This window comes from Coregonus clupeaformis, chromosome 8 (assembly GCF_020615455.1).
Source record: "Coregonus clupeaformis isolate EN_2021a chromosome 8, ASM2061545v1, whole genome shotgun sequence".
NCBI lineage: Eukaryota > Metazoa > Chordata > Actinopteri > Salmoniformes > Salmonidae > Coregonus > Coregonus clupeaformis.
In genome coordinates, this window is record NC_059199.1 from 52,868,902 (window position 1) to 52,931,022 (window position 62,121).

General features: G+C 42.9%; 2 protein-coding genes across 4 annotated transcripts in view; both read right to left on the reverse strand.

Moving 5' to 3' along the window:
* The window catches only part of LOC121572459 (phosphofurin acidic cluster sorting protein 1-like), a 70,730-nt gene extending 45,244 nt beyond the window's left edge, over positions 1 to 25,486 (reverse strand). Inside the window, exon 1 of the mRNA XM_045222069.1 lies at positions 25,033 to 25,486. Coding sequence (XP_045078004.1) covers positions 25,033 to 25,187 — 155 coding nt within the window. The 5' untranslated portion in view covers positions 25,188 to 25,486. The remainder of the gene's footprint in view (positions 1 to 25,032) is intronic.
* A 5,414-nt stretch (positions 25,487 to 30,900) lies between these two features.
* On the reverse strand, positions 30,901 to 60,229 carry LOC121571355 (splicing factor 3B subunit 2). 3 transcript variants are annotated; one of them, XM_045222072.1, is made up of 22 exons: positions 60,034 to 60,229; positions 58,342 to 58,388; positions 58,187 to 58,246; positions 57,678 to 57,905; positions 57,418 to 57,480; positions 57,002 to 57,125; positions 49,040 to 49,176; positions 48,641 to 48,749; positions 48,230 to 48,327; positions 47,516 to 47,716; positions 47,148 to 47,267; positions 46,766 to 46,846; positions 38,152 to 38,379; positions 36,779 to 36,928; positions 35,426 to 35,515; positions 35,094 to 35,201; positions 34,795 to 34,902; positions 34,462 to 34,604; positions 34,164 to 34,265; positions 33,929 to 34,028; positions 33,438 to 33,629; positions 30,901 to 31,408 (listed from the first exon to the last, which is right to left on the reverse strand). In XM_045222072.1, the coding sequence occupies exons 1-22, from the start codon at positions 60,161 to 60,163 to the stop codon at positions 31,337 to 31,339; spliced, it is 2,691 nt and encodes an 896-aa protein (XP_045078007.1). In that variant the 5' UTR covers positions 60,164 to 60,229; the 3' UTR covers positions 30,901 to 31,336. The 3 variants fall into 3 exon arrangements, with proteins under 3 accessions (XP_045078007.1, XP_045078006.1, XP_045078005.1); XM_045222071.1 differs by having other exon boundaries at positions 48,230 to 48,324; positions 58,163 to 58,246; XM_045222070.1 differs by having other exon boundaries at positions 58,163 to 58,246.
* Positions 60,230 to 62,121: the final 1,892 nt, after the last annotated feature.

The following is a 62,121-nucleotide window of genomic DNA, read 5'->3' on the forward strand; positions in this document are numbered from 1 at the left end:
CCTTGCTATTGAGAAAGGCCACCGTAGGCAGACCTGGCTCTCAAGAGAAGACAGGCTATGTGCACACTGCCCACAAAATGAGGTGGAAACTGAGCTGCACTTCCTAACCTCCTGCCAAATGTATGACCATATTAGAGACACATATTTCCCTCAGATTACAGAGATCCAAAAAGAATTAGAAAACAAACCCAATTTTGATAAACTCCATTATCTACTGGTTGAAATACCAGTGTGCCATCACAGCAGCAAGATTTGTGACCTAGTGCTAACTGTGCCACTAGATCCTGGTTCGTATCCAGGCTCTGTCGCAGCCGGCCGCGACCGGGAGACTCATGGGCGGCGCACAATTGGCCCAGTGTCGTCCAGTGTAGGGGAGGGAATGGCCGGCAGGGATGTAGCTCAGTTGATAGAGCATGGCGTTTGCAATGCCAGGGTTGTGGGTTCGATTCCCACGGGGGGGCCAGTATAAAAAAATAAAAAAATTAAAAAATGTATTCACTAACTGTAAGTCGCTCTGGATAAGAGCGTCTGCTAAATGACTTAAATGTAAATGTAAATGTAAGAAAAGGGCAACCAGTGAAGAACAAACACCATTGTAAATACAACCCATATTTATGTTTATTTATTTTCCCATTTGTACTTTAACTATTTGCACATTGTTACAACACTGTATATAGACATAATATGACATTTGAAATGTCTTTATTCTTTTGGAACATCTGAGTGTAATGTTTACTGTTAATATTGATTGTTTATTTCACTTTTGTTTACTATCTACTTCACTTGCTTTGGCAATGTTAACATACGTTTCCCATGCCAATAAAGCCCTTAAATTGAATTGAATAGAGCGGAATAAGAGAGAGCAGTAGAGAGAGAGAGAGAGAGAGAGAGAGAGAGCAGGGGAGAGGTAGAGAGCAGGGGAGAGGTAAGGATAAGGGAAGAGAGAGAGCGAGCAGGGGAGAGAGATGAGAGAGACGGAGGTAGAGGGGGGGGGGGAATTGGATGGAAGCAGAGGCTGATGAGAGATTGAATGGGAGAGAATTAAGGAATGCGAGTGTGGAATGAAAAAGCCTTGAGATGAAAAGAGAGAGGGAGGGAGATAGAGAAATGAGGCTGAGAGAGGGAAAAGGAAGAGAGGGAAGGCGAGAGAGATTGTCCTTTTCATTGGCAGGCAGTGGTCCCCGGCTCATGTTGCCGTGGGCGATAAGAATTGGGGAAATGGAGAAACATGAGCAGCCAATGACACCCCTGACGAGACAATAGGACGAGACATGAAGCTAGCCACAAACACACACAGTACGTACACACACATCCACCCGACTCCTTTTAGCATCTGAACGCTTTGCAGGTGACAGACTGACGGATCTCCCTGCTGCGCCTCTAGCACTGGGCCTCTAGTGGGGCTGTCACACACACACAAAATGGAGAAGCGAAATGCCATGGAGGAAGAGAGACTGGCAGATCGGATACCGGCTTCATTTGGCGCCTAATCTCCCTTGGCGGAGCGTACTATAATATCTCTTTGTCATAGAATATAATATACACGGCTAGATACCCAAGCCCATACACCAGCTGATTTAATGGGACTAATAACCCATGAAGCATTTGTCATGCGTAGCGCTCCAAGCACACTGTAAAAATCATAATAATGGTTCTAACATTAGACAAGACGATTACGATGACACAGAGGAAGATCCTTTCTCAGAATGACATTGGAGACTTTCCATCATATTATGATACAATATCATTATGGTTTATTGAAGTGAGTCATTCTGCATTTGGGGATTACTTGACGTTTATTAGGGCTGTGGGTTAACCTTGTCAGGGTTTGTGAACATCAGTACGCTAGTACAGACAGAGGGGCAGACAGAAAGCCAGACAGGCAGACCGAACAAGAACATGCACTCACTCAGCATTACGTTTTCAGAAGCTCTGGGATCATTTTAGGGGAACTGTGGTGGCGTTAGAGCAGATTTAAAAGGACCTCACAATCAGTCACTGCCAGGGAGGGAGGGAGGCAGACAGAGACAGTAGAGGCAGACAGGTGGACAGACAGACAGTAGAGAGACAGACAGACGGAAACAATAGACCGGCAGACGGAACATCAGACAAGCAGTGTGTCAGTGTCTCCGTTATAAGTAATGAGAATCAGCTCTGATCAGATCTGTGTTAAAAGCTGCTGGATTCATTCATTCCCTGTTGTTCTCTCTCTTCATCTCTCACTCTTTGTTTCCTTCTCTCTGTTGTTCCCCTCTTTATGTCTGCCTCTTTCTCCAATTAAATTTCAATTTCAAATTAAGGGCTTTATTGGTATGGGAAACGTATGTTAACATTGCCAAAGCAAGTGAAGTAGATAGTAAACAACAAACAATAAATATTACAGTGGGGAAAAAAAGTATTTAGTCAGCCACCAATTGTGCAAGTTCTCCCACTTAATAAGATGAGAGAGGCCTGTCATTTTCATCATAGGTACACGTCAAATATGACAGACAAAATGAGGAAAAAAATCCAGAAAATCACATTGTAGGATTTTTTATGAATTCTTTGCAAATTATGGTGGAAAATAAGTATTTGGTCAATAACAAAAGTTTCTCAATACTTTGTTATATACCCTTTGTTGGCAATGACACAGGTCAAACGTTTTCTGTAAGTCTTCACAAGGTTTTCACACACTGTTGCTGGTATTTTGGCCCATTCCTCCATGCAGATCTCCTCTAGAGCAGTGATGTTTTGGGGCTGTCGCTGGGCAACACGGACTTTCAACTCCCTCCAAAGATTTTCTATGGGGTTGAAATCTGGAGACTGGCTAGGCCACTCCAGGACCTTGAAATGCTTCTTACGAAGCCACTCCTTCGTTGCCTGGGCGGTGTGTTTGGGATCATTGTCATGCTGAAAGACCCAGCCACGTTTCATCTTCAATGCCCTTGCTGATGGAAGGAGGTTTTCACTCAAAATCTCACGATACATGGCCCCATTCATTCTTTCCTTTACACGGATCAGTCGTCCTGGTCCCTTTGCAGAAAAACAGCCCCAAAGCATGATGTTTCCACCCCCATGCTTCACAGTAGGTATGGTGTTCTTTGGATGCAACTCAGCATTCTTTGTCCTCCAAACACGACGAGTTGAGTTTTTACCAAAAAGTTATATTTTGGTTTCATCTGACCATATGACATTCTCCCAATCCTCTTCTGGATCATCCAAATGCACTCTAGCAAACTTCAGACGGGCCTGGACATGTACTGGCTTAAGCAGGGGGGACACGTCTGGCACTGCAGGATTTGAGTCCCTGGCGGCGTAGTGTGTTACTGATGGTAGGCTTTGTTACTTTGGTCCCAGCTCTCTGCAGGTCATTCACTAGGTCCCCCGTGTGGTTCTGGGATTTTTGCTCACCGTTCTTGTGATCATTTTGACCCTACGGGGTGAGATCTTGCGTGGAGCCCCAGATCGAGGGAGATTATCAGTGGTCTTGTATGTCTTCCATTTCCTAATAATTGCTCCCACAGTTGATTTCTTCAAACCAAGCTGCTTACCTATTGCAGATTCAGTCTTCCCAGCCTGGTACAGGTCTACAATTTTGTTTCTGGTGTCCTTTGACAGCTCTTTGGTCTTGGCCATAGTGGAGTTTGGAGTGTGACTGTTTGAGGTTGTGGACAGGTGTCTTTTATACTGATAACAAGTTCAAACAGGTGCCATTAATACTGTAACGAGTGGAGGACAGAGGAGCCTCTTAAAGAAGAAGTTACAGGTCTGTGAGAGCCAGAAATCTTGCTTGTTTGTAGGTGACCAAATACTTATTTTCCACCATAATTTGCAAATAAATTCATTAAAAATCCTACAATGTGATTTTCTGGATTTTTTTTCTCAATTTGTCTGTCATAGTTGACGTGTACCTATGATGAAAATTACAGGCCTCTCTCATCTTTTTAAGTGGGAGAACTTGCACAATTGGTGGCTGACTAAATACTTTTTTCCCCACTGTACAGTGTTGTAACAATGTGCAAATAGTTTAAGTACAAATGGGAAAATAAATAAACATAAATATGGGTTGTATTTACAATGGTGTTTGTTCTTCACTGTTTGCCCTTTTCGTGTGGCAACAGGTCACAAATCTTGCAGCTGTGATGGCACACTGTAGTTTTCAACCAGTAGATAAGGGAGTTTATCAAAATTGGGTTTGTTTTCTAATTCTTTGTGGATCTCTGTAATCTGAGGGAAATATGTGTCTCTAATATGGTCATACATTTGGCAGGAGGTTAGGAAGTGCAGCTCAGTTTCCACCTAATTTTGTGGGCAGTGTGCACATAGCCTGTCTTCTCTTGAGAGCCAGGGCTGCCTACGGCGGCCTTTCTCAATAGCAAGGCTATGCTCACTGAGTCTGTACATAGTCAAAGCTTTCCTTAAGTTTGGGTCAGTCACAGTGGTCAGGTATTCTGCCACTGTGTACTCTCTGTTTAGAGCCAAATAGCATTCTAGTTTGCTCTGTTTTTTTGTTAATTCTTTCCAATGTGTCAAGTAATTCTCTTTTTGTTTTCTCATGATTTGGTTGGGTCTAATTGTGTTGTTGTTGTTGTTGTTGTTGTCCTGGGGCTCTGTGGGATCTGTTTGTGTTTGTGAACAGAGCCCCAGGACCAGCTTACTTAGGGGACTCTTCTCCAAGTTAATCTGTTTGTAGGTGATGGCTTTGTTATGGAAGGTTTGGGAATCGCGTCCTTTTAAGTGGTTATAAAATGTAACAGCTCTTTTCTGGATTTTGATAATTAGCGGGTGTTGGCCTAATTCTGCACTGCATGCATTATTTGGTGTTTTTCGTTGTACACTGAGGATATTTTTGTAGAATTCTGCATGCAGAGTCTCAATTTGATGTTTGTCCCATTTTGTGAATTCTTGGTTGGTGAGCGGACCCCAGACCTCACAACCATAAAGGGCAATGGGTTCTGTAACTGATTCAAGTATTTTTAGCCAGATCCTAATTGGTATGTCAAATGTTATGTTCCTTTTGATGGCATAGAAGGCCCTTCTTGCCGTGTCTCTCAGATCGTTCACAGCTTTGTGGAAGTTACCTGTGTCGCTGATGTTTAGGCCGAGGTATGTATAGTTGTTTGTGTGCTCTAGGGCAATGGTGTCTAGATGGAATTTGTATTTGTGGTCCTGGCAACTGGACCTTTTTTGGAACACCATTATTTTTGTCTTACTGAGATTTACTGTCAGGGCCCAGGTCTGACAGAATCTGTGCAGAAGATCTAGGTGCTGCTGATTGATATGTTGATACGTTGATATATATGTTGAAGAGGGTGGGGCTTAAACTGCATCCCTGTCTCACCCCACGGCCCTGTGGGAAGAAATGTGTATGTTTTTTGTCAATTTTAACCACACACTTATGTATGTTTTTCCTTCAACCCCACTTTCCATCAATTTGTATAGCAGACCCTTAAGCCAAATTGAGTCAAAAGCTTTTTTGAAATCAACAAAGCATGAGAAGACTTTTCCTTTGTTTTAGTTAGTTTGTTTGTCAATTAGGGTGTGCAGGGTGAATACGTGGTCTGTCGTACGGCAATTTGGTAAAAAGCCAATTTGACATTTGCTCAGTACATTGTTTTCACTAAGGAAATGAACTAGTCTGCTGTTAATGATAATGCAGAGGATTTTCCCTAGGTTGCTGTTGACGCATATCCCACGGTAGTTGTTGGGGTCAAATTTGTCTCCACTTTTGTGGATTGGGGTGATCAGTCCTTGGTTCCAAATATTGGGGAAGATGCCAGAGCTAAGGATGATGTTAAAGAGTTTAAGTATAGCTAATTGGAATTTGTGGTCTGTATATTTTATCGTTTCATTGAGGATACCATCAACACCACAGGCCTTTTTGGGTTGGAGGGTTTGTATTTTGTCCTGTAGTTCATTTAATGTAAATGGAGAATCCAGTGGGTTCTGGTAGTCTTTAATAGTTGATTCTAAGATTTGCATTTGATCATGTATATTTATTTGCTGTTTGTTCTTTGTTATAGGGCCAAAAAGATTGGAGAAGTGGTTTACCCATACATCTCCGTTTTGGATAGATAGCTCTTCGTGTTGTTGTTTGTTTAGTGTTTTCCAATTCTCCCAGAAGTGGTTAGAGTCTATGGATTCTTCAATTACATTGAGCTGATTTCTGACATGCTGTTCCTTCTTTTTACGTAGTGTATTTCTGTATTGTTTTAGTGATTCACCATAGTGAAGGCGTAGGCTCAGGTTTTCTGGGTCTCTATGTTTTTGGTTGGATCGGTTTCTCAATTTCTTTCTTAGGTTTTTGCATTCTTCATCAAACCATTTTTCTTTGGTTTTCTGTTAGAGATTTTTAGATTTGATAGGGAAGCTGAGAGGTCAAATATACTGTTTAGGTTTTCTACTGCCAAATTGACACCTTCACTATTACAGTGGAACGTTTTGTCCTGGAAGTTGTCTAAAAGGGTTTGAATTTGTTGTTGCCTAATAGTTTTTTGGTAGGTTTCGACACTACTTTCCTTTCATCTTTAGCATTTCTTAATATTATTCAGTTCCTTTGGTTTTGATGCCTCATGACTGAGTATTGCTCTGTTCAAGTAGACTGTGATTTTTCTGTGGTCTGATAGGGGTGTCAGTGGGCTGACTGTGAATGCTCTGAGAGACTCTGGGTTGAGGTCAGTGATAAAGTAGTCTACAGTACTACTGCCAAGAGATGAGCTATAGGTGTACCTACCATAGGAGTCCCCTCGAAGCCTACCATTGACTATGTACATACACAGTGTGTGACAGAGCTGCAGGAGTTGTGACCCGTTTTTGTTGGTTATGTTATCGTAGTTGTGCCTAGGGGGGCATATGGGGGAGGGAATGCTGTCACCTCCAGGTAGGTGTTTGTCCCCCTGTGTGCTGAGGGTGTCAGGTTCTTGTCCAGTTCTGGCATTTAGGTCGCCACATACTAGTACATGTCCCTGGGTCTGGAAATGATTGATTTCCCCCTCCAGGATGGAGAAGCTGTCTTCATTCAAGTATGGGGATTCTAGTGGGGGGATATAGGTAGCACACAGGAGGAAATTTTTCTCTGTTGAGATAATTTCCTTTTGAATTTCTAGCCAAATGTAAAATGTTCCTGTTTTGATTAATTAGAGGTAGAGAGAGTCCCTTCCCTGTTTCACACCTGGTTGTTTGGTGGATGGGACTACCAGCTCTCTGTAACCTAGGGGGCAACCAGTGGGTCCGTCTCCTCTATACCATGTTTCTTGTAGGATGACAATGTCTGTATTTCCGATTTGTCTTTGGTGAAGTCCAGGTTCCTGCTCTTTAGGCCAAAGGCAGATGAAATAGTGAAGGCTTTGTGTTCCATAAAGTGTCTCTCCCTCTCCCCTGCTCTCTCTCCCTCTCACTCTCTCCTGCTCTCTCTCCCTCTCCCCTGCTCTCTCCCCTGCTCTCTCCCTCTCAATTCAATTTAAGGGCCTTATTGGCATGGGAAACGTATGTTAACATTGCCAAAGCAAGTGAAGTAGATAATAAACAAAAGTGAAATAAACAAATATTAACTCTCTCTCTCTCTCCACCTCTCCCTCGCTCTCTCTCTCTCTCTCCCTCCCTCCCTGCTCTCTTCCTCTCACTCTCTCCCCTGCTCTCTCTCCCTCTCCCCTGCTCTCTCCCTCTCCCCTCTCCTGCTCTCTCTCCCTCTCCCCTGCTCTCTCTCCCTCTCCATCTTCCCTGCTCTCTCCCTCTCTCCTGCTCTCTCTCTCCCTCTCCTGCTCTCTCTCCCTCTCCCCACGCTCTCTCCTTCTCTCTCTCTCCCTCTCCCCTACTTTCTTTCTCTCTCCCCACTGCTCTCTCTCCCTCTCTCCCCTGCCCTCTATCCCGCTCTCCCTCCCACGCATCCTTCCATGTGTCTGTGACTGAGTGTATGAACTAGCTCTCACTCACATTAAACTGCCAGCACATTCCTTTTAAAGCCCCTGGATGCTTCTATCAGTGTGTGTGTGTGTGTGTGTGTGTGTGTGTGTGTGTGTGTGAGGGAGAGAGCGAGAGATTGGTAAAAGTGGGTTATAAGTAATATGTATTCATGTGCACTTTGCACAATATGAATGCATGACTGAGTGTGTGTGTGTGTGTGTGTGTGTGTTCTGACTCATAGTTAATCGGAAAGCAGTGTAGAAGCACTTCCTATGGGGTTCTCCCTCCGCTCCAGAAATTCTAACAGAAAGGTCATGACAAACCTCTGTTTCTCTTCCTGTGCTCTTCACAGACCATCAGTAGAGAAACTACGGTAGTCAATGTAAAACAGAGAGGGAGGGAGAGAGAGAGATGGAGCTAGAGAGAGAGAGCGAGAGAGAGATGGAGCGTGCGAGATAGAGTTAGAGAGATGGAAAGAGAGAGAGCAATCCCTGTGGGAGGACGTTACAGTCTGTACAGTACATGTGGCTATACGCTCCACTTCTGGTTAAAGACAGTGCTCTTATCCATTTCTCATCTCGGTGGGAAATTCAAATGCAATGTCCTGACTTCACAATTCAACCAAAACTTCCTAAGGCACTGCATCGCAGTGTTGCGGCGTCACTGCAGCCTGGGATCGTAATCATGAAATTGGGGAGAAAAGGGAGTAAAAAGTACAAAAATAAATAAATTGAAATTAAATTTTAAAAAACATTTAGTGAAGAGCAGAGTGGAATAGTGAAAAAAAATACCAAAAGATAGTTTGATTATTCCTTTAACTCTTCAAGATAGAAATGTTATAGCAACTGTAGGAGAATGAAGCAAATACATTTGATACTGACCAGTTCCCTTTTTATTCTTCCTAAGAAAAATAAACATAAAGTGAAAGGCAGTGTCCATAGTCAAGCTGTGCTCTGTCCAAACTGCACCTCTGACAAGAGGCAGAGAGACGCTTAAATTACCATTTCAAACTTCATAGCCAAGCTGAAGTTTGAAATGGTAGTGAGTCACACACGATATCTCAGACACAACTGGCCCTATTTTGACTAAACGTGGGTGAATGACACATCTTGACATAGAGATCAGGCACTTACAAAATTACACTGATTGGCTCCAGGGGGGCGCTATAGTAATCAACTGAAATTCCAAACTGAACTTAAATTGTTGCCACTAATTGGCCCAAGGGGGGGTGTATGTTTACTGATGCCTTGTTTAACCTAAACACCTTTTATATACCTTGTTATTCAATTCAATTTTCTCCACAACTGTTTGACTATATTCTGTAGCACCGCTTCACTCCTCGTTTAATATGTCACCTTGGTTGGACTGCGACGTAGCGAGAAGCGACAAAGCAGCGACAGACTAGCTTCAGAGTAGCCTACTTTGTCTTGTGCAGTAGCGGTGGTGAGAGGTGTTATGCTGCCTGTGGCAATAACAACGAGAGCAGTGGCGGCAGCAGCAGCAGGTGTGTGTGTGTGTGTGATAGAGAGCAGTGGTGGAAGCAGCAGGTGTGTGTGTGTGTGTGATAGAGAGCAGGGCAAGAATAAATAGGTGCTGCTTTCTGAGCTACTACTCCACAGAGAGAAAGAACCTTCCCTCCCTCCCTCTCTCTTTCTCTACAGGGAGATAGAAACAGCAATAATCCTCCTCCCTCACGCTCTCTCTTCAACCCCCCTCCCTCCATCCTCTCCTCCACCCTCCGTTGCCCCGCATATGCTCAATCTGTTGGGCGCAGTCAGACGCCTGGTGACATGCGCCGACACCTGCAGTAAGAACACACACAACGGCAACACACAACATACTGGCTCTCTCCAACCACTGACATAAAAAGGCAGGATGAAGTGTTGTGAAATATGTACAGCGCCAGTGAAAAGTTTGGACACACCTACTCATTCAAGGGTTTTTCTTTATTTTTACTATTTTCTACACTGTAGAATTATAGTGAAGACATCAAAACTATGAAATAACACATATGGAATCATGTAGTAACCAAAAAAGTGTTAAACAAATCAAAAAAATATTTTATATTTGAGATTCTTCAAATAGCCACCCTTTGCCTTGATGACAGCTTTTCACACTCTTGGCATTCTCTCAACCAGCTTCATGAGGTAGTCACCTGGAATGCTTTTCCAACAGTCTTGAAGGAGTTCCCACATATGCTGAGCACTTGTTGGCTGCTTTTCCTTCACTCTGCGGTCCAACTCATCCCAAACCATCTCAATTGGGTTGAGGTCGGGTGACTGTGGAGGCCAGGTCATCTGATGCAGCACTCCATTACTCTCCTTCTTGGTCAAATAGCCCTTACACAGCCTGGAGGTATGTTGGGTCATTGTCCTGTTGAAAAACAAATTATAGTCCCACTAAGCGCAAACCACATGGGATGGCGTATCGCTGCAGAATGCTGTGGTAGCCAAGTTTGCCTTGAATTCTAAATAAATCACAGACAGTGTCACCAGCAAAGCACCCCCACACCATCACACCTCCTCCTCCATGCTTCATGGTGGTAACCACACATGCGGAAATCCTCCGTTCACCTACTCTGCGTCTCACAAAGACATGGTGGTTGGAACCAAAAATCTTACATTTGGACTCATCAGACCAAAAGGACAGATTTCCACCGGTCTAATGTCCATTACTCATGTTTCTTGGCCCAAGCAAGTCTCTTCTTCTTATTGGTGTCCTTTAGTAGTGGTTTCTTTGCAGCAATTTGAACATGAAGGCCTGATTCACACAGTCTCCTCTGAGCAGTTGATGTTGAGATGTCTGTTACTTGAACTCTGTGAAGCATTTATTTGGAATGCAATCTGAGGTGCAGTTAACTCTATTGAACTTATCCTCTGCAGCAGAGGTAACTCTGGGTCTTCCTTTCCTGTGGCGGTCCTCATGAGGGCCAGTTTCATCATAGCGCTTGATGGTTTTTGCGACTGCACAAAGTTCTTGAAATCTTCCGGATTGACAGACCTTCATGTCTTAAAATAATGATGGACTGTCTTTTCTCTTTGCTTCTTTGAGTTGTTCTTGCCAAATAGGGTTCTCTTCTGTATACCACCCCTACCTTGTCACTACACAACTGATTGGCTCAAACTCATTAAGAAGGAAAGAAATTCCACAAATGAACTTTTAACAAGGCACACCTGTTAATTCCAGGTGACTACCTCATGAAGCTGGTTGAGAGAATGCTAAGAGTGTGCAAAGCTGGCATCAAGGCAAAGGGTGGCTACTTTAAAGAATCTCAAATATAAAATATATTTTGATTTATTTAACACTTTTTTGGTTGCTACATGATTCCATATGTGTTATTTCATAGTTTTGATGTCTTCACTATTATTCTACAATGGTACTGTATTACATTGTAGAAGACATGGATTGTAGGTCCTTCAGTTCTTCACTCGTAGATGTTAACTCTGTGAATGAACAGACATTAGCAAGGTCAATAGGAGCATTCTCTCTCTCCGTAGACATGATCAGACACAGACATGCACACACACGCACACACAGGGACGGATGGGTAAAAAAAAATGGCTGATTGAAGAATTCTCGCTCTCTCGCCAAGGACAAGCCCCACCCATCTCACTGATTCAATCTCCTCTCACCCACCCCCTATAAACACACACAAGCACACGTGCGTGCATGCATGCATACCCCTCAGTAAGTGTTGGACGTGTTTCTCACTAAATTGAAGTTAGAACATTTGCAGCGGTTGCACAAAAGCTTACTACGTCATAGAACTTATCGGACTTCACAACTTTGCTAAGTGGCGCTCTCGTGTGCACTTTGTTAGCGCCCGGTTATCCAACCCAGCACCTTGCTCCCTCACCCCTTGTTCTGGAGACACCATGTGACTCCATGTGTGGTACAGAGATAAGGGGAGGAGGGAGAGAGAAAGAGAGAGACAGAGAGAGAGAGAGAGAGAGATTCTGGCCCTTCATTAAAGCGATTAGAGATGAATGTCCAGAGCACAAGTCTAATCCTGTTTAGAGCTGCACTGTGTGTGTGTGTGTGTGTGTGTGTGTGTGTGTACTGTATATCATGCTTGAAAGTTAGTGTAACAACTCAGTCCCCTCAGACAGTGTCAGTGTCACAGTGTGTCTTCTTCAGAGTGTCACTGCTACTTAGTGTGTCAGTATCCCACTGTGTCAAGGTCAAACCCCATCAGCATCACAACGTATCAAAAAGAATACAAATGTTTTACTTTATTTATTATCATATAAGAGCATTCTGGACAATGTTTTTGCTCTAGATTGCAGGAAATGGCAGTTACAGGTTTTCAAAAACGCTAAAAGCCTATCCACTATCCATGTGTCAGTGCATCAGAGTACAACAGTTTGTAAGCATTATAGTGCATTATTAATACACTATTACATTACAGTGAACGGTCTGTTATAATATGGATGGAATCTCTCCCTCTCTCCCTCTCCTGTTCCGGCCCCCCGACCATCCGCTCAATCAAAAAATCGGCCTGCGGCTGAATCTAGTTGATGATCCCTGCAGGGTCCCTGCGGTATTTTATAACAGTATGTGACCCTTCTGACTGTATCACGGTGTATCAATGTGACTGTGAATCACAAAGTTAGTAATGACAATCTATCATGCTGGACTTACTGTTTTATGTACTGTAACTGTGTGAGACTGTAACTATAGCATAGTGTGGATCATATTGGATCCCATCACCAGACCATACACTGAGTGTACAAAACATTAGGAACACCTGGTCTTTCCATGACATAGACTGACCAGGTGAATCCAGGTGAAAGCTATGATCCCTTATTGATGTCACCTGTTAAATCCACTTCAATCAGTGTAGATCAGCGTTTCCCAAACTTTGTCCTCGGGACCCCAAGGGGTGGACGTTTTGGTTTTTGCCCTAACACTACACAGCTGATTCAAATTATCAAAGCTTGATGATTAGTTGATTATTAGAATCAGCTGTGTAGTGATAGGGCAAAAATGAAAACGTGCACCCCTTGGGGTCCCGAGGACAGAGTTTGGGAACCCCTGGTGTAGACGAAGGGGAGGAGACAGGTTAAAGAAGGATTTTTAAGCCTTGACACAATTGAGACATGGATTGTGTACGTGTGCCATTCAGAAGGTGAGTGGGCAAGACAAAAAATGTAAGTGTCAGGTGCACCAGTTTGAGTGTGTCAAGAACTGCAACGCTGCTGGGTTTTTCACACTCAACAGTTTCCCGTGTGTATCAAGAATGGTCCACCACCCAAAGGACATCCAGCCAACTTGACACAACTGTGGGAAGCATTGGAGTCAACATGGCCAGCATCCTTGTGGAATGCTTTTGACACCTTGTAGAGTTCATGCCCTGATGAATTGAAGCTGTTCTGATAGAAAAGGGGGGGGTGCAACTCAATATTAGGAAGGTGTTCCTAATGTTTTGTACACTCAGTGTATTTCACAGTGTCAGTGGCTATCCTCTTTCCACACACACACTGTAATACACTCCATACATCCCAATGGTGGCCCTCTGCCAGATGGGAGGATAGGATTCCACAGCTATGAGATTGCTGTCAGGAGCAATGAACTGTGTGAACGAACACACACACGGCTCTGGTGAGGACAAGAACAGAAGTGATCCGCCCCAAAACACCCTATATTGACATGCCTACATCTCAGCATACAGCAGCATTACGATCCACATTCAACAAAGTCACCCAGACAGTCTCCTATCACATGACTACTCTTCTCTAGAGCCAGAGGGCAGAGAGTAGAGATACGGTCCCGTTCTCTATCCTAGGAGTGTACACTTGTTCACTACCCCTCACATATGTACTTAAAACATATTGAATTGGTGTAAGCAGGGGCTAGGGAGTTTCTTACACCGGTCCATTCATTTTACATCCATGAGGAGGAGTGAACGAGTGCACACTTCGAGAAGAAGTGTAGACAGTGAGAGAAGGGTAGAGAATGGGGTCCCTCCATCCCGCTCTCCCTCGCTCTGTCTGCAATCACTTCTCCTTGCAGTGGTGCGCGAAGGGAAACTTCAGACCTCTTGGCCATTCAACTGAGCAGAAGAGTGAGCACTGCCCTGATCCGTGTGCCAGTCCTTCTTAAATCGGCTGTGTGTGTGTGTGTGTGTGTGCGTGGGGCGAGGGCAGGTTAGACAAGGACTGACTATGTGGTATAGTGTAGCAGTGTGACACCTTATTGTGGAGCAGATTGATTAAAGCACAAGAGCGCAGAATACAGCATATAATCTGTGGGCTTTCTTCCTTCATTCATAGCTAGTATTTCTCATTGACACAGCTCAGGTGTGGGCATTAGGGAGGTGCATATCACTGCGATAGACCAGCGTCCTGTCCAGGGGGTGTACTTGTACATCAAGCTGCCTCACGCTACAGAAACAGGAGATAAGCTCCGCCCTATGGGCTGTTCTGGCTCGGACAAGGTTACTGTATCACTCGAGTGACGCAGCGGTCTTCGATCCCGGGCTGGGTCGCAGCCGGCCGCAACCGGGAGACCCATGACGATACGCACAATGGACCCAGCGTCGTTCGGGTTAGGGGAGGGTTTGGCTGGATTCCGGGTTAAGCGAGCAGTGTGTCAAGAAGCAGTGCGGCTTGGCAGGGTTGTGTTTCGGAGGACGCATGGCTCTCGACCTTCTTCTCTTCCGAGTCCGTACGGGAGTTGCAGCGATGGGACAAGACTATAACTACCAACTGGATATCACGAAATTGGGGAGAAAATGGGGTAAAAAGTTTAAAAAATAATCGGGGGAGAAGTGCCTTGGTCAGGGAGGTGACCAAGAACCCGATGGTCACTCTGACAGAGCTCCAGAGTTCCTCTGTGGAGATGGGAGAACCTTCCAGAAGGACAACCATCTCTGCAGCACTCCACCAATCAGGCCTTTATGGTAGAGTGGCCAGACGGAAGCCACGCCTCAGTAAAAGGCACATGACAGTCCACTTGGAGCTTGCCAAAAGGCACCTAAAGGACTCTCAGACCATGAGAAACAAGATTGAACTCTTTGGCCTGAATGCCAAGCATCACGTCTGGAGGAAACCTGGCACCATCCCTACGGTGAAGCATGGTGGTGGCAGCGTCATGCTGTGGGGATGTTTTTCAGTGACAGGGACTGGGAGACTAGTCAGGATGGAGGGCAAGATGAACGGAGAAAAGTACAGAGAGATTCTTGATGAAAACCTGCCCCAGAGCGCTCAGGACCTCAGACTGGGGCGAAGGTTCACCTTCCAACAGGACAACGACCCCAAGCACACAGCCAAGACAACGCAGGAGTGGCTTCGGACAAGTCTCTGAATGTCCTTGAGTGGCCCAGCCAGAGCCACCAATTGAACCCGATATAACATTTCTGGAGAGACCTGAAAATAGCTGTGCAGCAATGATCCCCATCCAACCTGACAGGGCTTGAGAGGATCTGCAGAGATGAATGGGAGAAACTCCTCAAATACAGGTGTGCCAAGCTTGTAGCGTCATATCCAAGAAGACTCTAAGCTGTAATCGCTGCCAAAGGTGCTTCAAACTGAGTAAAGGGTCTGAATAGTTATGTAAAGGTGATATTTCGGAGGGGGGTTTATATAAATTTGCAAAAATTTATAAAAACCTGTTTTTGCTTTGTCACTATGGGGTATTATGTGTAGATTGATGAGGATTTTTTATGTATTTAATAAATTTTAGAATAAGGCTGTAACGTAACAAAATATGGAAAAATTCCAAATGCACTGCATAGTGCTTTTAAAGACACTTTTTAAAGACCCAAAGACGGGTAGCCTGCTTGTGTCACTGGGATTATTTAGCTTGGGATAAAAAAATATGTTGTTTCAACATAAGAAAGTCAATGAAGCGAAAAAGCTGTGAGAATGAGATGGTTGGTGACAAGCGCTGGTGGTGATGACAACGCTGCAGAAACATGGGTTGTGTTCGAATACCCATACTAACATACTGTATACTACATACTTAATGAGTATATACTACATACTATATACTATTAGTTCATTTTAGTATACTGTAAACAAACGGTATCCTTTCAGTTGAGCATGCTAGCACTACGCCGGTCTACCGGAAATTGATGCTGTTGCTATGCAACCTCTTGCTAGCTTGTTAGCATAACAAATTACTAGCTAGACATTTTACGACTTCAGGTGTGTTCGTAAATTCAATCTGGAGTGCCAGAGTGAGCTCTGAGCATTCGTAAATTCAGAGCATTGTCAGATTGTCCATTCGTAAATTCTGAGCGTTTCCCCTCTCTGAGCGTTCAGAGCGCACACTGGCCGAGGAGTAGGGTTGATCCATGCGTTCTGACCTCACAACTGCAGTCAAGCACACTCGCCCTAGCAGAGCTGGTTAGGCTGTTTTCATGTTAACCAGAGCGTTGCTGACTGTACCTGTGCTGCTGGCAACAATTTAATTATGCTTTTTTGCCAACGTTTCCTGACACCGGCCACATTCAATGGGTGTTGAGCATTCGTAAATTAATCAGTTATTCTGTGCTCTGGCACACTCAGACGAGAGTGCTCTGAAAGTAGTAGATAGAGTAGATAGCCAGAGCGAATTTATGTTTATTGAGAACGCACAACGACTATCCCACTTAGCTAAGAATGACGTGAATAATGAAGTCAATAAACGTTGGGTAGTTAGATAGCATATAGTTAATATACTGGCAACTTCGATGTATTAACTAACGAGGTAGCTAGCTAACATACCGGTACCTACTGCTGTAATGATATGCTATGCGGTTCGTAAGGATAGCGTAGCCAACACATTGTCAGCCAACATAACGTGTACCGTAACTTATTTGAAAAGTCATTACTTTATTACATTGCTCAACATTTTCTTAACCTTTGTCATAATTAGTTAAAGCAATTAATTTGTATCCGCTCTCCTCGGACTTCGGCTGCATATTTTCCGCCATCTTCTTCAAATTTGAAAACATTCAGAAGCCACGCCCATTTTCTGAAGAATTGCATTATGGGCCCTAAAAGCACGGAAATACGTCCACTGCTTGTATACTTCATATTTTGGCAAATGTAGTACGACATCCGGGAACTTTTGGCATACTAACTCTTTCCATACTATGACCAATAAGCATACCACATATTCAAGTTACCTCACAAATAGTACGGTTAGTGCGGTTAGTCTGAGTATTCGAACACAGCTATGGTAAATTGGAGAAAGTAGGTTACTGCATACTGATAGTTTCCCGCCCTCAGAATAGTTAATGACGGTAAAGTGTCCATAAGAACTGACCCTGGAACTGTATGTAAACAACACACCAACAGCATTGAGGGTAGACGGGAACAAGAAGAGGTTACAGCTACAAACCTCTACAGTGAGGGAGTTCACGTTTCAGCTTCGTGCAACAATAACAATGATAAGACACCCTGGGCCTGTTCGAATCGTACCCAGCCATCACCATGTCTTAAGACGTCTTGAGACACAGGTGAGGGCTGGGTACGATACTTCTAAAATAAATCCATCCTCACCTCCTTCCTTCCTTGAAGTGATCACATATCTGATTGGACAGGTGAAACTCAGGGTTCTATAACACAGTCTAACAATCTACATTGTGTCAGATCAGTGATTGCCTCAAGGAAGGAAGGAAGGAAGGCTGTATTTCTCAGCATTCTGGTTGGTTCTCTGTTTCTCTGCAGTGAAATCGAAGAAGGGGTGATGGACCGTGACTTCTGCTAAAGCCCTGAAACTGTGCAGATCCAGCAAGGTGACATCACTATGCACTGAAATATGAAATATAGTCAACAAACCCCCTAAAAACAATGGAGACGTTTCTATTCTTAGTAATCAGAGACAGGACGTCAAAGTAACGGAGATCTGAGTCCAGTGAAGTGAGTACAGGACACAGACAATATATTTTAGAGCACAACTCATCTACTTACTTACCCCAAAAAAGCACTTGACAAAACTATGTGTCAAAACACACCCAAAGGCTGACAAAAATACTAAAAAGCAGGCGTCAAAACACACTCAAAGGCTTTAGTACTAAACCAGCCAAGCTCTAAAGCTTTTTGAAAAGGAGAATTAAGAAGTACAGTACTAAAGCCCATATGATGCTTTTACCACCCCTGTCTCATACAGTGGCATCTTTATTCAGTGATTCTGTAGTATGTTTATGATATGATTATTATTATTAATGATATTATTATATGGTAATTAATTTACTATCAGTGGTAGTAGTGCAATCTTTTTAGGTGAGAGGGCGAAAAGAAAAATGTAAAGTGTGTACCAACATATTAAGCCAATTTAATTATCACTATAGAATATCCATTAAAAAATGCATCCTCCAAATCACTGTCAATCGTGAATGATAATTCTTCATGTTTTACCGGTGAAACATCCAAACTGCATCAATTTGCCGATTATTTGATTGATCTCAATCAGTTTCATGGAAATATGCATTTAGATCATCTTGAATTACTGTTTCGTGAGTGTATTAGACAGATGGTGTTAGCCTTTCTTGTATTTTGTTTCAATCAAAGCATCTATGTTGCATATATCTTTGACTATTCGGCTTCAGCTAACCATCCTAAAATCTCATTAGAAATGAGGATGTGTTTTTAGTGTAGCAGTAACGTTATAGCCCTACTATGCTATGGTATTATATTCGGTTCTGTTATGTAACATGCAAATGAATCATTATGTGATCTTGCAAGACATTGATTCTTTGATCCAAGTTTACTAAACAAGCACCATCGTGAGAAGGATAATCTTCTATTTGTAATAATGATAATAATAATAATAATAATAAGTGATGAATATGACTATTATAGGCGTAGGCAACAGATCTTGATGAAATGTCATTTTAATCTAAAGGACTGAAAGGACATTTTAAGTGACAGTGCTGAAATGACAGCGCCAGGATCGCGCATTGATGTTAATTAAAGACGTTGAACCAACTTGTGGTGATAAAGGATAGTTGATGGATAGCTCTGCCATTCGGACAGTTCAGTAACAAACAACAATCATTTGCAGTAGGCCTATAGCATAATAGGCCTACGACTACGTGGTATAGCTGTTTGTAGTCTATAGCCTAATGTAAATACAAATACATATAGCTTAATTTCATTGCACTGTTTGCGAGGAGAGCTTTATTGCGAGTAGGCATTTCATTGCATTGAATACAGTGGGGGGAAAAAGTATTTAGTCAGCCACCAATTGTGCAAGTTCTCCCACTTAAAAAGATGAGAGAGGCCTGTCATTTTCATCATAGGTACACGTCAACTATGACAGACAAAATGAGGAAAAAAATTCCAGAAAATCACATTGTAGGATTTTTAATGAATTTATTTGCAATTTATGGTGGAAAATAAGTATTTGGTCAATAACAAAAGTTTCTCAATACTTTGTTATATTCCCTTTGTTGGCAATGACAAAGGTCAAACGTTTTCTGTAGGTCTTCACAAGGTTTTCACACACTGTTGCTGGTATTTTGGCCCATTCCTCCATGCAGATCTCCTCTAGAGCAGTGATGTTTTGGGGCTGTCGCTGGGCAACACAGACTTTCAACTCCCTCCAAAGATTTTCTATGGGGTTGAGATCTGGAGACTGGCTAGGCCACTCCAGGACCTTGAAATGCTTCTTACGAAGCCACTCCTTCGTTGCCCGGGCGGTGTGTTTGGGATCATTGTCATGCTGAAAGACCCAGCCACATTTCATCTTCAATGCCCTTGCTGATGGAAGGAGGTTTTCACTCAAAATCTCACGATACATGGCCCCATTCATTCTTTCCTTTAACGGATCAGTCGTCCTGGTCCCTTTGCAGAAAAACAGCCCCAAAGCATGATGTTTCCACCCCCATGCTTCACATTAGGTATGGTGTTCTTTGGATGCAACTCAGCATTCTTTGTCCTCCAAACGACGAGTTGAGTTTTTACCAAAAAGTTATATTTTGGTTTCATCTGACCATATGACATTCTCCCAATCCTCTTCTGGATCATCCAAATGCACTCTAGCAAACTTCAGACGGGCCTGGACATGTACTGGCTTAAGCAGGGGGACACGTCTGGCACTGCAGGATTTGAGTCCCTGGCGGCGTAGTGTGTTACTGATGGTAGGCTTTGTTACTTTGGTCCCAGCTCTCTGCAGGTCATTCACTAGGTCCCCCCGTGTGGTTCTGGGATTTTTGCTCACCGTTCTTGTGATCATTTTGACCCCACGGGGTGAGATCTTGCATGGAGCCCCAGATCGAGGGAGATTATCAGTTGTCTTGTATGTCTTCCATTTCCTAATAATTGCTCCCACAGTTGATTTCTTCAAACCAAGCTGCTTACCTATTGCAGATTCAGTCTTCCCAGCCTGGTGCAGGTCTACAATGTTGTTTCTGGTGTCCTTTGACAGCTCTTTGGTCTTGGCCATAGTGGAGTTTGGAGTGTGACTGTTTGAGGTTGTGGACAGGTGTCTTTTATACTGATAACAAGTTCAAACAGGTGCCATTAATACAGGTAATGAGTGGAGGACAGAGGAGCCTCTTAAAGAAGAAGTTACAGGTCTGTGAGAGCCAGAAATCTTGCTTGTTTGTAGGTGACCAAATACTTATTTTCCACCATAATTTGCAAATCAATTCATTAAAAATCCTACAATGTGATTTTCTGGATTTTCTTTCTCATTTTGTCTGTCATAGTTGACGTGTATCTATTATGAAAATGACAGGCCTCTCTCATCTTTTTAAGTGGGAGAACTTGCACAATTGGTGGCTGACTAAATACTTTTTTCCCCACTGTAGCTAACATGCTGTATCATAAATAAGCTTTGATTTGATTAGCTTGAACACATGGTTCCAATATACAGTGGGGAGAACAAGTATTTGATACACTGCCGATTTTGCAGGTTTTCCTACTTACAAAGCATGTAGAGGTCTGTAATTTTTATCATAGGTACAGTTCAACTGTGAGAGACGGAATCTAAAACAAAAATCCAGAAAATCACATTGTATGATTTTTAAGTAATTCATTTGCATGTTATTGCATGACATAAGTATTTGATCACCTACCAACCAGTAAGAATTCCGGCTCTCACAGACCTGTTCGTTTTTCTTTAAGAAGCCCTCCTGTTCTCCACTCATTACCTGTATTAACTGCACCTGTTTGAACTCATTACCTGTATAAAAGACACCTGTCCACACACTCAATCAAACAGACTCCAACCTCTCCACAATGGCCAAGACCAGAGAGCTGTGTAAGGACATCAGGGATAAAATTGTAGACCTGCACAAGGCTGGGATGGGCTACAGGACAATAGGCAAGCAGCTTGGTGAGAAGGCAACAACTGTTGGCGCAATTATTAGAAAATGGAAGAAGTTCAAGATGACGGTCAATCACCCTCGGTCTGGGGCTCCATGCAAGATCTCACCTCGTGGGGCATCAATGATCATGAGGAAGGTGAGGGATCAGCCCAGAACTACACAGCAGGACCTGGTCAATGACCTGAAGAGAGCTGGGACCACAGTCTCAAAGAAAACCATTAGTAACACACTACGCCATCATGGATTAAAATCCTGCAGCGCACGCAAGGTCCCCCTGCTCAAGCCAGCGCGTGTCCAGGCCCGTCTGAAGTTTGCCAATGACCATCTGGATGATCCAGAGGAGGAATGGGAGAAGGTCATGTGGTCTGATGAGACAAAAATAGAGCTTTTTGGTCTAAACTCCACTCGCCGTGTTTGGAGGAAGAAGAAGGATGAGTACAACCCCAAGAACACCATCCCAACCGTGAAGCATGGAGGTGGAAACATCATTCTTTGGGGATGCTTTTCTGCAAAGGGGACAGGACGACTGCATCGTATTGAGGGGAGGATGGATGGGGCCATGTATCGCGAGATCTTGGCCAACAACCTCCTTCCCTCAGTAAGAGCATTGAAGATGGGTCGTGGCTGGGTGTTCCAGCATGACAACGACCCGAAACACACAGCCAGGGCAACTAAGGAGTGGCTCCGTAAGAAGCATCTCAAGGACCTGGAGTGGCCTAGCTAGTCTCCAGACCTGAACCCAATAGAAAATCTTTGGAGGGAGCTGAATGTCCGTATTGCCCAGCGACAGCCCCGAAACCTGAAGGATCTGGAGAAGGTCTGTATGGAGGAGTGGGCCAAAATCCCTGCTGCAGTGTGTGCAAACCTGGTCAAGACCTACGGGAAAAGTATGATCTCTGTAATTGCAAACAAAGGTTTCTGTACCAAATATTAAGTTCTGCTTTTCTGATGTATCAAATACTTATGCCATGCAATAAAATGCAAATTAATTACTTAAAAATCATACAATGTGATTTTCTGGATTTTTGTTTTAGATTCCGTCTCTCACAGTTGAAGTGTCCCTATGATAAAAATTACAGACCTCTTCATGCTTTGTAAGTAGGAAAACCTGCAAAATCGGCAGTGTATCAAATACTTGTTCTCCCCACTGTACCTTATTACAGAATAAAAGAAAACAGAGAAGTGAACTATCAATTCATAGAATGTATTTGCATAGATTAAAAATGCTATCAAATCAATTGACCAAGTAGTGAACATAAACCATCACAGGGGCATTTTAGGTGTCCTCAGCAAAACGGCGTCGCCGTAACCAAGTGGTCACATATCGTTCTGGGTTCCACTGTGCAAGAGGGGTCCGTGGAGTTTTATGAACATCCTTAAGGCCAAATTCAACGTTCTGATTGGCCAAAGTGGTCACGACTCTGATGGGCCTCCGCAGTGCACACAGGTAGCCTAATAGTTATTTATCATTCTTGCCACCACCGGAGAGAAGACAGGGAAGAAACCACCATTTATCTACCTCTAGGCTGCTATACATATTTATTTGGTTTGTCATAATTTTTCTTTGACTTTTTGTGGTAATTAAATATAATTTATTAGAATACATTTTCCAGAAATAGTTTTACAGCTCAGTGTATTCTCGAATCAAATTGAAAAAAGTGAGGGAGCGCCGCTCCTCCGCGCTCCAGCAGCACTACACCCGTTTACTATGACACTTCTATAGGTGAATGTTGCATTAATATAGTACTGAAATACTGCTGGAGGTATCTATCGCCATTTGGAAGGGGGGGAAGGTATACAGTGCATTCTGAAAGTATTCAGACCCCTTGACCTTTTCCAAAATTTTTTACGTTACAGCCTTATTCTAAAATTGATTAAATTGTTTTTTCCCCCTCATCAATCTACACACAATACCCGGTATTGACAAAGCAAAAACAGGTTTCAGACCCTTAACTCAGTACTTTGTTGAAGCACCTTTGGCAGCGATTACAGCCTTGAGTCTTCTTGGGTATGATGCTACAAGCTTGGCACACCTGTATTTGGGGAGTTTCTCCCATTCTTCTTTGCAAATCCTCTCAAACTCTGTCAGGTTGGATGGGGAGCGTCGCTGCAAAGCTATTTTCAGGTCTCTCCAGAGATGTTAGATCGGTTCAAATCCGGGCTCTGGCTGGGCCACTCAAGGACATTCAGAGACTCTACCATAAAAGCCTGATTAGTGGAGTGCTGCAGAGATGGTTGTCCTTCTGGAAGGTTCTCCCATTTCCACAGAGGAACTCCGGAGCTCTGTTAGAATGACCATCGGGTTCTTGGTCACCTCCCTGACCTAGGCCCTTCTCCCCTGATTGCTCAGTTTGGCCGGGTGGCCAGCTCTAGGAAGAGTCTTGGTGGTTCCAAACTTCTACCATTTAAGAATGATGGAGGCCCCTGTGTTCTTGGGGACCTTCAATGCTGCAGAAGTTTTTTGGTACCCTTCCTCAGATCTGTGCCTCGACAGAATCCTGTCTCGGAGCTCTACAGACAATTCCTTCGAACTCATGGTTTGGTTTTTGCTCTGACATGCACTGTCAACTGTGGGACCTTTTATAGACAATTGTGTGCCATTCCAAATCATGTCCAATCAATTGAATTTACCACAGGTGGACTCCAATCAAGTTGTAAAAACATCTCAAGGATGATCAATGGAAACAGGATGCACTTGAGCTCAATTTCGAGTCTCATAACAAAGGGTCTGAATACTTAAGGTATTTCTATTTTTTATTTTTAATACATTTGCAAAATATTCTCAAAAACTGTTTTCACTTTGTCATTATGGGGTATTGTGTGTAGATTGGGGTGGGGAACAATTAATCAATTTTAGAATAAGGCTGAACGTAACAAAATGTGGAAAAAGTCAAGGGGTCTAAATACTTTCTGAATGCACTGTATATAAACATAGCATAGACACATACCAATGACTACATACAGTGTCATATAGCATATGAACATACAGTATATTATAATACAGCAGAGAAAGGGGGAATGTGAAATAGAACAATAAAGAGGCCTCTAAACCACTGGCACTGACACACACATACACACACACACACACACACACACACACACAAAGAGGGATCTTGAGAGCCTTTGTTCAGAATGACCATAGATGGATGTCAGGTGTGTGCTATCCTGGTATCTCTTCCTACTGCTCCATTACATTGGATCAATACACTCCCTTCCAGTTAACCCCCAAAAATAGGACTTCGATTACAGCAAAATCTACCTTATCAATTGATAGGCTAATGACTGTAGAACGTTGCTAAAACCACTGGCAACATTTTAATCGAAATCAAATGGTGGAGCCTTGAGCTATGGGGAAATACACCCAGACAGTCTGTTCTGTCGAGGAACAAACAACTGGTTTCTGTATGCCACCATCTGAATGGCCAGTGGTGCATTTGATATGATGGGTCTCCCCCAAAATACCACGACCGACCGAGAGATACAATGCTCTATCGGAATCATAGTATCCTGTGTCTATAGTGAGGGGTACGTGTACAAGAACGATACAGAAGATGATTCTGTATTATAATGTTGTAGACTAGCCTATAGGCTACGTGTCTGGGCTGACCAGGTAGACAACAATAAAGGTTATTGCAGGTTGACAATGTCTTATTATGCTATTTACCCAGACACCTAAAAACAATGCAAACACTGTCTTTTATGTCTGCCACAGTTAGGTTAGAGAATTTAAGAGCGTTTTGGTACTAAAACCAAAGTATGACCCGTAAAAACCATAGGGTCCGTCTTTAAATGGTCTGCAAACAGTACTTATTTGTCTTAACGAACAAAAACCAGATAAGAAGAACCAACCGACAGAACTAACGTTATTTCCCTTCCTCGAAAGCTCTTACCTCGGCACACAGCTTGGTGAAGAGCGGTCCACTTCCCAGGTGGCGTATAGGTTCATGTGGACAGGGCGATTCGAGGTGATCGTGACCGGTTTGGAGGGTTGCAAGTGCGGGGAGGGGGCACCTCCAGTCCGCGGGAGCCCTCCTCGCTCCGACATCCTGGAGGTAGGTTAGCTTAAAGGGTTTCAAACGAAGGGGTATAATAGTATTTCTTCTTTCCCCTCTGCCTCTTCGTCGCAAAAACCTACCGTGTGCCTGTCTAGGCTACGCGTAAAAATGTTCGTCTGTGCAATCAAAAGTGAATCCGTATCTTCTATACTATAGAATAACTATTATTTTGGTCGTACTAAATTGTAACATTACCGTCAATTTCCTTTCTTTCAGAGAGCACAGCGAGCTAACCCTCTTTCTCTCTCTCAACTTGTCTCTAGCCTGGTGCAGGAAGCAGAACATTTCTCCACCAAGGCAAGTCGCACAATCAGAGAAGAAGAGGCGAAGCGAGAGGGTTTACTCCCCCAAAAATCTGTCCACGAAAAGAAGACCACGAAGTGAATAATTTTTGTATAGAGGTCAATGAGTGTCGCATTTGGTCAACAACAAAACAATATTGCTAATTATTTGACCGAATATAACTTCTGTAATGGTTGGGTTGTTACAAATGCACTGATATAAGTGGACCACGTGGCATTTTGGCAACTTTGAAAAAAAAACTACTTTATATCAGAGTTGTGCCCTGTGTTCGCACGCGTATCTGCCCTCTCATTGGCTAGAATGGTCCCACCTGATCTCGCCCCCTCTAGCCTTTCTTCCATTCTTGAGGACATGTATTTTCATTGTTAGAGCAGTCCATGGACTATCTTGTCAATAAAATAAAAATCTTTGTCACAATGCATGATCAGTATGCTTCTTGTTAATAACCCTTTAATTGTCTCTTTAAAAACATATTGAAAACATGTTTTCACCTTAAATTCCAATTACTAACAACTCAAATAAGAATTTACAATAGTTTTTTTTCAACTTGATGTTTATTTTGGAAATAACAGAGCTCTACCAGGTGGTTGAGAAGTCAAAAGAAGCTCATACCAGCAATGCCATATTAGCTTTTTACTAATTTCAATAATATAAAAAAATATATATTTTGGGTCTGCTTCAATTGCCTTTATAGGTAGGTAAGCATAGTTGAAGACTGTGAAATGTTAACAAATTATGGTAATTTTGTATGTCCAAACATTAATATTCAATTACATTGAAATTAATGCTTTTTCAGGTGGTGTATAGTGCAATGTCCCTCAAAAAATATCTTACATTTCAAATGATCCAGGTTCTTCCACCGTTTTTCACTCATGTTCAGACTATATTTTGAGAATATCTGACAAAGTGCTTTTTTAAATGACTATTTTAGGCATTATTTTATTGGTGACTTTAAGTCTGAATATTGATTAGTTGACCAATCAAGTTGAAGTGAATATTTTCTTCATATTCACTTCTATATCCATTGAGAATTAAGTTGAAGGGTTAAAGAAGATGTAGGCTTCAATTATTTTACATGAGCAAGAGAGAGAGAGAGAGAGAGAGAGAGAGAGAGAGAGAGAGAGAGAGAGAGAGAGAGAGAGAGAGAGAGAGAGAGAGAGATACAGATAGAGAGAGAGAGAGAGAGAGAGAGAGAGAGAGAGAGAGAGAGACGAGAGAGAGAGAGAGAGAGACAGAGAGAGAGAGAGAGAGAGAAAAGAGAGAGAGAGAGAGAGAGAGAGAGAGAGAGAGAGAGAGAGAGACAGAAATAGAGAGAGAGAGAGGAGAGAGAGAGAGAGAGAGAGAGAGAGAGAGAGAGAGAGAGAGAGATGACAGAATCATAATAACAGTGTAACAACCTGTGCCCCCTTAACATTCTGCTTCTTAAAGGTTAAAAGTTGGTTAATGAAGAAACTATTTCAGGTAAAGCTATATATATAAATAATGGCAGGCTATGCTGTTAGAGTTAAACAAACTAAATTGTTTAATCAATCAATCAGTCAATCAATGTGAATGGCTTTTTACTCATAAAGCACCTCATTCCAAGCTCATGCTTCAATTGCAACCATTGGGATAACTTTAGAAAGAAAAGTCCTTTGGTGTGAGTGGTGATGAATTCCAGGAATTTCCCCAATGTGACATGATTAGAGTTGATTATTTAATTTTGAGATTTTTAAGTCCCTCAGTCAGGACATGGGGGGCCTCTGGCTCAGGTGTTTATGAATTCCATCCATGTTATTGTTGCTGTAGCCCTACAGGGAATTAATCGGCCCACCTCCGGTTAGTAGCCTAGTTGACTCTGACAGTAGACTGTCTGTGTTCGGTGTGACTCACCGTCTTCCACAATTTCTCTCTTACCGTGAGTAAAGATAGCCTATTCGGATTCAGAACTGGTTACAGTCAGCCGTTTGATTTAGCATATGAGCTCACCTTCGTTGCGTCACACGACCTTGGGGAAATGTTTGACTGTGCACATGTTGACTACGGGGTATTTTCCCTTTCATTTACAGGCCTACTACTTTCGGTAGTCATAGCCTATAACCGAGTTACTGAATGTTCATGATAATTAGGCTTATCGTGGGCGGTAACAATGTGAATGGGCACGTGAGTAGGCTACTGCGGTTTGATGTAGGCCCTATGCCAAAAGGAGAGGTGGCGCGCATTTTATAGTCTGGACACCGTCTGGCTAGAATATGAATCACTCAGGTGTTGTCATTTGATAATCACACACACGTAACATGGCCTGTATAAAATACAACCACCGACTGTTTCCTTGTTAGTGGTTGTATTTGATTAAAGTTTTATTAAAATTATGTATTTCAGCAAACAAAGTGATAATCTATGCATACTTGTCATAAATGAGTCATTACCGGTATTCACATAGCAACAGTTTATTGAAACAAACACCCTGCGCCCATAGCCGCAATAAGTAGTTTCGGAGTCCTGCGATTTTTTTTGCTGACTGGGGGAAATAAATTGCAAATACAACTTTTTTCTATGTGGAAACTGGAATGGCCTATTAATTCATTTTCCATTTTAGTAGATGCTCTTTTCCAGAGCAACTTACAGCAGTGAGTGCATACTTTTTCATACTGGTCCCCGTGGGAATCAAACCCACAACCCTAGCATTGCAAGCACCATGCTCTACCAGATGAGCCACATTATCACATACCACTTGACGTCTCAATGTACTCAATTAGTGTATTGTGCATTGTTTTTCGTCACGTGATGGAAAGTCTACAGGTACAAACCTAGATGACCAGCCTATGTACAGTACAGTACATTAAAGTAATGTACATTTACATTAAGTGGTTTGTAAGTATGGTAAATTAATACTGCACAAAAATGGGTTGTTTTCCATGTTATTTGGTAAATGTTTGAGGACAGGGTTTCTGGATTCCATTAGAATTAATCTCAGAGAAAGGGAAAGGGCAACAACTCTCACAATTCCAACTATTGATTCCTGCATGACACTGTTCTTAATTATACAGCTACCTTTATTGCCAAAGCAGAGATGCTGAAAAAAATGTTGGTCCCGAACTGCAGACCTCTCTCCGCTAATACTAGTAAAGGCCCAGTGCACTACTTTTGTGAATTTTTTTAAACAACAACATATACTTTAATTCAGATTTTTCATGGGGTTCTGCAGCACCCCTACTTCCCGCTGCTATGCCTGCGACCCTGTGCATAATATTTTACATTATACATTTACATTTTAGTCATTTAGCAGACGCTCTTATCCAGAGCGATTTACAGGAGCAATTAGGGTTAAGTGCCTTGCTTATGGGCACATCGACAGATTTTTTCACCTAGTCGGCTCGGGGATTAGAACCAGCGACCTTTCGGTTACTGGCACAACGCTCTTACCCACTAAGCTACCTGCCGCCCAAGAGAGATGCATTTTTATAGGCATATAATTTTCTACATTCCAAATTGGTTAGGTTTGCAGCCATCAACTGCACATTTGCCCTGTGCCATTCTAGTCACATGAATGGGTCATACAAGCAGATTGTATGCATTCTACACTTCACTGAAATGAATGATGGTTGAAATTCTCTAGAGAATGCCTCGACTACATGTCTAATGTTTCCTCTACACCTCAACTCTTCCCTGTAACTGGTGTGTCCATTCAATGTTTAAAAAGCAGTAGGAAAACATTGCGATTATTATTATAGAATGAAATATATAATAATTGACACTGTAAAACATTAAAAGTCGTTAAAACATATTGGGACGTTCTGGTTTCTATCTAAGTACACTTAATTGGCACAGGACACCATTCTTAACGAGGGAGGCAACTATTTATTATTTTGATCCGTCTGTCAGTAACACCTCTTCTTCATGGAGTTCAGAGTTAGAAGAGTGACTGGAGGGTCATATTATGCGTGCAGGCAGGCCATTGTATTCGTCTCGAGTCATGTTAGGTGTTGATTGCTTCCTTCTTCCATTAAGAGATTAGTATGACACAGATTAAATGATGGCCATGGATCTACCCAGGGGGTTCTAAACAGTGCTCTGGATCTGCCACGTCTCATTGGGTTCCCAAATGTCAACCCTGAACCCCACACGTTATCAAGGGAAGAAGATATCTTATTCAGACCAGCTATGGTAAAAAAAAAAAAGATCCAATGTAATTTATGACCTTGTTATCAGTGACGATGCAGCTATTGGCTTGACTGCCAATTAGTGCTAAGGAAACAGTGTCTGACTAGATCTTATCAACGATAACTGAGTATGGAAGACAAGGACTGTTGTCTTTTGAAGGGGCCATTGCGAATCACTGATGATGGTATAATGGCCAAGTCTAGTACTTGCAGTTAGGATGATATTCATTCATTAATGTGAGTGGCTTTACCGGTATCTGAATCCCTCTCACACTATGTGATCCATCTACATGGTGTCTTCCAATGGATGATTCATGGCAGGGTTTCTTCAGTGTGGGCGGGAACTCATTCATATGCTGTTAAATGATGTCATGTTATCTCCACAACAATAGCCAATGTCTCGAGTCCACTTTGCTTTTCATGAAGATGTTAGATGCATCACACACAGTAAAATACTTATTTGGTCTCATCTGGTTTAACACAATCGTTTTTTAACCATATTTTTGAGAGATAACCATTTATGATATAGACTGACTATGTAGCAGACACCTATTTTTTAAGCAGGCTAATAAGCCTAATACATAAATAGTAATTCTAGCATACAAAGTGGCTGAGAGGTTGTAGTAGGCTGCTATACGCTAGGCTGACAAATCCTGGAATGGTATTGCAGAAAGCCTGCCAGACAGTGTGGTGCAGAGGGGCCTCACAGACATTGTGTTACTGTGTGTCTGTGTACTAGTGACCGAGTCAGCATGCAGTTACTGCAGTTATTTAGGTCACAGTGAGTGTTTCCTAGCATCATCCTGATCTTGTGAGCTTACATTCTGTTAGGCGAAACAGAATGTAAGCTCGCAAGATCAGGATGGTTCGTATGAGGGTAAGTGTTTCCCAGACGTCAGGTGTCTGTCACACTGGGTCCTCTGTCAGCCCTTGGTGGACTAGTTTAGAATGACACCTGGTTATTATGGCAGTCAGCGCGATGGCATTAGCCTTATGACTTGGTCAGGGGGTATATAGGCGAGGCATGAGACCAGCTCATGCTTTTTCATGCTAGGTATAACTTCATTTAGCCATAGGCATGTATCGACAGTGTTAAAGCTGTAGATCACTAAAGTAATGACTATAGCAATGTAGGGCCCAGAGTTTTGACTTGTTATTGGCGATCACTAACTAGGGACAGGAGTTTTCCTGTTCAGGTGACAGGTCACATGGCCAGGAAAAACAATAAACCCTGAAAATATTAACCATATAGGATAGATAGGATTGGCATTGAGTCGTTTATTTACAAAAAAACTGAAAAGCACAATTACATGAACAAATTACAGTCACACAGGATAGAATAGATGGGTCATACAAATGCTGCATACAGAGGAGACCTGGCAGTGGTTCTACCGGAACCAATCTTGGGGTCAATTTAATTTCAATTCAGGAAGTACACAGCAAATCTAATTCCAATTCTCTTCAAGGAACATTGGGAAATTGAATTTGGTTTACTTTATGAATTGACTGGAATTAAAATGGAATTGACCCCAACCCTGCCAGACACTTATTAACATCATCATTAAAAGGAAAATAAAACAGCAATAATGGATGGTTTTGCGGTAGTGAAACAGTCTGGTTCCTCGTGGTTTAAAATCTGAGCCCTGTTCGTCTCATTCTGCCTTACCATTTCCTCCCTGTGTGATCTTGTTGGTCTAAAACTTGAACTCTTTGTATTTCTTGGCACCACTTCGTGTGTCTTGGGGCTGGGCCTTCCTCTTCTTTTGCTGTGGGAGAGAGAGAAAGAGAAATGAGAGAGAGAAAATAGGTTGTCGATATTGCCATTCAACAGTGAAAACACTACTTTCACCCTTCTACCCCCCTATCCCAGCACATGTTGACATACAGTGGGGGAAAAAAGTATTTAGTCAGCCACCAATTGTGCAAGTTCTCCCACTTAAAAAGATGAGAGAGGCCTGTAATTTTCATCAAAGGTACACGTCAACTATGACAGACAAAATGAGAATTTTTTCTCTCCAGAAAATCACATTGTAGGATTTTTAATGAATTTATTTGCAAATTATGGTGGAAAATAAATATTTGGTCAATAACAAAAGTTTCTCAATACTTAGTTATATACCTTTTGTTGGCAATGACACAGGTCAAACGTTTTCTGTAAGTCTTCACAAGGTTTTCACACACTGTTGCTGGTATTTTGGCCCATTCCTCCATGCAGATCTCCTCTAGAGCAGTGATGTTTATTTTATTTTATATTATTTATATTATATTATTATGTTTTGGGGCTGTTGCTGGGCAACACGGACTTTCAACTCCCTCCAAAGATTTTCTATGGGGTTGAGATCTGGAGACTGGCTAGGCCACTCCAGGACCTTGAAATGCTTCTTACGAAGCCACTCCTTCGTTGCCCGGGCGGTGTGTTTGGGATCATTGTCATGCTGAAAGACCCAGCCACGTTTCATCTTCAATGCCCTTGCTGATGGAAGGAGGTTTTCACTCAAAATCTCACGATACATGGCCCCATTCATTCTTTCCTTTACACGGATCAGTCGTCCTGGTCCCTTTGCAGAAAAACAGCCCCAAAGCATGATGTTTCCACCCCCATGCTTCACAGTAGGTATGGTGTTCTTTGGATGCAACTCAGCATTCTTTGTCCTCCAAACACGACGAGTTGAGTTTTTACCAAAAGGTTATATTTTGGTTTCATCTGACCATATGACATTCTCCCAATCCTCTTCTGGATCATCCAAATGCACTCTAGCAAACTTCAGATGGGCCTGGACATGTACTGGCTTAAGCAGGGGGACATGTCTGGCACTGCAGGATTTGAGTCCCTGGCGGCGAAGTGTGTTACTAATGGTAGGCTTTGTTACTTTGGTCCCAGCTCTCTGCAGGTCATTCACTAGGTCCCACAGGCCTGTGAGAGCCAGAAATCTTGCTTGTTTGTAGGTGACCAAATACTTATTTTCCACCACAATTTGCAAATAAATTCATAAAAAATCCTACAATGTGATTTCTGGATTTTTCTTCTTCTCAAGTTGTCTGTCATAGTTGACGTGTACCTATGATGAAAATTACAGGCCTCTCTCATCTTTTTAAGTGGGAGAACTTGCACAATTGGTGGCTGACTAAATACTTTTTTCCCCCACTGTAGGTCTCTGTGCTAATGAGTACAGAACAGCCCGTTATGAGGCAGGAGGGGTTCTGACACAAATACACACAGAGACCGACACACACACATGCTTATCTCTACAGGGCTGATAAGAGGGAGAGAGGAAGGAGGGAGAAAGCTGTGCATGTGCACGCAATGTTCAAATACTGATATTACAGGATGGCCTATTCATAAGCATAGAGATAACATTTTAAAAAGCAAGACCTTGCAATATTAGTTACATTTTTACATTTACATTTTAGTCATTTAGCAGACGCTCTTATCCAGAGCGACTTACACAGGAGAAATTAGGGTAAAGTGCCTTGCTCAAGGGCACATCGGCAGATTTTTCACCTAGTCAGTAATTATGAAAGTGGATTTAAAAAACATTGAAAGATTCCTAGAGTTAAAGTTTTAATAGGGATTTAGGTTTTGAAATCACTCATAACAGTAGAGATATTAAAAACAGCCATCTAGTCTTCCCATCTAGTGTTTGTTTTTGCTTCCTTTTGAACTGACAACTGGTTAAAGAACACTTCCAGTACAATACAAACACGCTCAACCTCAGCAAGGCTCTAGTGGTCTAATACACTTCAAAACCTAGAATAAGATTTCCAGTACACTAGCCTGCAGTCGCTCCCTCTCACCTTCTGTTTGGCGGCGTGCTCAGCCACCATGTCGCTGAAGTCCTCCTTCTCCACCTGGGCCTCCTGGTTCCTGACGTGCTCTTCGTACTTCTGGGTCATGGCCATTGGGTCCAGCTCCAACTCCTCTGGGGCCAGGGCTACCTCCACCCCCTGGGACTCCTGGCCTCCGCCCGCCTTACGACCCGCCATCGCCTGGAGAAGGATAAAGAGAGAGAGGGGGGAGGTCAAACAAAAGACAATCTGAAATGGCAGTGGCACCCTATTCCCTAGTGTGTGTGTGTGTGGTACGACCCAATTCGACTGCGTCCAAATTGGTTGGAAACCTGGCCGAAAGTAGTGCACTATATAGGAGATAGGTTGCCGATTGGGGCGCAGTCATAGTGTGTGTGTGAGTATGATCGTGAGGATGGATGTAGATGTGTAGACTATGCAATGCTTTAGTGTACAGTATGTATCAAAACTTGCATGAAAGCAGACGTTGTTGTTCTTACCCCTGATACGTCGTAGATGTGTGTGGACGCCATCATGGCTGCTCCTACAGAGCCCGTCCTCCTCTCTGGGAGCACCGTGAACAGCTGAGGAGTCTCATTCCTTCACATAATTCAGTAGAAATAAATCAATCAATCACTAGAAGATACAAACCCACACATTCACAGCCTAGGTAGCACAAAACACACACATATAATAGAGAATACACACACAGCCCAAGTATGGCCACACACTCACCCGTCCATGGCCTCCTCGATCTTCTTCTTCCTCAGCTCAATGAGCTCTGGAGTCTCCATACCAGCAGGCACCGACGAGAAGCCTCCTGGGGTGATCAGACCACTGGGGGAGACACATTCACAAACAGGTTTGGAGTTGGAACACTGATCAAGGTATTCAAGTCAACCAAATACAAATGGGAATTTCATTACGCGCGATCAAAGGCCAATTGATCCAACAGAATAAAGAGACTGGTTCATTTCAAGTCAATGTCAACTTGTTGTGTTTAAAACGGCCAGTAAACAACGTGAAAATCTACCTGTCTGCCGGCGTGAAGAAGCCGGTTTCGTCTGGTTTCTCCTCGTCGCTTTCCTCTTCCTCTTCTTCCTCTGAAGACTCCTCGTCTGAAGGCTCCAGCTCTCCCCACGGCGTACGATCCACCTCCTCCTCCTCAGCCTTAGCCTACACAGAGAGACACACACACACACACATTAGGCCAATAGTCAATACACCAATAGATTAAAAGCAGAATAGTTGTATGTTACATATAGGCATATGTGGTAGTGAGTGTAGGGAGGTGTGGTGTGTGGTAGATATTAGGGGTATGAGGCAGGATCGTAAGGTATCCATCAGTGTATGAGGAGGATCTTACCTGGAAGTCTCCTGCGTTGGTCCCGAACACGTCACCGTACAGAGGCTTGCCTGTCTCATCTACAGGAGGCTTCCCCCAACCACCAGCATGGTAACCAAATGAACAGCTCTGAGAGGAGGGGGAAAACGAGAGAGAGAGCGAGAGAGAGAGAGAGAGAGAGAGAGAGAAAGATGAGGAGTCAAACGTCTGTAATGAACTTCACAATACTGTAATATTTAAATACAGCATTCACACTTTTATTACATTATAATAAGTCGGTAATTTGTTCAAGAGTATGTCTGTGTTAAAGTCAGGCTTACCTCTGGGATGGGTGAGTTGAGTCCAGGGATCTTGAGGTTGGGATAGGAGGGAGGGGGGCCGTATCTCTGCATGGCGATCAGCCAGGGAGGGGGCACCTTGTGGGAGTTCTACACAGAGAGGGGAGAGGGGAGGGGGGGGGGGTGAAGCAATTTTAGTGATGGGACAAGACCATTGTATATCAGTGTCATTCTGCTCACAACAAAGACGATGATCATCAATATAAATATTTTAGTTCAATAAAATAAAGCATAATTATAAAGCTGTCCAGCAACAATAAAGTTAGTGGTGAGATAACAATAACATGAAGTAGTGGTGATGAGGATGAACTCACCGGTCCAACCGGCATGCCCAGAGCAATACGCAGTTCATCTGACAGATCACCTGGTTTCTTCTCCTTCAGCCTGGTCTCAAACTCTTTACCCTGAGAGAGAGAGACGGAGAGAGAGAGGGGTCAGTGTGAGAATCAGAAACCTACCGGAGCAGTCCACTGACAACCAGGATTTCATTCAAGAACCAAGAACAAGGAACTATTGAAGGAAACCCACGTAGTAGAGCTGGGTGATATGGACAAATATCCATATCGTGATAAATTCCCTAAATGTATGTGATAATGACAAATAGAACGGTACGTTTATAACATTCATGTGCTAGGGAAGGGAATTTGAAATAATTCTTTATTGAAATAATTTATTACATTTTTTCAGATTAGTTTTTCAGTTAGCTGACAACTTCACAAAAAACGATGCGCATGCTTCAATGGTGCAGAAGTCCATGAGTTGTTATGATTCTGGAAGGCCAGATAGCTACCAACAATGATAAGAAACTGCCATGTGGGGCATCGTAAGTGACTCGTTTTAGCTAGTTTCATCTTGTTCTTGATACCATGTCTTGTTTTGAGGTGTTTTGACTGATTTCATCGCAATGCTAATATGGCAAAAATGTACTAGCTAGCTAACCAACAACTGTAACGATATATTTGAGAGAAAACAAATGCTCTTTGTGCAAATGTATTTATGTTTTCAATAAGCATTGAAGAAATATAGATTACATGTTTTCAACAATCTAAGCCAACCCTTCGTTGCTAAACAACCAACCCATCTCTACATGTAAAACAAAATACAACTTATTTAAACTTGGGAACGCTACCTGCCCCAATGCAAAGCACCAACTGTAAAGTTGGGTGCAGGAGGAATAATGGTCTGGGGCTGTTTTTCATGGTTCGGGCTATGCTCTTTAGTTCCAGTGAAGCGAAATCTTAACGCTACAGCATGCAATGACATTCTAGACAATTCTGTGCTTCCAACTTTGAGGCAAAAGTTTGGGGTAGGCCCTTTCCTGTTTCAGCATGACAATGCACAAAGCAAGGACCATACAGAAATGGTTCGTCGAGATCGGTGCGGAAGAACTTGACTGGCGTGCACAGAGCCCTGACCTCAACCCCATCGAATACCTTTGGGATGAATTGGAATGCCGACTGCGAGCCAGGCCTAGTCGCCCATCATCAGTGCCCAACCTCACTAATGCTCTTGTGGCTGAATGGAAGCAAGTCCCCGCAGCAATGTTCCAAGAGTGGAGGCTGTTATAGCAGCAAAGGGGGACCAACTCCATATTAATGCCCATGATTTTGGAATGAGGTGCTCGACGAGCAGGTTTCCACATACTTTTGGTCATATACTGTATCTACCTCGTAGTAGAGGTCTCCATGGATGGAGAGTTTAGGCTTCATCTGCCACTTGAAGAAGGCGTCGTGGAGCTTCTGGTAGTCGATGTCGATCTTGCCCATCTTGGGACGAACCTTCTCCCTCATTTTGGTCTTCATGGTCTTGGCATCCTCCTGTGAACAGGGAACATAGCGTTAAAGCGTTTCTACAGGATAAAACAGATGCATATTAGATCCTGTCCTACTACAATAGAAATACATCAGGATTCCCCAACTGGAGGCCCGCGGGACAAATTTAACCCGCAAATGATTTTATTTGGCCCCTCAAGTTTTAATTTTTTAAAATAAAATGTTCTGTTATTTATTAAACTTTTTAGGGGGACTGTAAAAACACTAGCAAATCAGCTCCAAGTGATTTTCATTTAGGAAATCTGTTCCAAGGTATTCCCATGTACAATAGAAAGCACACAGGGGCACATGCCCCGTCAGATGTGTCCTGTTCTGTAATACTACTAGCCACCTAGCAATTTTATGAAGTTGGCTTTAGCTAGCCCAGACAGGTTCCCAATCTCCCAAACTCATAACTAGCTACCAAGAAGCCATTTCAGGCTATCAATCAAGTTAGTGTAGCTAGCTTGTCTAACTATCTTAGCTGTTATTCCTGCTGGCAAGGTTGGTAGACTTTAGAAAAGCAAGTGATTACTAAATGTACTGAATAAGACTCACTATCCTTCCTTTTACCCAGACTTTAGCAGAGATGCAGATTTAGTCTCTCTAAAAAAAATAACCACCAGTCAGGAGGATACAGACAGCTCAAGAGGTATGCCTAGATATGCAGAGAAATATACATTTTTTAATAATTTTTTATTACATAGAATTAAGCATAATGACTATGCTGCTCCCCCAAAAAAAAAAAAGCTTTCAGGTGTTTGCAAGATGCAAGATTCTCCAACTTCAGGAGAGGGGTCCTACCCCTACTCTTCACCGCCCCCCAGCCATCCACACTTACCGGTACTTTGTACCCTACTCTGATTTTTGTTGTGCATGACCCTCCTGTATGTGTCATATACAAACGCAAGCAAGGTTTTAAATTATTATGTTTTAGTCAAATTTGATATCTGTGCTTCTTGTGGTCAACAATTATGTTCCAGCCCACTGACCATCCGCTCAAGAAAATTCTAGTTGATGATCCCCGAAATACATGGTCCTTCCGTACTAGGTAATCACAGATAAAAGCAATGCCCCAAGCACATTCTTACACCTATCTAGTCATGATGGATCCGTGTTCACCTCAAAGGAGGAAAGCATTCAAACATGAGTACATCCCAAAATGGATCCACTTATATTGCCACCAGCTTGTGGCCCCTGTACCCACTCAACCCCAACCAGGCACCCACCTTCTCCTGCAGAGCCTCTCTCATCTCCTGGATGCCCGTCCTCTTGATGAACTCTGGCAGCTCAAAGGGGGGCTTCTCTATACCCCTCTTGCCCTGGAGGTACTTCCTCTTGAAGCACCAGTGTCGGGGGACGGGCACCGTGTTCCTGGTTGCCTTCAGGTGCACCAGCAGCTTGGGCTCCTGGGCAGTCACGTCATGCATCTCCACCACATCAGGACGCGCCACCAACTGGAGAGGAGGAGCGAGGGAGGGGGATGAAAGGAGAGAAGGGAGAGAAGTGATAGGTGGGAGATTGCAAAGGAGGCACATTGTTCACCTAGCATCCATATATACACACTGAACAAAAATATAAAACGCAAAAATGTCAAAGATTTTACTGAGTTACAATTCATAAGGAAATCAGTCAATTGAAATAAATAAATTAGGCTATAATCTATGGGATGTCACTACTGGGAATACAGATATGCATCTGTTAGTCACAGATATCTTAAAAAGAAAGGTTGGGGTGTGGATCAGAAAACCAGTCAGTATCTGGTGTGACCACCATTTGCCTAATGCAGCGCGACATCTTCTTCACATATAGTTGATCAGGCTGTTGATTGTGGCCTGTGGAATGTTGTCCCACTCCTCTTCAATGGCGAAGTTACTGGATATTGGCAGGAACTAGAACACGCTGTCGTACACGTCGATCCAGAGCATCCCAAACATGCTCAATAGGTGACATGTCTGGTGAGTATGCAGGCCATGGAATAACTGGGACATTTTCAACTTCCAGGAACTGGGTACAGATCCTTGCGACATGGGGCAGTGTATTATCATGCTGAAACATGAGGTGATTTGTAAGTCGCTCTGGATAAAAGCGTCTGCTAAATGACGTAAATGTAAATGTGGAGGATGAATGGCACGACAATGGGCCTCAGGATCTCGTAACGGTATCTCTGTGCATTCAAATTGCTATCGATAAAATGCAATTGTGTTCGTTGTCCGTAGCTTATGCATTTTACATTTTTAGTAATTTAGCAGACACTCTTATCCAGAGCGACTTACAGGAGCAATTAGGGTTAAGTGTCTTGCTCAAGGGCACAGACAGATTTTTCAACTAGTCGGCTCGGGGATTAGAACCAGCGACCTTTCGGTTACTGGCACTATGCTCTGAACCAACTATATTAATTTGGGGACAATTCGAAAAGCATTAAATATTTATGGCAATTTAGCTAGCTTGCTGTTGCTAGCTAATTTGTCCTGGGATTTAAACATTGGGTTGTTAATTTACCTGAAATGCACAAGGTCCTCTACTCTGACAATTAATCCACAGAGAAAAGGGTAAACCTAGTAAATTTCTAGTAATCTCTCCTCCTTCAGTCTTCTTCTTCGGACTTTGTATGATGGTTGGCAACCAACTTTAAGGTGCATTATAACCACCGACTGGAGTGTGGACCTCAGTTCAGCTTTCAATCACCCACGTGGGTATATGCTCCTAAATAACAAAAACGAGATGGGAGAGGCGGGACTTGCAGCGCGTCAAGCATCTAAAATAGAACAGAGTTCTATTTTAGCGCCTGGCTACGCAGACGCTCGTTGACGCGCGCAAGCAGTTTGGATGAAATTATTGAATAACATGTATGTGTACATTTATTTTGTAACGCAAGCGGTGTGGTCAGCATGTCAGACGATCCCACAGGTGAAGAAGCCGGATGTGGAGGTCCTGGGCTGGCGTGGTTACACATGGTCCGCAGTTGTGAGGCCAGTTGGACGTACTGCCAAATTCTGTAAAACGACGTTGGAGGCGGCTTATGGTAGAGAAATTAACATTCAATTATCTGACAACAGCTTTGGTGGACATTCCTGCAGTCAGCATGCCAATTGCACGCTCCCTCAAAACTCGAGACATCAGTGGCATTGTGTTGTGTGACAAAATTGCACATTTTAGAGTGGCCTTTTATTGTCACCAGCACAAGGTGCACCTGTGTAATGATCATGCTGTTTAGTCAGCTTCTTGATATGCCACACCTGTCAGGTGGATGGATTATCTTGGCGAAGGAGAAATGCTTACTAACAGGGATGTCAATAAATGTCTGCACAAAATTTGAGAGATAAGCTTTTTGTGAGTATGGAAAATGCCTGCGCGAGAGAGAGATATATATATATATATATATATATATACACACACACACACACACACACACACACACATACACACAGTTCAAAAGTTTGGGGTCACTTAGACATTTCCTTGTTTTCGAAAGAAAAGCAATTTTTTTGTCCATTAAAATAACATTGAATTGATCAGAAATACAGTGTAGACATTGTTAATGTTTTAAATGGCTATTGTAGCTGGAAACGGCTGATTTTTAATGGAATATCTACATAGGCGTACAGAGGCCCATTATCAGCAACCATCAGTCCTGTGTTCCAATGGCACGTTGTGTTTGCTAATCCAAGTTTATCATTTTAAAAGGCTAATTGATCATTAGAAAACCCTGTTGCAATTATGTTAGCACAGCTGAAAACTGTTGTGCTGATTAAAGAAGCAATAAAACTGGCCTTGAGACTAGTTGAGTATCTGGAGCATCAGCAATTGTGGGTTCGATTACAGAATCAAAATGGCCAGAAACTCGTCAGTCTATTCTTGTTCTGAGAAATAAAGGCTATTCCATGCGAAAAATTGCCAAGAAACTGAAGATCTCGTACAACGCTGTGTACTACTCCCTTCACAGAACAGTGCAAACTGGCTCTAACCAGAATAGAAAGAGGAGTGGGAGGCCCCGGTGCACAACTGAGCAAGAGGACAAATACATTAGTGTCTAGTTTGAGAAACAGACGCCTCACAGGTCTTCAACTGGCAGCTTCATTAAATAGTACCCGCAAAACACCAGTCTCAATGTCAAAAGAACACAGAGACTGGACAGAGGAAGATTGGAAAAATGTGTTATGGACCGACGAATCAAAGTTTGAGGTGTTCGGATCAAAGAAGAACATTTGTGAGACGCAGACCAAATGAAAAGATGCTGGAGGAGTGCTTGATGCCATCTGTCAAGCATGGTGGAGGCAATGTGATGGTCTGGGGGTGCTTTGGTGGTGGTAAAGTGGGAGATTTGTACAGGGTAAAAGAGATCTTGAAGAAGGAAGGCTATCACTCCATTTTGCAACGCCATGCCATACCCTGTGGACGGCGCTTGATTGTAGCCAATTTCCTCCTACAAAAGGACAATGACCCAAAGCACAGCTCCAAACTATGCAATAACTATTTAGGGAAGAAGCAGTCAAGCTGGTATTCTGTCTATAATGGAGTGGCCAGCAGTCACCGGATCTCAACCCTATTGAGCTGTTGTGGGAGCGGCTTGACCGTATGGTACGTAAGAAGTGCCCATCAAGCCAATCCAACTTGTGCGAGGTGCTTCAGGAAGCATGGGGTGAAATCTCTTCAGATTACCTTAACAAATTGACAACTAGAATGCCAAAGGTCTGCAAGGCTGTAATTGCTGCAAATGGAGGATTATTTGATGAAAGCAAAGTTTGAAGGACACAATTATTATTTATATTAAAAATCATTATTTCTAACCTTGTCAATGACTACATTTACTATGCGTTTGCTATATTTCCTATTCAAACTCATTTCATGTATGTTTTCATGGAAAACAAGGACATTTCTAAGTGACTTTTGAACGGTAGTGTGTGTGTGTGTGTATATATATATATATATATATATATATATATATATATATATATATATATACACATACACACACACACACACACACACACACACACACACAGTGCATTCGCAAAGTATTCAGACCCCTTGACTTTTTCCACATTTTGTTACGTTACAGCCTTATTCTAAAATAGATTAAATTGTTTTCCCCCCTCAGTCTACACACAACAGCCCAGGTTTTTCAACATTTTTGCTAATTTATAAATAAATAAAATACAGAAATATCACATTTACATAAGTATTCAGACCCTTTACTCAGTACTTTGTTGAAGCACCCTTGGCAGCGATTACAGCATCGAGTCTTCTTGGGTATGACGCTACAAGCTTGGCTCACGTGTATTTGGGGAGTTTCTTCCATTCTTCTCTGCAGATCCTCTCAAGCTCTGTCTGGTTGGATGGGGAGCGTTGCTGCACACCTACTTTCAGGTCTCTCCAGAGCTGTTAGATCAGGTTCAAGTCCGGGCTCTGGCTGGGCCACACAAGGACATTCAGAGACTTGTCCCGAAGCCACTCCTGCATTGTCTTGGCTGGTGGAAGGTGAAAAGAGCAGAGCTCTGGAGCAGGTTTTCATCTAGGATCTCTCTGTACTTTGCTCCGTTCATCTTTGCCTCGATCCTGACTAGTCTCCCAGTCCCTGCTGTTGAAACGCATCCCCACAGCATGATGCTGCCACCACCATGCTTCACCGTAGGGATTGTGCCAGGTTTCCTCCAGACGTGACCCTTGGCATTCAGGCCAAAGAGTTCAATCTTGGTTTCATCAGACCAGAGAATCTTGTTTCTCATGGTCTGAGTGTCTTTAGGTGCCTTTTGGCAAACTCCAAGCGGGCTGTCATGTGCCTTTTACTGAGGCGTGGCTTCAATTTGGCCACTCTACCATAAAGGCCTGATTGGTGGAGTGCTGCAGAGATTGTTGTCCTTCTGGAAGGTTCTCACATCTCCACAGAGGAACTCTAGAGCTCTGTCAGAGTGACCATTGGGTTCTTGGTAACCTCCCTGATCAAGGCCCTTCTCCCCAGATTGCTCAGTTTGGCCAGCTCTAGGAAGTCTTGGTGGTTCCAAACTTCTTCCATTTAAGAATGATGGAGGCCACTGTGTTCTTGGGGACCTTCAATGCTGCAGACATTTTTTGGTACCCTTCCTCAGATCTGTGCCTCGACACAATCCTGTCTCGGACCTCTACGGACAATTCCTTCGACCTCATGGCTTGGTTTTTGCTCTCACTTGCACTCTCAACTGTGGGACCTTATATAGACAGGTGTGTGCCTTTCCAAATAATGTCCAATCAATTGAATTTACCACAGGTGGACTCCAATCAAGTTGTAAAACATCTCAAGGATGATCAATGGAAACAGGATGCACCTGAGCTCAATTTCGAGTCTCATAGCAAATGGTCTGAATACTGTAAATAAGGTTTTCTATTTTTTTGTTTTAATATATTTGCAAAAATGTCTAAACACCTGTTTTCCCTTAATCATGATGGGGTACTGTGTGTAGATATTTTTTTTAAATCAACTTTCGAATATGGCTGTAACATAACAAAATTTGTAAAAAGTCAAGGGGTCTGAGTACTTTCCAAAGGCACAGTATATATATATATATATATAATCTATCTACATTACCAGTCAAAGGTTTGGACACACCTACTCATTCCAGGGGTTCTTTATTTTTCCTATTTTCTACATTGTAGAATAATAGTGAAGACATCAAAACTATGAAATAACACATATGGAATCATGTAGTAACCAAAAAAAAGTGTTAAATCAAAATATATTTTATATTTGAGATTCTTCCAAGTAGCCACCCTTTTCCTTGATGACAGCTTTGCACACTCTTGGCATTCTCTCAACCAACATCATGAGGTAGTCACCTGGAATGCATTTCAATTAACAGGTGTGCCTTCTTAAAAGTTAATTTGTGGTATTTCTTTCCTTCTTAATGCGTTTGAGCCAATCAGTTGTGTTGTGACAAGGTAGGGGTGGTATACAGAAGATAGCCCTACTTGGTAAAAGACCAAGTCCATATTATGGCAAGAACAGCTCAAATAAGCAAAGAAGAAACGACAGCCAATCATTACTTTAAGACATGAAGGTCAGTCAATACGGAACATTTCAAGAACTTCAAGAACTTTCTTCAAGCGCAGTCGCAAAAAACATCAAGCGCTTTGATGAAACTGGCTCTCATGAGGACCGCCAAAGGAAAGGAAGACCCAGAGTTACCTCTGCTGCAGAGGATAAGTTAATTAGAGTTACCAGCCTCAGAAATTGCAGCCCAAATAAATGCTTCACAGAGTACAAGTAACAGACAAATCTCAACATCAACTGTTCAGAGGAGACTGCGTTAATCAGGCCTTCATGGTCGAATTACTGCAAAGAAACCACTACTAAAGGACACCAATAAGAAGAAGAGACTTCCTTGGGCCAAGAAACACGAGCAATGGACATTAGACTGGTGGAAATCTGTCGTTTGGTCTGATGAGACCAAATTTGAGATTCTTGGTTCCAACCGCCGTGTCTTTGTGAGACGCAGAGTAGGTGAACGGATGATCTCCGCATATGTGGTTCCCATCGTGAAGCATGGAGTAGGAAGTGTGATGGTGCTTTGCTGGTGACCCTGTCTGTGATTTATTTATAATTCAAGGCACACTTAACCAGCATGGCTACCACAGAATTCTGCAGCGATATGCCATCCCATCTGGTTGGCGCTTAGTGGGACTATCATTTGTTTTTCAACAGGACAATGACCCAAAACACACCTCCAGGCTGTGTAAGGGCTATTTGACCAAGAAGGAGAGTGATGGAGTGCTGCATCAGATGACCTGACCTCCACAAGCACCCGACCTCAACCCAATTGAGATGGTTTGGGATGAGTCGGACGGCAGAGTGAAGGATAAGCAGCCAACAAGTGCTCACCATATGTGGGAACTCCTTCAAGACTGTTGGAAAAGCCTTCCAGGTGACTACCTCATGAAGCTGGTTGAGAGAATGCCAAGAGTGTGCAAAGCTGTCATCAAGGAAAAGGGTGGCTACTTTGAAGAAATTTGTTCAACACTTTTTTGGTTACTACATGATTCCATATGTGTTATTTCATAGTTTTGATGTCTTCACGATTATTCTACAATGTAGAAAATATTAAAAATAAAGAACAACCCTTGAATGAGTCAGTGTGTCCAAACTTTTGACTGGTACTGTGCATTATATATATATATATATATATATATATATACACACACATACAGTGAGGGAAAAAACTATTTGATCCCCTGCTGATTTTGTACGTTTGCCCACTGACAAAGACATGATCAGTCAATAATTTTAAGGGTAGGTTTATTTGAACAGTGAGAGACAGAATAACAACAAAAAAATCCAGAAAAACACATGTCAAAAATGTTATACATTGATTTGCATTTTAATGAGGAAAATAAGTATTTGACCCCTCTGCAAAACATGACTTAGTACTTGGTGACAAAACCCTTGTTGGCGATCTGAGGTCAGACGTTTCTTGTAGTTGGCCACCAGGTTTGCACACATCTCAGGAGGGATTTTGTCCCACTCCTCTTTGCAGATCTTCTCCAAGTCATTAAGGTTTCGAGGCTGACGTTTGGCAACTCGAACCTTCAGCTCCCTCCACAGATGATTTTCTATGGGATTAAGGTCTGGAGACTGGCTAGGCCACTCCAGGACCTTAATGTGCTTCTTCTTGAGCCACTCCTTTGTTGCCTTGGCTGTGTGTTTTGGGTCATTGTCATGCCGGAATACCCATCCACAACACATTTTCAATGCCCTGGCTGAGGGAAGGAGGTTCTCACCCAAGATTTGACGGTACATGGCGCCGTCCATCGTCCCTTTGATGCGGTGAAGTTGTCCTGTCCCCTTAGCAGAAAAACACCCCCAAAGCATAATGTTTCCACCTCCATGTTTGACGGTGGGGATGGTGTTCTTGGGGTCATAGGCAGCATTCTTCCTCCTCCAAACACGGCGAGTTGAGTTGATGCCAAAGAGCTCCATTTTGGTCTCATCTGACCACAACACTTTCACCCAGTTCTCCTCTGAATCATTCAGATGTTCATTGGCAAACTTCAGACAGGCCTGTATATGTGCTTTCTTGAGCAGGGGGACCTTGCGGGCGGATTTCAGTCCTTCACGCCGTAGTGTGTTACCAATTGTTTTCTTGGTGACTATGGTCCCAGCTGCCTTGAGATCATTGACAAGATCCTCCCCTGTAGTTCTGGGCTGATTCCTCACCGTTCTCATGATCATTGCAACCCCACGAGGTGAGATCCTGCATGGAGCCCCAGGCCGAGGGAGATTGACAGTTCTTTAGTGTTTCTTCCATTTGCGAATAATCGCACCACTGTTGTCACCTTCTCACCAAGCTGCTTGGTGATGGTCTTGTAGCCCATTCCAGCCTTGTGTAGGTCTACAATCTTGTCCCTGACATCCTTGGAATCTGATTGATTGATTGCTTCTGTGGACAGTTGTCTTTTATACAGGTAACAACCTGAGATTAGGAGCACTCCCTTTAAGAGTGTGCTCCTAATCTCAGCTCGTTACCTGTATAAAAGACACCTGGGAGCCAGAAATCTTTCTGATTGAGAGGGGGTCAAATACTTATTTCCCTCATTAAAATGCAAATAAATGTATAACATTTTTGACATGCGTTCTTCTGGATTTTGTTGTTGTTATTCTGTCTCTCACTGTTCAAATAAACCTACCATTTCTTTGTCAGTGGGCAAACGTACAAAATCAGCAGGGGATCAAATACTTTTTTTCCCCTCACTGTGTGTGTGTGTGTGTGTGTATATATATATATATCGTCAGCACTTATAGCATTAATGATACACAGCATTAATGACACCTGCTAGATCCTATATCCATTATGTTATAAGAAAGTGGTTTACCTGTTTGAGTTCAGCCACAGTCAGTCTATTCATCCTTCTCAGCTTCTTCTTAGACAGCTTGGAAACATCTGGTCTGATCTCCTGTACACAGAGAGAGAGAAAGAGATGGAGAGAGAGAGAGAAAGAGGAGTGAAGAGGAGGACGTCCATGGTCAGCAGTTCCACAGAGGGAGAAATTGACAACATGGCCAACCATGGACAGGAAGACACTATCCCCATGTCCCAATCCTCTAACATTCTCCCTGAACGGGAGAGAACAAGTGCACACTACTCCGGGCAGTAGGCTAGATAATTGAGACACAGAGTATTGACCGTCCTGCTGGAGAATGTCTTCTTCATCCAAGCCAAGGCATGAGGAACACATAGGATAGATGAATACTAACATCATCACTGTCATCGCTGTCCTTCTTCTCCTCCTCAAATCCCTTCTTCTTCATCATGGAAGGAGTCTCCTTCTCTTTCTCCGGCTCCTTCTCTTTCTCTTTCTTCACATCGTCAGTCAGCTGAGGGATGACAAAAGAACAGTGAGAGGGCTGGAGACAAAGCCAGTTAACTGAAGAAATGTGCTAACACTCAAACAGAAAACCCATGCCCAAATGTAACTACAATATATTGTACTTCATGTGGTCATCACAACGGTAAATAATAAGGTCAAGAAGATTGTGGACAAATCTGTAGGATGTTTTGACTGATAACGAACTGATTGACTGATAACGAATTAACAAATGATCAAAACGGAGGCGGCTCTCACCTTGAAGGCCTCAAAGATCCTCTTGAAGAAGATGAAGTTAGGATCATAGATCTCCGGTTCCTCAGTGACGTACTCGATCTCCACCTCATGCTCTTTCTCCTTCTCTCCATCCTCCTCCTTCTTCTCCACCACCTGTTCCCTCTTCTCCTGCTCACGCCTCTTCTTGTTCTTCTTCTTGCGGTTCCTGCGCTTGCGGTTTTTCTGAGAAGGGGAGAGAGAAAATATCGGAAATAGCACCATTTCTTACTCCTCACACCAACTCAGTGACCTTGTGGTTCGAGTGTCCGCCCTGAGATTGGAAGCTTGTGAGTTAAATTCCCAGCTGAGTCATCCCAAAGAGTCTCTACCCCTGCTCCTATGAGCCGTTCCGGCTCGCACAAGCTAAGGTTCATGCAAGGCTACTTACTTACTCCGCACACTGCTAAGAGCTTATGTCAATTAAAACAGAATCTTCATTATCTATATGAGAGTCATACTAACTTGACTCCTGACCCTCTGAGCTTCAGGAGTAACAGGGTGACTCAATTGTGTTTTCTTGATTCCTTATGGCCTCTCTCCTCGCATCCTTCTCAATTCGCATTGGAGAAGATCCAAGGTTCCTCCCCTCTGCTGCCTTTTGAGAAGGAGGAGAGAGGACGCGAGGAATCAAGCAAATACAATTGAGATTCACCCACAGACAGTAGCAGAGAAGTTGTGAATGAGAACAATACTCACATCTTTCTTGGAGAGAGAGCCGTCATCCTCTTCAGTCTCAGACAGGACGGGGGCGGAGGAGTTGTTCATCTCCATCTCCTGGATCTCCTCCTCCTCTTCTTTTGGTAAAGGATAGAGAACACATAACATTCACTGACCAGTTCGAGCTCCTGCAAGGCTCGGAACCCAGATAACAAGAACTAGGACTGCAGTACTTAGAATAGAAAGATACCATGAGAGTTAGAGGTTTGGTTGTTAACTTACTGAAAGATATGAAGATATTAATATATGAAAGATATTAAGAAACATTCAATAAATATATTTTATAAATAGAGTTAGCTTACTTTATTTGTTTAAGTCATGATTTTATAATTTGTTAATGATTCATGGATTTATGCATAATCCAACTCGTGTGTAGTTCCCTGTTCTGACCTGTGGGAGCAGTGCTGAGCTGCTCCTGTCTGATCTCCTTCAGTTGGAGGATCTTCTCCAGGGCCTGAGGGATCTTAGGACCAATGCCCACCTCCTCTCCCTGCCACACCTGATACACAAACACACACATTAGATAGTCCATTTTCTTAGATCAGGTGGCTCCTGATACTAAACATGTCGCAAATCAATTTCTTCTCAATCTTACACCCAGCAGACTTCTATAGAAGCAGAATTCTTACTTGAGATAACTCACTAATGAAAACTTAAGTTACAGGTATCCCGTTCAATTTACATAGGTCTTAAGTATTTGTCCCTTATGTTTATGAGCACAAAGTGGACTACTACAAACAGTATTTACAAGGGAAATGTCTATTAGTTTGATGTTATGCTGAGTCGTACCTCTCTGGCGTCCTCTCCTGGTGGCGGGGGAACTCTCTGTCTCTGGGTATGCATCATGGACATACCAGGAGGGGGTGGGTTCATTCCACCAGTACTTATACCAGGAGGGGGTGGGTTCATTCCACCAGGGTTCATACCTTCAACACAACAAGACCACACATTTTTATTTACACCAACAATGTCGATGTACCACGTCGTGTTATGTAAGCAGGAAACTGAAGAAAATGGACAGAAACAGGGAGGGACTATCTGGAAGAAACGCTTGTTATCATTTTCTGTAGAGAACGACCTATATGGGTTTACATATAATTAAATTTTCAACATTTGAATGATCCAGAGACAGCCATATATGCATTCAACAAATCAGTTATACAACCATACAATCAATTTGACTTTGTTTTTAACAATAACTACATAGCATAATGGTAATCATCTATTTGAGTCAATTTCTTGATAAACTGGGTGAAGCAAGATTGCATAGGCCTACTCACAATACAGGTGAATTCATATTTAATAAGACTGTCTTCATGCATTGATTTATTGAGCTCCTTTTGGTTTATTTCAGTTGTCTATGGGGCAACAGCTTACAATCGGTTGCCCTTTCATTTGAGACCACGTTAGGCCTAGAGATCAACAACACTTTCATAGAAGTAGCCTATTGTCTCTTTAAGAGAAATGACACCACTCCTGTGTCATGTAGCCAGAGTATGAGAGCAGAGCGAGGAGCTTGCCAAATTTGACGGGAGCGCAGGGTGAGTTTCCCAAAGGCTAGAGCGTCCGCCTTCTCACCCGCTCCAATTTCGCTCCAGTACCGCTCACTTCACAAGCTCAGGGCATGCCTGGCCCAGCATGCATTTGTAGTCTACTTGTGTGCTGCTACAGTGCATTCGGAAAGTATTCAGACCCCTTGACTTTTTCCACATTTTGTTACGTTACAGCCTTATTCTAAAATGGATTAAATTGTTTGTGAGTTTCAAGTTTGGGGAAGCTTACAATTTATCCTACAATTTCTATCGATCTGCATGCCAGTTATGATTTTCATACGCGCATAAAAATTCCACTAATGTAAGCGCACCAGCCTTTGCCTTACGGACACATTGATTCACCGTGAGCCATTGGCGACTAAAGAAATGAGCACATGGAACTCAGAGATAGCCTAGGCCAATGTAGCAGGAGGCCTATAACTTCCATTGTCAACTAAGTAAAAATACATAAAGCCGACCAATAAAAACAGAAAATATCCTGATTAAAATGCAGGTTATTTCCATCGCATTCATCTCTCTACTCCGCCTGTCTGCCTCCCTTTCTATCTATCTTGACCTATCGCTAGTGAAGTGCAACATTGTATCAAATCAATCAGTCTTGTCCAGCCCAATGACTGTCATGGAGTTTGCTAAATATTTTCATAAAGAAACTGAAAAACACAGGTGCAAAATCAAGGTGACTTACAAAGATCAGGACCTAGAGCAAGAGAGGGAGTGCAGTGACGTAGTGTCCACAACTAAAGAATCATTGTGGAATATTAAAAGACACGTATCCCGAAAGCATGATGGTATATTATGTGCACATGCTAACAGAAAGGAACTAGGTGGGTAGCTAGCTAAGTGTGTCATTGTAGCTAAGTATTCATAAACAAAAAATCTGATCTCTTAAAAGTTTTGTTCATTTACATTCTATTATCTATACAATAGGCTATCATTGATTTAGGCCCAAAAGGCCTGACATATGACCTCTTTCAAGAAGCTTTCCATTTTGATAAGGTTATTTTGCCTAAAAACCTTTAGGCCTACACATAAAAAAATAAAAACCTCATGCCTGCCCGGCAAGAGTGGCCCGAAGGGTGTTTAGCATCCCCAGTGGCTCTGCAATCGCGGAGAGGATATTCTCCGCTGCTGGCCTGCTCTCCAGGCACCATCACATGAGCCTGAAGCCACAGACTCGGGCCAAACTCGTGCTTGTAAAAGTGAATTCAAAAGCACTGTCATGGAGTTCGCTAAATATTTTCATAAAGAAACTGAAAAAAAAAAAACAGGTGCAAAATCAAGGTTACTTACAAAGATGAGGAGCCTTTTGTTTCATTTTTTAATTAGTTCTAAGTCACAGCCTATATGCGCAATTTATAGACTATGATGATTTAATACAACGAAATGTTTAAATGAGCGCTTAATGTTCCTGCCAGCCTAGTGTGTCACACTTGCAAATGCTTCACAATTTATTTTTTTGTAGGCTATAGCCTTGAAATACAGTCGTGGTCAAAAGTTGAGAATGACAAGTATTGGTCTTCACAAAGTTCGCTGCTTCAGTGTTATGAGATATTTTTGTCAGATGTTACTATGGTATACTGAAGTATAATTTACAAGCATTCCATAAGTGTCAAAGGCTTTTATTGACAATTACATTAAGTTTATGCAAAGAGTGAATATTTGCAGTGTTGACCCTTCTTTTTCAAGAACTCTGCAATCCGCCCTGGCATGCTGTTAATTAACTTCTGGGCCACATCCTGACTGATGGCAGCCCATTTTTGCATAATCAATGCTTGGAGTTTGTCAGAATTTGTGGGTTTTTGTTTGTCCACCTGCCTCTTGAGGATCGACCACAAGTTCTCAATAGGATTAAGGTCTGGGGAGTTTCCTGGCCATGGACCCAACATTTCTATGTTTTGTTCCCCGAGACACTTAGTTATCACTTTTGCCTTATGGCAAGGTGCTCCATCATGCTGGAAAAGGCATTGGTCGTCACCAAACTGTTCTTGGATGGTTGGGAGAAGTTGCTCTCAGAGGATGTGTTGGTACCATTCTTTATTCATGGCTGTGTTCTTAGGCAAAATTGTGAGTGAGCCCACTACCTTGGCTGAGAAGCAACCCCACACATGAATGGTCTCAGGATGCTTTACTGTTGGCATGACACAGGACTGATGGTAGCGCTCACCTTGTCTTCTCCGGACAAGGTGTTTTCCAGATGCTCCAAACAATCGGAAAGGGGATTCAGAGAAAATGACTTTACCCCAGTCCTCAGCAGTCCAATCCCTGTACCTTTTGCAGAATATCAGTCTGTCCCTGATGTTTTTCCTGTAGAGAAGTGGCTTCCTCGCTGCCCTTCTTGACACCAGGCCATCCTCCAAAGGTCTTCGCCTCACTATGCGTGCAGATGCACTCACACCTGCCTGCTGCCATTCCTGAGCAAGCTCTGCACTGGTGGTGCCCCGATCCCGCAGCTGAATCAACTTTAGGAGACGGTCCTGGCGCTTGCTGGACTTTCTTGGGCGCCCTGACGCCTTCTTCACAAGAATTGAACCTCTCTCCTTGAAGTTCTTGATGATCCGATAAATGGTTGATTTAGGTTCAATCTTACTAGCAGCAATATCCTTGCCTGTGAAGTCCTTTTTGTGCAAAGCAATGATGACGGCACGTGTTTCCTTGCAGGTAACCATGGTTAACAGAGGAAGAACAATGATTTCAAGCACCACCCTCCTTTTAAAGCTTCCAGTCTGTTCTAACTCAATCAGCATGACAGTGATCTCCAGCCTTGTCCTCGTCAACACTCTCACCTGTGTTAACGAGAAAATCGCTGACATGATGGCAGCTGGTCCTTTTGTGGCAGGGCTGAAATGCAGTGGAAATGTTTTTGGGGGATTAAGTTCATTTTCATGGCAAAGAGGGACTTTGCAATTAATTGCAATTCATCTGATCACTCTTCATGACATTCTGGAGTATATGCGAATTGCCATCATCAAAACTGAGGCAGCAGACTTTGTGAAAATGTGTATTTGTGTCATTCTCAAAACTTTTTACCACGACTATAGGCTAATGATATAGTCTAAATAATTCCTTTTCGTTCCTTCTTAGGCTACCTGTCTGGCTCCTGAACAATTTAGTGTTTACAGTGTATATGCTGTTTAATACGACATGCAGCCTATTTGAAATGAGTGCATCTTAAAAAGGTCACCTTTTCATGTTGTTTATTAAAATACTTTTCATTCAAATCGTATGGTTTGGTTTTAATACTTCAAAACCAAATAGTAGGTCTAGGTAGTCACAAAAATAGATGGGTGTTGGTTAAATGGTGATTTTAATGAATGGAGCGAATTTGGAGCTGCAGTTTTTTTCCCTGTGAGCGAGGAGCGGTTTTTAGCGGAGTGGTTGGAAAGGATGCCAAGCGACAGAATGGTGCGTAAGCACCGCTCTGTGAGCGATGAACAGGATTTCCGAGCTCACATACTCTGCATGTAGCCAGGCAGTTCGGCTCAGCAAGGGAAAGACAAGTCAATTAGCTAACTCAGTGAATTAACATTTGTGGTAGTGTTGAGCAATTCATGCTTTTTGAGGTTTGCTCAGTTTAGGTTTGATTACTAAAAATGATCTCTGTTTCGATTATTTGGGTTGAATGCTGTAACACCACAGAATAAAACAATTAATAAAAGTCCCATGATGGTAGTGACTGCCCATTACTACTCATCAACCATAATTTATTCAATTTACTTTAATTAAATATTTCAGTTGTGTATATTACATTTGTTTTATTGATGACTATTATTTTATTCCAAGTCATCATCAGCTGTTGCCTACGCTGTCTAACAAAAATCACTATTTTGCAGTTCTTCAAAGTAAATAAGGCATACTTTTATGACTGCTGAATACCAACTATCAATCACTTAGATCATGTACTTTCAGGTAGAGATAACTCGCAAAGCAACAGCTGCTCTATATATATCCCTTCACGATCGTGCATTCTTGTTTCTTCCGTAGCAGGTAGCAGGCGTAAAAAAATAAAACAGACCGGTCAAGTACACTGAACAAAAACATAAACGCAACATTTAAAAAAGTGTTGGTCCCATGTTTCATGAGCTGAAAGAAAAGATCCCAGAAATTTTCCAAATGCACAAAAACCTTATTTCGCTCACATTTTGTGCACAAATGTGTTTACATCCCAGTTAGTGAGCATTTCTTCTTTGCCAAGATAATTCATCCACCTAACAGGTGTGGTATATCAAGAAGCTGACTAAACAGCATGATCATTACACAGGTGCACCTTGTGCTGGGGAAAATAAAAGGCCACTCTAAAATGTGCAATTTTGTCACTAAACAATGCCACGGATGTCTCGAGTTTTGAGGGAGCGTGAAATTGGCATGCTGACTGCAGGAATGGTCACCAGAGCTGTTACCAGAGAATTTAATGTGCATATTTCTACCATAAGCCGCCTCCAACATTGTTTTAGAGAATTTGGCAGTACGTCCAACTGGCCTCACAACCGCAGACCACTTGTATGGCGTCCTGTGGGCGAGCGGTTTGCTGATGTCAACGTTGTGAACAGAGTGCCCCATGATGTCGGTGGGGTTATGGTATGGGCAGGCATAAGCTATGGACACCGAACACAATTGCATTTTATTGATGGCAATTTGAATGCACAAAAATACCGTGAAGAGATCCTGAGGCCCATTGTGATGCATATCTGTCATGTGAAATCCATAGATTAGGGCCTAAATAATTTATTTAAACAGACTGATTTTCTCATATGAACTGTAAAATCACTGAAATTGTTGCATGATGCGTTTATATTTTTGTTCAGTATAGATGTGCAATGGATTATGGTAATTGTAGTTAATTACCGCGTTTTATGCGCTACACAATGTAGAATATTGGCCTATTGGAAACTACAACTCCCTACTACATCACACAGTTCAGGCTGGATCTGATTTATCTCTAGAGAAACTGTGCAATGCGCGCATTGAGCTCACAGAAAAAACCTGAACGAAATGGAATTAAAATAATTGAACCGACGATGGTCAATTTGTTGTTTGAAAACTGAAAAATAACTTACATTTTGGTTAATCGCTCAGCACACATTTTCGGTGACAATCAGCTTTGAAGTTAGCTAATATACAAACCATAACGCAAAATATGCTATCACAAATAAAGTTCTAGGGTAGTGAATTGACGTTAGCTTCATAGCTAGCAAAAGTTCTCTATGCTGAATGTTGTTGTTTACCTAGCTAGCTACTGGTATGTTGCTTTCAGGGTTTTCGTTAGGAAAATTTGGCGCCGGACAACGTGACCGGAAAGATTATAATTATAATAACCACCATATGCATTGGGTGCATAATGCATTAGGCCGTCCACCCACGGTGCTCAAAATCACATTTAGATTATTGTAATTAATCTTAACAAAATAGAAATTAGCCTGTAAAGTCGTAATAAAATAAAGTAGAACGATGTTCTTATACCAACATGACAGGTTTTATTGAAAACCAAAACATTGCCCGTTGCTTCTTCATCCCTACTATAAATCATAAATGAGGATCATAAAAAAATCAACATTATGCCTAGAAGAACAAGCCGTATACACAGTAATAAAACTTCAAAATATAATAATTTGTATAATATAACCTGCGAACGACCTGTCCTATAGACTATTTGTATGAATAAATAACAAAAACAGTGCTGTTTTAAAATACAATCTAGGCCTGAACATTTTAATTAGGCCTAATAAATAACAAAACATGGCAGTCTATGAAAACCATGGCTAGCCTGCCCACTCCCGATGTGAATCAGCACCACAGCAGTGGAAAGAGGCCACTCTAGGAGGCCATAAAATGAAGGAATTATCAAACTGATGTTGGACAATCAAATTCCATATGTAAATAAACAACATTCGTTAAGGCTGGTTCATGGAGAGAAAGCTTATTTTACAATGCTCCTGTAAAACGAGGCCCGCGCCATGCATTTACGAAAGCACTTGTTTCCAAATGCTCAAATGAAAATCTCACTCTTTTTACAGTTCTACTGGATGATGTTAATAAATGGTATGTTTGTTATCATTTGAACTATCGTGGGGTCGTGACTCGTCATGTGTGATATACGTGGCTTATTGATCAACAACTCTGTTTCCTACTATAGGCTGTTGGCTGACTAATGATTGCAACTCTCCGATGTGAATAGTTGGCAACGATGTTTCGTTTCCAAGTTCTACTGAATAAGATCAAATGAAATGCACCTATTGTGCATGATAGCCTACACATCATTACTCTACTCTCTCAATCCATTCCAAATCTGTATACTATACATGACACAAGGGCGGGATATGTTGATCTTGCCTAGGGCGGCAGCAGAACTACTAGGACCGAGCCTGACGAACACAATCATTTGCCTCTAATTTATTGGCGTTTGCGGTGGACCTTGGCCTGCTCAAAGTGAGCCGCTGCTGTTGGGAAGTCAAAACTGTCCAACTCCTTAGAACAGCTTGCGATGCGCATCAGCCTCGTTACTTTGTCCTCGAAAAGGCGAGTGCTTGAGGCCGTCTTCACTCTGTTTGAGAAAGAATCCCCTCTCGGTGGGCACACTGGAAATGGGTATAATCAACACAATCGTCGCCAATTTTGCCCAGTCGGGGTACACTTATCTGAAGTCCCTTATGAGGACCTGCCATCTTTTGCGTGGGTAAAAATAAAAACACTAATTTCCAAGCAGCTTGAGGATTTATTAGCCTATGAAGTATATTTGACTTTGAAGTTGGAGCACACCATCAATGAATAAAAAGCAGTATTTCGCAATGGATTTTTTTTCTTCTACCGGAAAATGTGTCCGGCAACAATTATATTTACTGGCTTTTAATTTTTTTAAACGACCAAAAGCCGGCATTTACCAGGTAACGGAACCCCTAGTTGCTTTGTAAGTGCTGCAGCCTGTATGTACACTATTTTGCCTAACAGTTAATTAATTATCACTTCTAAAATGTCTACATTCTGTGTGGCATTATTAAAGTGTGCTAAAAAAATTTGCAGCATGAGTGGACTAGTGGCTTGCTAGCAAGCAGCCCAGAGGTTCCTCAAGGACAGGCTAACTAGCTAGCAGTGGCGCCGGCTTGCAGGAGTTTCACACGAGAGGCAAGTGTGTTAACGCGCTATAAAGGAGAAAATCGCCTACGCCGATACTATCAGTCGTTCTCTAACGGTGTGCACTACTGACCTCTCATCATGGGCGGCATCATGCCAGGGGGTCGTGACCCCGGGTCAGACATCCTGGGCCCTGGTCCTCCATGCTGCATCTTAGAGAGCTCTTGCTGCCTCTCATGCTCCAACATCACCGCCGCCTGACAGAGGGAGGAGAGATGAGGAGGAGGGAAGGAAGAGAGGAGGGAGGGAAGGAAGGAAGGAAGAGAGAGAAGGGAGGAGGGAAGAGACAGATGAAGGGAAGAGAGAGAGGAGGGAGGGAAGGAAGAGAGGTAGGGAAGAGCGAGAATGAGAAGATGTGAGATATTCCAAGCAAGTAAAGAGGCTGTACAATAACTATGTGGTTTGTTGTGACACAACACTACTGATAAATTACTACAGAATCATTTAGAGGGGAGAAAGACATGAACAGCCATCTCCTCCAGTCCTCACCCTCTTCTGCTGCTCCAGAAGCTCCTGCTCCTTCATGCGCTCTTCCATAGCACGGGAATCCCCCTGAACACACACAAAATGTCAACTTTTGAAACTATGCATCACCAACTGAACATCAACACCAGAACCCCTCTTACAGCCACTGCTTCCTTCCCATCGCAAGAGAAGAAAGACTACCTTACAACTAGGGCCTAGAGTATTTCCTAGTCAGGTAAAACTCAGGGGCCTAGATAAAACCCTCTCCGGTGGTCTGGTCTTACCTGCTGTTTGGCCCTCTCCTCGTGCTGCATCATCATGGCAGCCCTCTGCTGCACCATCTTCAGCTGGTCCTCCTGGGAGAGGCCGGGGGGCATGCCTGGAGGCTCCATGCCCATATGCATCCCTGGTGGAGGGGGTCCACCCGCCATCATGCTCATCGCCTGGAGCATACCCATACCAGGTGGCATGGGCGGCATGGGCATTGGGGGCATGGGGGGGATGCCTGGCATCTGGGGGAGAAAGGTAGAGGAAGAGGGAAGGGTGGTTGTTGGTAAAGTTGTTTTTGATTTGGGTAAGTAGTTCTTCCTGCACCATGTGGCCTAACCAGGACAACTCCCCTGAGTTTTTACTGGTCAGATCACATGGTAAAGGTAAAACTCCTGGTCCTGTTTAAGATAGATTGATGAAACGCTGCAGAGTGTAGAGCTAAATAATCAGAGTGATGAAATGTAAAAATGAGATTAATTAGATTGGACCGTCTAAACACCTTATAGGGTCTGTTGGTGCTGACCTGCGTGGTCATAGGTTTGTCATCACCTCCTTGGTTGGGCTTGCTGAGCATCATTCCAGTCTGAGTGGAAAAGCATAGATGCACACAAAGATAAATGGATCAGATAAACACATAAGATGCAATATCCTCTTCCACTCTCCCCAGCACACACTGACCTGCATCATGTATCCCTTGAGCCTGTCCAGCATCTCCTCTCTGGGACCTAAGGAAGGAGGAAAAGACAACTGTAAACCAACAATGAACAATAGAGCTGGGACAATAACAAACAATGATTTCATTACAAATGGATGGTATAAGAGGTTAATTCATATTGCTAAGTAGTTAATTAGCCACTTAGTGGAAAGCATCGGAGCATGCGTGACTTGCTTAGAGCCAATTTATCCTTGATCCGAAAATGTGGTCGGAAGCATAGCAACAGGAAGTAGTTTGGGGGTGCTGTGATTTTTTTCTTGGAGGAGGGAGGGGGAACGTTTTAGCCCGTGCTGCAGATGGCTATATTGGTCCGCTAATACACTACTATTAGTACTCTACTTTTGTGGAAAAATATGTTTTTTACATGTGTGATTTTTTTGTTATTCTGATTTTTCAGGGTGTGCTGCAGCACCCTCAGCACCCCTACTTACCGCGGCTATGGTCGGGGGTGCCGAATGGATGGCGTGAGCGGAGCCTCTGGAGGCATGCAGAAGTCCAATTTTGTAACAATGCAGAGGGCTCAGTATAGCTCTGCATTAACATGATTGGTTGACGGTAGGTGAGGGCGGGAGGTCCTGTATAAACATTCTTTGACAACTTCCTTCACAACAGCTCTGTGCCAATTGGCGAAGCACATTGTTACTTCTGCATAGCCAATATCACCGTAAAAGGCGTTGCATGGTCAATCGGTCATCTGTATTGGCCGTGCAGCATTTACAGTGATACGGCCTCTGCAGAAGTCAGCGAATTCATACTTCTTTCACTTCGCTGAGCAGGGCAGAGCTGTTGTGAAGGAAGTTGTCAACAAAGTGAGTTTGTGTTTATACAGGACCTCCCGCCCTCACCTACAGTCAACCAATCATGTCAATGCCGGACCTATATGGAGCCCTCCACATTGTTAAAAAAATTGAGAGGGGCATGGCGATCCAATACTGAGCTCATTTTGGCCTCTGCATGCTCTGGAGGCTCCGCAATTGCGTCACACCATCCATATGGGGCCTCCGACCATATTATCAGATGAAGCATAAACTGGCTTTAAATGCTGCATGGCCAATGCAAACAGATTGACCATGCAGCGCCTTTTATCACTCAAACACCAAACCAAAACAGCAAATTAAGATTAGCTGTTAGCGCAGTGGTCTAAGGCACTGCATCTCAGTGCTTGAGGCGTCACTACAGACCCCCTGGTTCCATTCCACGCTGTATCACAACCGGCAGTGATTGGGAGTCCCATAGGGCGGCGCACAATTGGCCCAGCGTCGTCCGGGTTTGGCCGGTATAGGCCGTCATTGCAAATAAGAATTTGTTCTTAACTGACTTGCCTAGTTAAATAAAGGTTAAATAAAATAAAAAATCATGATGATGACTCGCTAACGTTAAGTAAGCAAAATCCTCTTCGTAGAGGTGTTGAACATGAACTTGTAGCTAATATGCATTGTTTGTGTAGGTAGCTAGCTAGTTGGTAGATAGCGAGAGAGTTAGGATAACGTTAGTTTTCACTCTCCTTTACTTCCATGAGGGCCTACTAGCTAGCTAACTTTGCCGCGGAAGTAAATAGGTATGGCTAGCCTGTTAGCAGCTAGCTACTGCTACACACAATTCATTCCATTCAAAGCTTGCTGCTCCTCGGCTTCTAATCATAGTTTGATTCATACCCATGTTGGGAGCGCCTAGCTCGCCTAGCTTGGCTTGAAGCTCAGGGTTGCTCCATGTATTCAGGGCCGCTACAGAGCTCCCCAAGTCGGAAGGCATAGGTTCAGTCCCCGGCGGTCCGTCGGATGCCATGTTGAAATTCTACTGAGCAATGGGTCTCTATAAAAACAACCGACACGAAAACCTGACAAATCTCGCAAAGAACGATGGGGATACCGGAAAAAGCAGTTGGGAAAATCTGGGTAATGTAGTTTGTGGTGGGAGGAATAACGTTTTCAATGGGTTTCCAAATTACAACCAATAGGATGCAGCATTTACAAAATAAAAACACGATCCTGATTCATTGCCAAATTGACATGCCAATGTGAAGTAAGAGGCAATTTATGCTTGATCCGAAAAATGCCTCCGGAGGCATGCAGAGGCCAAATTGAGCTCCATACAAGGCGCTGTATGGTCAATCTGCAACTGTATTTGCCTTGCAGCATATCCCTTAAGAAACAATATTTTAGTCAAATACTGCATCCAAAAAATGTTTTACTGCAGTAATTTTGCAGTGTAACTGCAGTTATTCTGCAATTACTGCGTCCAAAATACCACAGTCGGCTGAAGTTACTGCCCTTTTACTGCAGTTTTAAAACTGCAATCTTTTTTTGTACGTTTTATGGTGATACTGCCTCTGCAGAAGTAAGGGCATTCATACTTCTTGCGCTTTGCGGAGCAGGACAGAGCTGTTGGGAAGGAAGTGAGTTTGTGTTTATACAGGACCTCCCGCCCTATCCTACCGTCAACCAATCATGTCAATACGGAGCCCTCCGCATTTTTACAAAATTTGAGAGGCTCACGGCATTGCGGTACTGAGCTCAATTTGGCTTCTGCATGCCTCCGGAACCATCCATATGCCGCCTCCAACCACGTTTTCGGATCAAGCATAAATTGATTCCACCACATCACCGTAAACTCACTTACTTGACAACTTCCTTCACAACTGCGCTGCACTTCTTCTTCTTTGGGATTGTGTTGGTGGATCGCATCCAATTTAAGGTGCATACACCATCACCTACTCTACTGGAGTGTGAGGCCATTCACGGCCTACCTACATACATTAAATTCTTAATGATATGGTACTATAAAATTGGGGAAAAGGAAAAATTACCCTGCCAACTATTAGCCCTATTAGCCCTTTTTTTTATATATATAACACCACCCCATTCCACTATTTATCTTATCTAATCCTACTCCAGACCAAAGGTCTGGGAGGACAGAACACTACCACTCAACACACCCTGCAACTGTTCTGCAGTAAAACCTGGCAATCCAAAGTGTTCCACAACCTCTATTTTCTGTGATTTTCGATCTATTTCTACCCTCCATTTGGTCAATCTGACCATAATTCTATCCTCCAGATTCCTGCTTATAAGCAAAAACTAAAGCAGGAAGCACCAGTGACTCGGTTAATAAGGAAGTGGTCAGATGACGCAGATGCTAAGCTACAGGACTGTTTTGCTAGCACAGACTGGAATATGTTCTGGGATTTTTCCAATGGCATTGAGGAGTACACCACATCAGTCACTGGCTTCATCAATAAGTGCATAGATGACGTCCCCACAGTGACCGTACGTACATACCCCAACCAGAAGCCATGGATTACAGGCAACATCCGCACTGACCTAAAGGGTAGACCTGCCGCTTTCAAGGAGTGGGACTCTAACCCGGACGCTTATAAGAAATCCCGCTATGCCCTCCGACGAACCATCAAACAGGCAAAGAGTCAATACAGGACTAAGATTGAATCGTACTACACCGGCTCCGATGCTCATCAGATGTGGCAGGGCTTGCAAACTATTACAGACTACAAAGGGAAGCACAGCCGCGAGCTGCAAGGTGACACGAGCCTACCAGACGAGCTAAATCACTTCTATGGTCGCTTCGAGGCAAGCAACACTGAAGCATGCATGAGAGCATCAGCTGTTCCGGATGACTATGCGATCACGCTCTCCATAGCCGATGTGAGTAAGACTTTTAAGCAGGTCAACATTCACAAGGCCGCAGGGCCAGACAGATTACCAGGACTTGTACTCCGAGCATGCACT

Bases quoted from the DNA above. Each gene is read 5' to 3' on its own strand.
- LOC121571355 (XM_045222070.1), bottom strand. From the start codon at position 60,163: ATGGCATCCGACGGACCGCCGGGGACTGAACCTATGCCTTCCGACTTG. The intron at 36,929-38,151 runs GTGGGTGCCTGG...CCCTGTTCACAG, and splicing joins GAGAGGCTCTGCAGGAGAAG to GAGGATGCCAAGACCATGAA. The intron at 34,266-34,461 runs GTAGATTTTCAC...TGTCTCCCCCAG, and splicing joins TTCTTCACGCCGGCAGACAG to TGGTCTGATCACCCCAGGAG.